This window comes from Anser brachyrhynchus (genome assembly GCF_964034855.1).
Source record: "Anser brachyrhynchus genome assembly, chromosome: 1".
Taxonomy (NCBI): domain Eukaryota; kingdom Metazoa; phylum Chordata; class Aves; order Anseriformes; family Anatidae; genus Anser; species Anser brachyrhynchus.
This window is the reverse complement of record NC_137694.1, coordinates 110,341,096-110,413,184: the sequence shown is the minus strand read 5'-3', so window position 1 is coordinate 110,413,184 and position 72,089 is coordinate 110,341,096. Positions and strand designations below refer to the sequence as shown.

The 72,089-nt window shown below is 36.6% G+C and overlaps 3 long non-coding RNA genes across 3 annotated transcripts; 1 reads left to right on the top strand and 2 right to left on the bottom strand.

The window, feature by feature from the left end:
- Window positions 1-11,882: 11,882 nt before the first annotated feature.
- On the top strand, window positions 11,883-21,155 carry LOC308176756. Its single transcript, XR_013938577.1, has 5 exons — window positions 11,883-12,888; window positions 13,039-13,227; window positions 17,694-17,820; window positions 19,964-20,067; window positions 20,567-21,155. It is a non-coding gene; the product is annotated as an uncharacterized lncRNA (long non-coding RNA).
- Window positions 21,156-24,817: 3,662 nt separating this feature from the next.
- On the bottom strand, window positions 24,818-27,730 carry LOC308188572. Its single transcript, XR_013945598.1, has 3 exons — window positions 27,622-27,730; window positions 26,941-26,995; window positions 24,818-26,827 (listed from the first exon to the last, which is right to left on the bottom strand). It is a non-coding gene; the product is annotated as an uncharacterized lncRNA (long non-coding RNA).
- Window positions 27,731-28,471: 741 nt separating this feature from the next.
- On the bottom strand, window positions 28,472-31,877 carry LOC308188573. Its single transcript, XR_013945599.1, has 3 exons — window positions 31,696-31,877; window positions 30,622-30,667; window positions 28,472-30,048 (listed from the first exon to the last, which is right to left on the bottom strand). It is a non-coding gene; the product is annotated as an uncharacterized lncRNA (long non-coding RNA).
- Window positions 31,878-72,089: the final 40,212 nt, after the last annotated feature.

Here is a 72,089-nt window from a genome sequence, read left to right as displayed (position 1 = left end):
TAGTTGTTGTTTGTTTGCTTGTGTTTGTTTACCAATTCAGTTTGGAGAGAAAAAAACATTCTTGCTTCCACCAACCATACACACACACACACACACAAAAAGCAAGATAAACTAAATAATGGAATTTCAGGAGATTAAAGTCCTCAAAATTTTCACTGTATAAGCAATATAATTTTTAATAAATCTACTCAGTGATTCTCGTCAAACGTTCTAATCAACTGAAAAAGCATCAATAGTCTTGTATTTTTTTTCAGCTTTCTAATTAGTTCAGCTTTTTTCCTACCCTGACATTACCTTCTGGAGGAAATTGATATTCACTTCAGTGTTCTCCTGTTTCTACTTTCTCTCATAGTGAGTATCAACTCACTTTCTTAATGCAATTTTCACATAATGAAGACTGGGTCTCAGCTGCTACTAAAGCATATGAAGATATGTCTCTGCTAATCAGAATTGGAATTTTTAATGTTTATACTACTAGAAATGTGAAGTTCTAAAGATGATTTTGATTAATATGTGTGCTCTAAATGGGACATGGACATGGGAGATTTTGTATTTGTCATGTTTGTATTTTTATTAATTTGTATTTTTTAGTTTCTTGATTGAACACATAGAGCATATAGGAAGTGATAGATATATATATATTTTAATCGTGCACATACTGCATATGGAAGCCTCCATGCATATGGAGACATTTGTCTCCAATAAACACATATTATTATGTGTTTATTGGATCATATATTATTTTCAGAATCACAACACACACCACAATGTCTTCAATTGTTTGTCAACACCTGAGAATGAGCTTGGATTAAGATGAAGAGTAAATGTACGGTAGGTTTGTGATGACCCAGTGAATGAACACTCCTGTTCTGGATAAAGAGTGATTTATTCCTCTTTCATGATAATCCGACTCAGTGCACAGTAGACAAGTTATAAGACAAATCATTCAATTACTGTGAACAACTCTATAACCCGATGACCAGTAAAATCAACATATCAGTAAAGGATTAATTGAAAAGTTCTATTACTCTGAACAAACCGAACTAATACTGAAGGCAAAGCTACTTTGACAAAATGATCATTCATATATTCAAACCACATATCTTTTCAGCTTAATGTCCTGAATAGGCTAGACAAGCAATCTAGATTTCAAGAGATCTTAAATCTTATTCTGCATTGATCAGTCACCTGTCTGCTTCTTAATTTCAGCAATTATTTTTTATCTACGATTTTTCTCCCAGAATAGAAATACTTAAACCTGAGTTTAGCTCTCTGATCTTTAAACATTACAAATAAACAAACAAAAATCCTATAAACCAGAAATCAGTTTTCTATACACATAAAAACTTTCTTTGACCACAGTAGCTAACTAGTTAACTGGTTATGATACTGATATACATCATGCATCTAGGGAAAAACAAACAAAAAAACCACAACACAATAATATTAGAAACTTGAGAAAACACACAAAAGAAAACCCAAACGCGTATTCAAAACTGGGCTTATGCTTTATATTTCCAAGTGATTGCTATTTATTTCTTGACTGTTATTCTTTTCTGCATTAGAAATTGGAGCATTCATAAATGAGTTCGGCAGAGACTTGTTATATGGTGGCAGCAGATCCAATCTATCAGTGGTAATAGAGATAATATCACTTAAGCTTCCTGGTAAATTAAAGTATATGATATTAGATTTTTGTGCCTAATTTACCTTGTATCAGAAATCCATCTGCCATACTGATTCTTTTCAGGATACCCCTTTTTTTTTTTTCCCCCAAGTGATCAGATTATCATATTATTAGTTGCTATTGTAATTTTGTTCTCTGATCTGTTTATAAATTTTAACTCCCCCTTATTAAGTTTTATACTGATGATTCATTGGGCAGTTATTCTATGATGCATTACATTATATGAATTTTACAAATCTATTTTTGAAAACAGAGTACTAAAAATTAGATAATCTAGTCCTCATGAGATTACCAAAGTAAACATCCTCATTCACAAAAGTCAGATTGTACTTACTTGACACTTCTGAAAGTCAAGTCACATATTCTAGAGTTCCATTCTCAGACACTCAAGTCTAATGTGTTAAATACATTTTTCCAAGACATCAAAAGTTGGAACTAACTGCTCGTGTCAATATAAAACTCCGGGTAAAGACATTAATAATTTTTAAAGGTGCCTTGAGGAAAAGAACTACAGAAGCCTAGCCTAAGGTTAAGAACTCATCTTAGTCTTTCAAGTACTCCACCTGTGTAATGCTGACATGCACTTTTGTTTATTGCTTAGTGATTTTTTTTGTCCTCTTCTTGACAATTCAGGGATATCCTTTTGGCCCATAGGTTATAAAGTTGCATAGTGGTATCTGAGAACAAGACATCCATTTTGTTATGGAGTTGAAATATACCTAGAAATGAGAAAAAGAATACTATACCCCTTTTCCTTTTCCAGACCTCACTTTTCTTCTTATTCTTTTGAAATACATGTGTATGAGTCGATAAGCTAACTGGGATCAAGGTCATGCTATATAAAAATTCCCCAATCACTCCTCCTTAGTGAGCTTTGTTTTACACTGCAGTGCAGTAATGGAACATGCAAGGTAAATTTCTCTGAGATAGAATTAAACTAGAAGATGGGTCTTTAGCCCACAAGTTCAGTTTATACCTACTGTGAAGTAGCATCTACCCTCATCCCCAAGGTGTGTATGGTATGGAAGTTAGGTCCTCAGCACCAATTTATGTTAAAAATCCAAGCCCATTGGACCAAGTTCTAATACAAATGCAGAATATAACAACTTTTTGTCTACTCCAGACTATATATAGTTATCTAGCCACAAATGTCTGGCAAACACTGAAACAAGAAGTAACCAAAGAAACCAATAATTAACCAAATTAACAGTAGTGAAGTAAGCTAATAAATCACTATCACCGATAGTTTTTCCTCACCAAGGTGTATCTCAAAAATAGCTACCATCCCAACAGAAGGAGGAAACTGTCTGTTTTACCATTTTACCCATACTTGTTTCTGAAGCAGGCTGACATGAATCTGACATTTAAGTATTTTCAGAATATAAATCTTTTCTGTTTTAACCCCTTAAAACAGAGAAGGCTAGACGGAGGTGGGTGTGAGAACAGAAATGGTATCTTAGAAATTATGAGTCTGCATAGCACCAGTGAAATCAAGAAGGAAAAGCTATTTTATATTAGTATCTTTTTAGAAGTTTGAGTAGTATTACTGTCTAATAAACTTTTGTAAGAACTTATCAATAAATACTTCTCAGTAATATTTTAGGACTGAAGAAGTAGACCTATGACACGAATTCTTGCAAATGGCATTTGGGGAATGTTTTATCTGCAGCAAACCTTGAGGCTTGTTCTTGACTTTGTAGAACACAGTCAGGCTAGACAGCCCCTTCTTGAATTGTATCTAGAAGAGGAAATAGGCAGAAGATGAAGGAATAATTACTTCACAAAGAGTGATATTCCTAAGGTCAGGTGTAATACATTGGTTTTATCACTTTATCACTTCAAGAAGGCTATGGCAACTGCAGAATTTATTTAAACCTTCAGTGGTGAAGGACAGCTGACCATCTTCTAAAATGTCCCTTGGTAGCCGCATATCAAATATAACAAAATTCAGTTACAAAAAATTCTCTGCTCTTTCAAGTGGTTTTCAGGACATTCATTTAATTTAGTCTGAATCCAGATGAATGAATATTGTGTCAGTTCTGAATAGATACAGTTGCAGGAAATGCAACTTACATGTTTAGTGTTTTATTATTATTATTACTAAAGTAATTTTTCAAAATCAGATTTGCATGAAGTCTGATACATTCTCCTTAAAAAGCTGAATTTGAAGATCTGTACAAAACTGAGAGGAGATGTTGGTTTGAAAACTCATCCTTACAATAACTCAGTAGCATTTCTCAGCACTTAGCAGAGAGCTTCAGTCCTTTCTACAAAATTTTATTGACTTATAGCAATGGGTAATTTAAGAAAAAATATCTACACTGGATTAGACCAGTGTTCAGTCCAGCCCTATGCTGACACTAATATTACCAGAACAACAAACTGTAGAGATAGATAATATGAGGTTTATTTAATTTAATTAGCATTGAAGTCCATAGGCATTTCTTATTAATGTAAAAGTCAGTGCTTTGTTTATTTCTTTATAAATTTCAAACTCATTTGAACACCTTTCACTAATGTCAAAAAACACTTTGACACAGTCTTTTTTTGAGAGGCATATCAGTATGAAAACTGTCATACTATTTATTGTTGCTAATAGATATTTTTAATATTAAAAGTTTTGTGAAGTGTGAGCATTAATTTTCCCATATACTCTTTACAGAAAGTCTAACTTAAAGGATTGTTATGGAAATAAGATTGAGATACAGTTACTAGGTAGAAAATTTTACATGAATATAAATTTCGTGGTTTAAGTGATGTGACCCACAAGGACATGCTTGTCAAATAAGATCATGGGTGAAGAAATATTAATCTTGTAAAATCTGAAAATGAAAGGAAGTGATACTTTAACCCATTTTACTCAATTGATGACATTTCATGTAATTAATATGTTTCAGTTTACTAGCAAGTAATGTACATGTGTTTCAGATTTCATCAACATGTTGAATGAATCTTGAATTCTTTTGAGTACTTTGATACTTCAATAACAAAAAATAATATCTATATGAGTAGGGGATGTGATGGGACATGCATGTGTACTACATGTGTATTACATACATGTACAAATGTACAACATTTCTGGTTGTAGAAAGTGCAAAAAACTACTTCTATGTTTAAAACTAGAGTTAGACAGTTTCAAAGAAAAATGAGATACAGGCTTTTAGTATTCTTTTTTATAGAAGAGAATGTCTGGTAGCAAGACCTGAGGCAAGGATTTATTTCTGTATGTTTGGCTCTTAGCAAACTATCATAGTAGTCTGGTACCATCATAGCTGTTTTTCTCTCCTGACCACACCTTAAAACCAGTTTTTTCCAGTGAAGCAGTGATGTGGAAAATATCATGGCCACAGTCACAAAGTGAAGTGGAGCTTTAGGAATCAAGTGTGTTACCTGAATGTTTTAGCATGTCTTCAAATTTGTGTTAACTCCAAAATCCTTCTGTTGTAATACCACTCTTTTCCTGCCAGGATTCCTGCACCTGAATAATCCCTAATTGCCATTGTAGTAATTTCACAGCCTTGTCCTGAACCTGAAAGATTATGTCTGTCATCTACTTTTATTTGTTGACTGGAAGACTTAATTTCTCCAACGTTCTTTCACACAAACCCGAGAAAATATCTCCAAATACATTTTAAGCTGATGAAGTCAAAGAACCTGAATAAATGCAGCTAGTCCAATTTTAAACATCATAATAACGAGAAAATACAAAGAGTAGCACAGTAACATTTACCTCCACAGTGGGATAATAAATGCAAATTTAGCACCTGAATTTAACAAATGATTTAAGCATATGAGATAAGTGTGTTCAGGTCAATAGTATTACTGATGTGTTGTTATGCATGAGTGAGAGTTATGCAGATGTTACACCGGAGAAACCAAACCAGTGAACCCAGACATCTTTTCACCTAAAAGTCCTTAAAAAATTTTATGGTTTCCTGTGGAGATCTTAACAATTGCTGACTTCCATCTCACTAGGGTTAACAGGAAAAATTTTGCATCAAGAATATCTACTTTTTCAAGATAACTTTTTTTTTTTTTTTTTTTTTACACTTGACAGTGCATCTGGCAGCTCATTTAGGTAAAGGACAATTATTAATCACCTTTCTTTATTTCACTTATGATGTATGAAGTCTTTCACACTTGTGAGATTTCAGAAGTATTTAAAGCTTATACCTCCCTCCTGCTAATTTAAAGTTTATTACAAATAGCTTTCTTTGTGGAAACAGCCACCTGTGTTCATTTAGCAGCTCATGGTCACTCTAAAATTCATTACTCTACTGCTGAATTTTGTTTGCTTTCTTCTGGAAAAAGCTACCATTAGATGCTTTTCAATTACCATGCCCTTCAACTCAATTGGCTGGGTTTGTTATGAATCTCTCCTTTTAGAAGTTAATCATGTGCTTAATAGGAGAACATCAGCCATTTCTCACTGTGTTGAAATTGAGAGAGGTCAGAAAATAAATGATAAATTCAGAGCTCAAAAGTGCTCTATTTACAGCAATGTAAAAAAGATGTGAGGTAGAGGGCTTCATAATGCCCCAGCTTATAATAGTTTACCTTCCTTATAATATATCTTTGTTCTCCTGTCCTTCAGTTTTAAAGTCTCGGGCTCTTTGAAGCCAATGCTGCTTTTCCCCACAGCTTCAGTGGTGTCAGGATTTCACCCATATTGTTCATAAGTCTGTGCATTATGGGAGCAAGTGACACAGGCATTCAGAGTTCAAAGAAAAAACTGTTGTGTTTACCACAGTGAAGGTTTGCAACAAGTGTTTTTGTAAAATGTACATTATGGTTTATGCAGTGGCAGAATCTCATATAAAACATTGTTGCTTGTTCTTTATCAAATTTTCTGTTTGTTATTTTGTTTGTTTTTTGTTTAATGGCAGTTTAAACATTTTCCTTAAATGTGAAGCTATATGGAAAGTAGCCCAGATATACTCTCTAACACACCATTTCTCTTCAGTAAATGATAATAATACTAAAAATGTGCTGTGCTCATAAAACATGACATGTTCTTCTGTTGAGTAAATAAGAATCAAGATTATTGTCTTACAATGTTGGAAGTCCATAGTTTATTGAAGGACTTGAAGACTCATATGATTTTTAGACTTAGATTTCAACATGAATCAGAGCTACCTAATCAGGATTTGTAAGATTTGTAAGATTAGAAGTCATTATTTCCTTAAAGAAACAAAATAATTTTATCATGATCATGAAAAAAAAAGGCATTTCAGAGTATTCTTTATGTCTCTATAAGTAATCACTTTCTTTGGATTTAAGTAAATTTATCATATTCTGTCCCAAAAAAGCCGCTTCAGTGTTAAAGATCTCCAACATGATATCTGAGTTTGTTTGGCAGTTTGGGAAATGCAAATGGCCTTCCTGCTTCTTCTTAACTTTGTTCTTGCTTTGTTTGCTCCTATTACACAGTTTTTCTATTTCAAGAAAATGTTGAAAAAATAACAATTAAAATTTGCGGCCATTTACCTCATAATATTCTGAATGAAAGATGAAGAAAATAATGGTGGTGGGGATTAAAATAAGTCTTTAATAATGTGTTAAAAATGAGAATCTTTCACTTAATTTGAATCAAGAGCAGCTATTTTTTAATTATAGAAATTGTGACAGATCAATAGTATCTATTTCAATGGGTCCCATAATGATAATCTGATTGTGATATAATACATTCTAATGCTAATTCATCTGATTTCCTGAGATGATCTTTGCTTTCTCCACAACACACATGTGCAAAAAATAATTAATAAATAAATAAATAGATATGTTTCTGAATTAAATGCATCCTGAAGTTACATAAGTAGGGATTTCTTAGGATTAATAAGGAGTGATTAATATTTCCGTTGGCTTACTGAGTTTGTAAAACTGTCATCAGATCCAATCAAGATCAAATGCCAATTATGACAGATTTTCAAAGGAAAGGATCTAAAATATAATATGTTGTTCTATCTAGAGTGATTAACATGATTCTGGTCTATTATTAAAGTGAAGATAAGAAGATACAGAATTTCTGATGTCTAAATATTTAATTCCTGCTTATAAAGAATGTATTTCCTGTTCATCTCAGTTGGTCAGAACATGGATTGACTTTTTCCATAGACAAAAGGAGTTCTAAAGAGAAACATTTACCTAGATAACCTTCCATATCCATCTTCTAGGGAAAGAGAAAGGAATATATTCATAGAAGGAATATGTACTCGCAGAGCTATATAATGCAAATTTTCTGTATGTGAAGTCCCTTAGAAACCATTTCAAGCTAAGACAACTCCAGATACTCCATCTTTTGCCTTGCTTGGAAAGAACATTTGAATTTGCCTAAGGTAAAGCTCAAAATTCAGACCATGTATTTGACATAAAATTCATCAGTTGATACTCCTGTATTTCCCAGAAGATGAGGTTATTCACATTCATTTACAAGCAGTCATGCAACCAGCTGTCAAATGGGCAGGGGAAGGTGCTGTACCTCAAATCATTGTCCTTAGCCTGCTGTCCAGCTGAGCAGGAAACATATATCAGGCATATGAATGAAGCTGAGAGTAGGCTTTTCTGCAGCTGGTGAACAAGGTGGCCAGGAAACTGGGTATTGCCTGCTTAGAATGGAAGTTCCATCAGTTCATTCATTCTTTTTTCTGTTGTTGTGTAGTCATGTATATGCTATTTGTGTTAATGTTGCATATTTAGTTACTGTAGTTAACAATTTTAAATCTAGGTCAAACCCACAGTATGCAATCAAATCAATATTCATTGTGTTCCTTTCAACATAACAGTCAACAATAACTGAAAAACATGTCTCTTTAAAAAAGACATCTTTAATAACATGGTCCACTAACCATAATAAAGTTAGCCTTCAATGTTCCTTACCTCCTTCTGTGGTTAGTATTAAATTATTTCAGGTTCAGCTGTAAGCAAAATACTGAAACATTAACCACATATATACTTTGTGCTATTCTATAAAAGAATTGTTATCCTAGCTGCAAAACTTATATCATGAGTTTGGCTGGGACAGAGTTAATTTTCTTCACAGAGGCTCACACAATGCTATGTTTTGAAGAAAATGGTGGTGATAACACAGCAATGTTTTTAGTTGTTGCAGAGCAGTGCTTGCACTAAGTCGAGGACTTTTCAGGTTCTCATGCTGCCCAGCCAGCAAGGAGGCTGAGGGTGCACAAGAGGCTGTAAGGGGACACAGCCAGGACAGCTGACCCCGACAGACCAAAGAGATATTCCATGCCAAATGCAATCATGCTCGGCAATAATAGTTTGATTAGAGAAAAAGAATTGGGAGGACTTTCAGAGTGATGGCATTTGTGTTCCTAAGAAGCCATTACAAATGATGAACACTGCTTTCCTGGATGTTGCTGAACACCTGCCAGCCAATGGGAAATAGTGAATGAATTCCTAGTTTTGCTTTGCTTGCATGCATGTCTATTGCTTTACCTAGTAAGCTGTCTTTATCTCAACAAGAGTTCTTGCATTTTCACCTTTATGATTCTCTCCCCCATCCCACCTGTAGAGTGAGAGAGCAGCTGTGTGATACTGAGCTGCCTGATGGGGCTAAGCCACCACAACATAATAAAATGATATGAATTTCCTCTTGAATTTCTTGCTGAGAAAATGAAAGCTGGAAAGAACAGAGATGAGCCTGAAAGGGTGTGAGTTACCATAGGAAACAAGATTGGACAAACAAGGAGCTGTATTAAACAAAGCAATGTCAAACCTACCCATACATCATCTAAATTTCAGTGGGTACAAATGTAGAATTCTGTATTTTTGGTATAACAAGGATGTATCATTTCCTTTTTCTTAAAAATAATTGAATGATCCATTTCATTAAGTACAACATATACATATGGTTCTTCCATGCAGCCTAGTATCTTATAATTTTACTGTTGGTGTTGAAATTAAGCATATATATCACTGGCTCTAGTCTGAAAGCTTACATATTATACTGAAGGTTAGTATAAGCAATGTTAACATGAAGATTTTATGATCAAATATATTATTTGAATATTCACTCTATAATAATATACAGGTTTTATTTTTTAAATGGACAATGAGTTTGAAATATAAACTGCAAGTGAAGGATAATGGTAGTCCCTATTGTGAAGGGTGGATCATCTGGCGGGTAAGGAATTTCTTCAAAAGCCAGAGAGTAGTGGTCAGTGGTTCCATGTCCAGGTGGAGGTCAGTGACAAGCAATGTCCCTCAGTGGTCTGTTCTGGGACTGGCACTTTTCAATATCTTCATCAATGACATAGAGGGATTGACCCATGTGAACCAAATGAGGTGTAGCAAGTCCAAGTGCAAGTTGCTGCACCTGGGTCGGCACAATCCCAGACAGGAGTACAGACTGGGAGAACTCTTTGAGAGCAACCCTGCAGAGAGAGATTTGGGGGTTCTGGTGGACGAAAGGCAGTGTATGTTTGCAGCCCAGAAGGTCAACTGCATCCTGGGCTGCATCAACAGAGGTGTGATCAGCAAGTCTAGGGAGGTGATTGTCCCCCTCTACTCTTCCCCCATGAGGCCCCACCTGGAGTACTGCATCCAGGTTTGCAACCCCAGCACAAGAAGGATGTGGACCTGTCAGAGCGAGTCCAGAGGAGGGCCATGAAGATGATCAGAGGGCTGGAGCACCTTTCCTATGAAGACAGGCTGAGAGAGCTGGGTACGTTCAGCCTGCAGAAGAGAAGGGGCCGAGACCTCATTGCAACCTTTCAATACTTAAAGTGGTCTTATAAAAAAGTTGGAGAAGGACTCTTTTCTTGGGTAGATAATGATAGGGCAAAGGGGAATGGTTTTAAACTAAAAGAGGGGAGATTAAGATTAGAGGTTAGGAGGAAATTCTTTACTCAGAGGGTGGTGAGGCACTGGAACAGATTGCCCAGAAAAGTTGTGGATGCCCCATCCCTGGAGGTGTTCAGGGCCAGGTTGGATGGGGCCTTGACTAACCTGATCTAGTGGGTGGCATCCCTGCCTATGGCAGAGGAAGGTTGGAGTTAGATGATCTTTAAGGTCCCTTCCAATACGAACAATTCTGTGATTCTATTCCTATTTACATTTGCCTGTAAATGCATTATAAATATTGATTTAGGCACTAGGCTAAAAAGGGGGTACTGTAATGAACAGGAAGTTCATTAAGAAACTCATTACCACATACAAAAAGTATGATCATTTTAAAGTTAATTAGATTTTGCATGAAAATCATGTCCTGCTGTTACACGAAAATTTACGTTCTTTGCAAAAAAAAAAAAAAAAAAAGAAAAGTAAAATATCCCAGTACATACTTAACTTTTCCTTGGAGAGGAAACAGTAGGATGGAAATCTGAGTGGCTATTGAGCATAACCAGCCTTCACATTCGTGTACAGCACACTCAGTGCAGGTTCCTCATCATTTTTTTTTTGTTGTTTGTTTGTTTGTTTTTTGAAAGTCAAATTTCTTCATTAAGCTATGTGATTTCTGTCCTGATTTTCACTTCAGCAAGCTAACAGGGAGGGTCAGTTTTGTAGGACAACATGGTGTGCTAAGACATCAGGAAAATTAAAACAAAATAGGAAATATATTGGCTGTTCAAGAAGTAGTTGGTTAGACTTAACTTACTTTGTTATTCTTACTATCTGTTTACTTTAAGGCAAATATTTCTGTTTTCATCATTTTTCTATTGAAAATTTTAAGTTTTCAGACACTGCTCTGCTTCTAACTTTTTTTTCTTTCCTTTTTTTTTTTTTTTTCCTCCTCATTCAACTCCCTCTGGATGTCAGTTACCACTTAATATTAGCATCAGCTAAAGAGGAGACATGCCTGTAGACTAAACTCCTGCTGTGATATTTCCAGGAATATCCTGAAATGTCCATTGATCCACAAGTCTCATCATTGCTTATAATTTATAATTTTTGCTCCATTACACATTAGGAGAGCTTAAAGTCATTTTTTTTTCCCCTCTGATTCTTTATTTACCAAGTGTCACAGTGGAAAAGGGAAAAGAAGAATGATATGCACTTCACTCGAAAGAGGGAAACAGCAACACAATTGTCCTGGTTCCAGTTAGGACAGAGTTAATTTTCCTCCTAGTAGCTGGTAGGGTGCTATGTTTTGGATTAGGATGAGAAGAGCGCTGATAACATGCTGATGTTTCAATTGTTGCAGAGCAGTGTTTACACCAGGCCAAGGACTTTTCAGCTTCTCGCTCTGTCCTGCCAGCGAGCAGGCTAGGGGTGCTGCAGGAGCTGGGAGGGGATAGACCCAGGACTGCTGACCCAAACCGGCCAAAGGGGTATTCCATACCATCTGACGTCATGCTAAACAATATATAGGGGTGGCTGGCCGGGGTGGGGGGGCCGGCTGCTCGGGGATAGGCTGGGCATCGGTCAGCGGGTGGTGAGCAATTGCATTGTGCATCACTCGTTTCATACACATTATTATTACTAATACTATTATCATTATCATTATTATTATTATTGTTATTATTATTTTCCTGTCTTAATAAACTGTCTTTATCTCAACTCACAGGCTTCACTTTCCCGTTTCTCTCCCCCATCCCAGAGAGGGAGGGGGGAGGGTGAGCGAACGGCTGTGTGGTGTTTAGCTGCCAGCCGGGTTAAGCCACAACAATTTATTGACAACAGAGCTCATGTGGCTTAAAGATTTAATGATGACAAGATACACCTGATTATAATTGGAAGATATTCATAATCACATACTATATAAAAGACACTATATACTCCTCAAAGACACTAAATGAAAGACATTATACTACATGAAGACTGCAAAAAAGGAACTAGGTTAGGCAACATTGCATCAAGGAGTCTCTTCTGTTGAGTTATGAGGTTCAGACCGCCTTGCTTTCTAAACTCCTTGAGCTAAAGAGATAAAGAGCCTAGGTGTGGCAGAATTCACTCCTAGTCCCAGACTTGGCCAATGGATAATGTTTAAAAGATTATATGAATTACATAAATCCTGTATGCTACTTAGCTAAGATCTTAAAGGGTGATCACAAAGCACCATTACAGTGCATTAGCATGCTGTTATTTTCTCAATCTGCTTACTGACTCTCTATAGCAGTAAGGGTCCTCTCAATCTGCAGAAGTAATTTTGGGAGGCATCTCTGCCCAAGGGGAGGTCCTGGTGTGCAGCCTGCTGTTGTGTCAGGAGAGCACAAAGGGCTTCTGGGCTGCTCACTCTTTGTGGGGTAAGATGATTGACTTACGGTCACATTTGCATACAGATGTTATTTTCTTCCAAATTTGGCCAGTGCTGTGGTTGGGGTTGGAAGGGTGGGGGTGAGTGCATTGATTAAACTGGCCGTTGGCTATTTGTGTTCTGTCTCCCCTGCCTCCAGGGTACAGCCATCATGACCAGACACTTCTATCATGACTGCCAGTGATGGTTATCTGCTTAGGCTGGATTCTCTACTTAAGCAGGGAGGTTGTGAAGGGGAGTAGACTGTCACATCAAGCCCTATCACAGCTCGGTGGAGAACCGATACCCCAAAAAGTTGGTGGTATTCACAAAAACTGTATATTTGAAGGTAAAAATTTAAGCTAGACCATAACTTATACATTCTACATATCAAATGCTAATTAATCTGACATTTTTGCCATGGTAGATTAGTAGCAAAGTTAGATATATGGTCTATTTTAAATTTAGCATATTATCAATATTTTGAAAGCTTGGAAAAGCTGACTCTAATAATTAGAGAGAAATCTTGGACTATAGTGAGCAGTTCAGGGTGATAAAGATCAAGAATTTATTTTTTATTTCTTTACAGTGAATATCCTACTAATCATGAAAATAGAGCTTGAAATGGTTTAACTTTAACTCAGACGTGATGAGTAGCTCATAGAGTAATTAAGTTTCATGGCCTTTCTAAAGAAAGAAAATTGGTATTTTTTCTCATCATGTCTATGAAAAAATAGTCTTATATTTCCATTAGCTTTGCTAACAAGTAGCAGATGATATTGCTATTGCAAAGTCACATTTAAAGTTCAGGCACTGTGTGTATTTTACTGTTACAGATTCACAAACTAAATCTTCTGGTAATTTCAATCTGACTATAAAACCATAACATCAATAACTTGTGTGCATATCTTAAATGATAGGCTATAAAAATGCAGTTCTATTTTAAACATCTTTCAAGAACCCTTACGTGACTTTTTTATACTTCACACTGTTGAAGTTACCACTATCATCGTTTTCTTATACATCGGGCAACTGATCTATACCACAATACCACAAAAGGTTGCTTGAGTTGCTGACATCAATGAGATTTTAGTGTGCTTCTAAGCAGTTGTTACTGTAACTGTTGAGTTTCAGGAGATAGCAGGTATTTAATATTTCTACTTTTAAAAATACACAAGTCACATAATTGTGGGTTATTAAAATAATACCTTTTTTACTTGTTCTTACCCCAAGTATAGTCTCCATAATCATAAAATGGGCCCTTTGATTCTGTCCCCGCTTCTGCCTCGACATTCCTTCAGGAGTTTCTGTCCAGAGGAGTTCCATTCATTCATTTCCTCTTCTATCATCCATTGGATGCGCTTCTCCACTGTCAGAGATGGGTTCTTGTTTGAATTTACTCTTTTCTGATGATAGCAAAAGTCTTTAGATCAGACAACTATCAATTACTTTCATTCAGCAATTATTCAGAAATATTCTGCTCATCCTTCCATAACTAGGGACACAATATCAATTTCCTTCATATATGTATATATCTATATGGATATTTATATATGTACCAAGATCATTAGTATATGGTCTGAAGGCTGTTGCATGAGCAAGGAAAACTATACTTTCACTGAAATTTCTGAAATTGCTATTTTTTTTCCCTTTTTTAGATACTTTACTGATTTGTACTACATTTCAATGATCTTTAAATTCCATGTGGAGATCAGAAATCAATAATGTAAAGTGTTTTGGTCTGAAAAAAAATCCTTCTGAAAAATTTAATTATTATTATATTTCTTTTTTAGTTTTACAAAACATATCTTTTGATACAAAATGTTATTTCATTTTAGAGTTTATTGAAGTTGTTGTATGGGCTTTTATTTTTTAAAGATTTTCCTCTGGAAAAAAATCATACATTCAAAAGCCATTTACGAAGTACAGTTCACAAAATTAATATATTAAGTCCTTGACTGCCATAATTTCTCCTTAACTCTCCTGCAAAAACTGTACTTTTACTGTCTTTATCTATGCAAGTGGTGTTACTGAACTCTTTAGGACGACTGATTATGCATCAAGTTAAGCAATTAGTACTGCTTTATGTTGCTACTACAATGTCTTATGGACCATGTAAATGGTGCCGCATTGCTAGGATTAGAGAGTGGGCTTGAGACATAAGAATGAAGAATGGTGTAACGTCATACTGACAAAAACTTTGGAAAACAAACAGTTTTATCAAGGCAACACGTCTCCTTTGAGGTTTATATCTAACTCATTCCTTACACCACGTTGTTGATGGCAACAGCCAATTTATACACCCAGTTAGAAAGTTCTCTGTCACAGCAGCAATCTCATCAGACATATGCACTGAGATATTTGATTTCTGATAAGATGCTCAAGTATACAACTGTGAGTTCTTTATTTCCAAGTGGCTTACTTCCAGATGTATGATGTGTTGATTTCACTTATGCAAGTGGAAAATGCAAGAGTTGTTTGGGGTGGAGATTGAAGGCTCAGTGAGGTAAAGTACAAAAAGATTCTAAGTCCATCGCTTATGGACTTGATCTTCACTAGATATAAATGACGTCAAGAGATGCAGAAGTCTCAACTGTGAACTACGGATCCTCTGTAACTATTTTTTTCAGGCCCTAAACCCAACCTGGTTGAAAACGATTCTTAAGTTTTCTATGAACCATAAATTACTTATTTAGCCATAAGTGTTACTTTTGTGGTCTCTGGAACATTCTCATACTTGATATACTCAGGTAATTTCATATTAAGACTTGAAATTAGCCACTATCTGAAAAGAACAGTAGTAATCTTCACACATTTATGAGCTTTATCCAAAAAATTTACATTGTCAAAATATTCATACTAGCATGAACAAATCCTTGTTCATCATTGTTGTGCCACTTTCACCTAAAATTGTTCCCTTCACAGTGCAAAATCATTATGAGAAGAAGTTAAGGAAAATCTGGAAAGAGTTGTGCTCAGAGACATTTATATAATGCAAATGATAAAGTTTAATCAACGATGATTATCCCATTCCAAAGACTGTGTTTAACCTAATAGTCCAAATCCTCAAATCTTCACTTGGCTGCCCTGCACTCAAGTTAATGCATACAGAAAGTTTTATATCAGATTAAGATCTGACCAGAAGTTTTATATTTCTCTGTTAGCACTTAAATTTTTCTTCAGGAAGAGAGCCTGATGGGGTCTTATTTTCTACAAAGCACTGTATTTCAAGTCGAGTGTTATGATTTCACTGAAGAACAAAAATAAAATAAGAATAAATTAATTTATTTTCTTAGAATCCATACTTTTTCTTTGTTTTAGAAACGTCTTTCTACTGGGGTGGCTTTTGACTTTGCTATTTGGATAAACACAGTCACAGGGCACTAAGGGTAGATGAAAGGAATTCTTGCGAGACAAACTTGATTGCTTTTGTTCTGACGTAAGGTTGAATGTCAAGAAAAGATTCTCAACAGTTTATAAGGCAGTGGACTACAATCTCAAGAGAATGGATGAAATATCCCTCTCTCTGGACATTTAAAATTAAACTGAACTAACCCTTGAAATTGTGCTTTGAGGCACAATTGTTTATTAGCAGGAAAATTAAATAGAAGATACATTTCACCTTACCTTCTATGATTCTTATGCTATGTTCTGTGGTCATTTTGTTGTACTAGAGCACATTATTATAGTGCTTCTGGAAATTTTGGCCCACTGAATTAGCTCCTAATACATTTAAAATAAATGAAGAAATGCCAAGAGTCTCATTTGCCTCTAAATGTCTTCCTAAACATAAGTATCTTTGATTAAAATTGAAGTTTGTTTAGCAGCTGTGTTCTTTGATGCCTTTACTGCTTTAAAATTTACCTGCCATGCTTCATTGTTGTAAAGTACAGGGCATGTTTTCTCGTTTTACACTATAAATAAACATATGTATAGATTACTTCTTCTATTAAATTTCTTCACTTAATGGGATTGTCATTTATTGCTTTATTTCTCCTTGTTTATTCATGCTGACCTTTTCTACATTTTAGATTAGCTGAATTTAGATCTGAACTTTTAAAGAGCTTAAGCCTTCCTGTACTGGATAATTATATTTAAAATTGATCCCAGGCTCTATAATAGCAGAACTTTGACAGAATGATGTAAGAAACCAGCAGTGATGGATGGACTGCTGAGTTCATCTATTACTGCATCCCATACAACAGGAATGCATGCTTGATCTTGCAGCAAACAAGAACTTTAGCCTTGCTAGTAATTTAAAGCTACCAGGGAATTAAGGAATCTTCTCTCTTGCCATGGAACAACACATGCTATTTTGCAAGCACTGTGCAATCATAGTGTATGGATTTATATGGCCAGAACACAGTATTCTGAGATTTGGGTTGTGGAATGTCTCTGTGGAGACACCCCTGTTCTGCACCAAGGAGGAGACCTGAGCACTGTTGTTCTTTGTCTGTCTGAGGCAAAGTGTGCTCAGCAGTGAATTGCATGGGGATGGGGCACCTGCCTCCTTCATTTCTCCCGATGTGGGGCACTGCTATGGTTGCAGGCAGCACACTGATCACACCACCTGCACCTCTGATTTAGCCTCAGAGGAGGCATTGCTGAGATGCCAACCATGATTCCCCATCTTCTTTTATGACCTCACTGTGAGATCATAGGTTTTATGTTGTTGCCAGAGTATATATTCTGTTAGTCCTTCAAAAGATTTCCTTGGAAACTGGGTTCGTACAGATGTGTTTAGAAGTAATGCATGTCAGAATCTTTTTTTTTCTTTTTCTGTTTTCTTGGTATGTTTTTTATCATTATTTTTAGGGGAAGAAGGGAATTGGATTTCATAGGAAGACATGATGTTTGCTTACAAGACTTTCCATCTGAACTTTGAGATGATGCAGTAACAGCAGTGTCTAAAAGTAGAACACAAGGAGAGGCAGAAGTGAAGGTGAGAGGGGTAGTGATTTATTAATCCTTTTCAGATAGCTTGCAACACGTCTTAGGATACTGAAAAGGGATTTAGGATGAGCTGAAAGAAAGGGTAAGCATTGCACCCTATAACTACTCAATTTTAAACTGGAAGGTCAGGAATTTCTACAACCTCTCTCTGGTGCTTGGTAGGCTAAAACACACAGAATTGTTAACCGTGCAGTAAAAATATAAAGCCCAAAAGATTTAGTGAATATCATTTCTAAAAACTGCACTAATGCATGTGCTTATTAGATAACTGCTCCCCATAAGAATCATAAGATACACCAGATAGCTTCTAGACTCATAAGTTTTAGTGCACAATGTAAGTACTCTGTTAAAAGTGTAAAGTGGTTTGTTTAATTAGAAAAGCTATTGTGGGAATTATATAATGTAGACTCATTAGGAGTGGGTTTCTTTGACAAGAACACTGGATAGCAGGGCTCCAATTGTCTGACTATATGCATGACTTACAGATGCATTTTGATGAATGTATATTGATCTCTCTGTCAATATTTCAGAGTATTTGCTAGCTGTCAACACTTCTCAGAATTTTTTTGTAATATACACTTCACAGGAGACCTAAAAACTGTGTAATAACAAAATGAGCACGTGTCTTCGTAAGTATGTGATCCTCGTCATTGGGACTGCTGAATGTTTTTAACATTTTTTTGCCGTGTTTCACCATAGATGATGAAATAGAAGAAAAGAAAAACTGTAAGGAAGGAAGCCTTTTCATCAAAATGATTCTGGCATTCTTTATGAAATAAGAGAGAGTCTGGGAGGGTCTGACATAATAGACATAAGCATCTAAATGAGAGACAGTATACACTTTAAGAAAGTGTGACAAATAATACATTGACATGAATGTTAAGTATGCCTCTCTGTGTGTTCTGTTTTGAACTGAAATGTATCAATTAAAAAATAACCATATAACCGCATTCAGAAAAAACTTTTGATAAGACTAAACTTTGTGATATGAAAGAGCGGGCATATTTCATCTACTTGTCCAGTAATCTCCATGAATCCAGCAACATTAATAGAGAACCAAGAAATGGAAGAACAATCCTACCATCTTCCAACCTTGTTGCAGAGGTGTGGTTTGAGTGTTGAACTGTTTCTCACTCTCCCAAGACTGGACTTTTCTTTCTTAGGTGTTCCCTGCAACAATAATCTACTATTAAAGCTAATCCTCAAAAATAAGAAAACTTTTTGATGTATAGCATTACCTTCATACAATTTTTACATAAAAAAAAAGGTTTGTGTTAATATAACACATTATATTGTACATTAAATTACTTTCTACTTAGATGATGCTAGAATCAAAGTAGAGGTTGTCTTCATTTGCAGCCATTCTGATTATGTTTTGAAATCCCATCTTATTTTTGCTGCTTCTCCCCAAGTATGCAGCATAGAGTTTGTGCAGAATTCACAATGCCGCCCTAATGAACACTGCCATGTGGTTTTTGGATGAACATTTTTTACCTCCACAGTGGCCAAACTGGTTTTCCTTGTAGATTTTACTTTGGGGCTCATATTCACAGATGAGTGGTTCATAAACAGTAATGTCTGTGTTCTGACAACACTGTGATAAAAGACTTTATCTTTTTTATATAGATGGAGACTGAGAGACACAGACATTATTGTCTAAAGAACTATTACTTTTAAGTTGTTTAGCTTGAAGCACTTGGGGTTTGTCTTGTCTGTCTCTAATATTGCATAGCATTCACATATTTCAGCACAGTTTCCATTGACTTCATATGCAGCCGTGAGTTTACAGCAGCTCTGCAACTTAAGCTGCACATGTCTTAAGTCGGACACTCAGAAAATAAGGAATATACAATTATAGTGATCATCTCCAGCAGTCTTCAATGTTTACTACTTCCTGCTACAAATGAACTAGGGCACCTTGTGGCAAGAGCCTCCTTCATTGCCCCATCATTCCTACATCATGTTTCATTTTTCAGCCTGATCCCTTCTGTATGACCAGTTGTTTTCCTGAAATTCTGTGGGGAAAAAAATACACAAAAAAAACACCTTCAAATATGTGGTCATAATGTACAGAAGGGGCTGAATTATGTTTATAAACACAGTCTTGATTCTGGCCCTTCTCATCTTCACAGAATCACAGAATGGCTGAGGTTGGAAGGGACCTCTGAATATCATCTAGTCCAACCCCCCTGCCGAACAGGATCACCTAGAGCACTTTGCACAGGATGGCATCCAGGTGGGTTTTGAATATCTCCAGAGAAGGATACTCCATAACTTCTCTGGGCAACCTGTTCTAGTGCTCTGTCACCCTTATAGTAAAGAAATGCCCTCTCATATACAATGAATTAAATTTTGCCTCTTTAAGAATATTCCTTCAATACAAATTTTATGTTTGTATGCATGCGTGAAATTTCCTCTTTTTAGATAATGTTACTATTTTTATAATTTCTGTTTTAATACTGAATTATACTGATAGTCACGTGAATAATCAGTGCTGTTGGGGCTTTTGATCCACCACATAAACTTGTTACCTGAGCTAACAGAGCAGCTGATACAGCAGTAAGCTGTAATTCATTCCGTGGGCCTTAATGAAAGGATGAAACTGTCAGAAAATAAAATAGAAAAAAACAAGACCCTGAATTCTGTTCTTAGCTGTAGAGTGAGCACATATTGGGGAATTAATTTCTAAAACAGCTATTGTCTATCTTTTCCATGAACTTTTCCCTTTGGAACAGATTTTACCTCAAAACAGCAGAAAGAATGTCTGATACTTGGAGATGGTTCCTCACTTAATTTCAAGTTTCTTCAGGGTGTAATGGTGGCAGCTACATTCCAAACAAACAAACAACAACAACAAAGAAAACATTTCATTAAGGAATTAACAGTGTATTTTCCCCTTGGTCTTGTTCTTTAAAATGATTTAAAATCTTCACAAAATTTAATAAAGGCAAGATATAATAATAGGTATAATCCATATGGAAATTCTTACCACAACAGCTTAAATTTAATAAAGTTGCAAGTGACTGGCAGACGGGTCCAAGACTGAAAAATGTTGGTGTGCTTTAATAAATGAGAAAACATTTTAATTCTGTTGGATAACTTTAATTAGCTAAAATGGGCTATCAAGGTAATATAGAAACATAGAATCATAGAATCATTAAGGTTGGAAAAGACCTCTAAGATCATCTGGACCAACCATCCCCCTAAAACCACTATCACCCACTAAACCATGTCCCTAATATATTTCTGTGTGGGTCCCTTCCATTAAGAAATGTTACAAATATAGAAAAGATTACAGTTACCTAATTCTTTCTAGCAGAACAATATCTCATCTCTCCTCTATGATAAACAAATATGTCATTTGGTCAAGAAGTTTTAACTCTCCTAGTGAGTAGGGGAAAAAACAGTAATGCAGTGTTCAACAGTTGTCCCAAGATAATTTTTTTTACTAAAGAAAGAAAACTTTCTGAAATAACAACATACACAATGCAATGGTAAGTTCATTCTAGGAAAAAAATGAAAAATATTCACAACATGTTGTATACTTTTGGCTAGCAAAGTTGTTTCATTGTCAGTGTGTACTAAAAATGATGCTTCTTGATGCCTGTCAAAAAGTGTATCTGAAAAAGGGAAAAGCTTGAGAGTGTATGTGAATAGTAAACAACTATGAAATGAATACACAAAACATTCTATTAAATAAGAAGGTGTCAGTCAAGCTAGCTGCTTTTCAGAAAAGAAATTTACTAATTAAATTTACAATTGTAAAAGTTTTCAAAGCTAGTATGACAATAGCAAATGTTATGTACAGTAGTAACTATGTGTAGATAGTAAGAATAGGACTCATAATGTAAGCTGCAAACATTTCTCTTTCTCTCATATTTCAAATTGATGCTATATTGTTGATCAGAGGCAGTAATTTAATCTCTTAAAGATAGATTTATTAGCTATAACACATCAGTTGGGACATAGATTTTTTTTTTTTTTTTTAATATAAGAATAATAAGGTAGTCCAGCCTGCCTTTTAACAGGGTAGTATAATTGAGGTTCTCTCAAAACTGGCATTTTAAAAGCATATAAGACTGCTTTGCTAATAAAATCATTCCTTTCAACTTACCAAATAAAAATCTAGACAATGAAAAAATTATTCACTCTGCCATCATTAGAAGAAGCGAATCATCACTTGGAGCAAATGAGTTTTGAATTGGAGTAATTATATTTGAGGCTGTGTAACTTTGCTGTCATTTCAGTGAGATCCTCCTACACTTCCCTTTCACCGCTTATTCAGACAATGGAATTTGGGTGAATGTAGATTTGCTGTTAATAAACTAAATTATTTTCTGAAATGCTTTCAGATGATTTTACAGTTCTTTCTTGGCAATAAATAATATTTTTAACCTTTCCATTATAAATCCCTCTTGAAATTTGCTTTAACACATAGAAATAGCTACCATCACAACTTTTTCTGTTTTTTCCTTTCCTTTGAGTTTAATAACTGAACCATGTGGGGAAAACAAAACAAAAAAACAAAACAAAACAAACTAGAAAACAGTCTTTATCTCTGATTATGAAATTCTGAGCTTTTTAATGGAAATTTTACTAGATCTCTGTTCCATCAGATTTGTATTGAAACCAGCACTGTTTGCCTGAAATTCACATGAAAGTGTTCTGAAGAGAGGGTGGTTCTCCATACCATTCTCTATATGGTTCCACATATGGTGGAACATATGGCACACCATATGGTTCTCATTCTCCATATATGGTTCTCTACAGCCTTCTCTAACAGATTCAAAGTAAAAGATATCACTGACACCCTGAGAATTTTTTTCAGTCACATTGTCCACTGAGCAGCCTATGTAGCGAACCGTGGAGAAATCCATGGAGTACCCCTGAGTGATGGCTTCTTGGCCTCCTGCCCCAGTGAGCAGCAGGCAGGTTGTGCTCTGTGTGCCTCAGTTCCAAAACATGTGGTGTCAGGAAAGAGCTGAAATTGCAGGTGAAACTGTCACTGATTATTGTCATTCTCCTGGAGATCACTAGGAGATAAAAACTGTCAACTATATGCAGGTGTGTAATGCAGCAAAACCCCCAAGTTTTCCCCAGCTACGCAGCATATGCCAGCAAATTCTTGCTCTTTGCTCAAAACAAGTGACAGTAGCACAGAACAGCTGGAAGGACATGTTTGTAGCAAAAGTACCAATGAAATTGAGAGGGCTGAACAAACAGAAAAAAAAAAAAAGACCAAAAAGGGTGGGATCTTTTAGTCATTTTAGGCCAGTTTTTGCTTTCACGTTCAGCTGTAGTAACAGATGATTTCAATAGACTTAATTCAGCTTTACAGTTCTCTCTGTTTATTATAAACACAGAAATCACTGAGCATATATCATAGACACATAGAATCACAGCATGGTTTGGGATGCAAGGACCTTAAAGATCATCTAATTCCAGCCTCCCTGCCGTGTGCAGGGACACCTCCCACCAGACCAGGTTGCTCAAAGCCCCATCCAACCTGGCTTTGAACACTTCCAGGAATGGGGCATCCACAGCTTCTCTGGGCAACCTGTGCCAGTGCCTCACCACCCTCTGAGTGAAGAATTTATTCCTTGTACCTAATCTAAACCTACTTTATTTTAGTTTAAAGCCTTTACTCCTTGTCCCATCGCTACACTCCCAGTAAAAGAGTCCCTCCCCAGCTTTTCTGTAGGCCCACTTTAGGTATTGGAAAATTGCTATAAGGTGTCCCAGGAGCCTTCTCTTCTCCAGACGGAACAACCCCAACTCCTTCAGTCTGCCTTCATAAGAGAAGTTCTACAGCCCCCTTGATCATCTTTGTGGCCCTCCTCTGAATTCGTTCTAATAGGTCCATGCCCTTCTTTTGCTGTGGGGGGTCCCAGAGCTGAACACGGTACTGCAGGTGGGGTCTCATGAGAGCAGAGTAGAGGGGGAGAATCACCTCCCTCGACCTGCTGGCCACATTTCTTTTGATGCACTCCAGGATATGGTTGGCTTTCTGGGCTGCAAGCACAGTGCTATTTCATGCTGAGCTTCTTGTCAACCAACACCCCCAGGTCCTTCTAATCAGGGTTGCTCTTGATCTATTCCCTGCTCAGCCTCTATTTGTACTTGGGAATGCCCTGACCCAAATGCAGGACCTTGCACTTGACCTTGTTGAACCTCATGAGGTTTGCACAGGCCCAGCTCTCAAGCCTGTCAGTGTTCCTCTGGATGACATATGTTCTCTCCAGCATGTCGACCAGACCACACAGCTTGGTGTTATCAGCAGACTTGCTGAGGTTGCACTCAATCCCACTGTCCATGTCACTGACAAAGATATTAAACAGCACTGGTTCCAGTACTGACCACTGGGGAACACCACTTGTGAATGATTTCCACCTGGACATTGAGCCATTGACCACAATTACTTGAGCATGATCATCCAGCCAATTCCTTACCGACCGAGTGGTCCATCCACCAAATCCATTCCTCTCCAATTTAGTGACAAGGATATCATGGGAGACAGTGTTAAATGCTTTGCTTTTTGCTAGATGTGGTATCGAGATATTGTGATGACCATTTCCCACCCCAAATCAGTATTTATCTATCTATCTATCTATCTATCTATATATATTTAAAGGCTGCAGGGATTGAAATCAAATATTTTTCATTGGCATTCACTTCCATTGATATCGTGCTTCATTGAATATAATCTTGATCTCCCTTCCTCTAATTCAGCAGGTTATCCTCTGCCCTTAACATAAATGACAAGGAAAATAATTAGTTTTCTTCTTTATAACTAGTTTAAAGACATTTGAAGACTGATGTCTCACACCACAATGCTTTTTATGTGTCTTCATCAATCAGATTTTCTAGACCTCTGCTGCTTCTCAGCGCTCATCTCTGGCTTCTCTTCTGTTGATCCATATCTTCCTGAAATGTAGTATTCGAAACCAAAATGCTTTGGGAAGCAGCAGATACCAACAGGTCTGAAGAATTACATAATATATTAGGAGTAAAACTGCTTTTACTACATATTTCAAGTATTTGTCATCTCTTCTGCAACAGTGTGACACATCTGACTTATGTGCAGCTTTGTAATACTTATGTCACTTATGTTTTGAAGAGTTATTTTAGCATCTATGCATCATCCACACTTTAAATTCTTATGTGTCCAGGGTATTTTGAATTGCATCCCACATTCTCCAAGGTGCAGCTCCAATTAAAATGGTTTATTATCCTGAGTTCCTGTATATATGCAGCCCCTTCAATTTGTAGACATACATAAGTTAACCTTGTTCTCTACTTTTCATTCATAAATGAAAATCTATCTGAATCTCACCATACAGTGGATAGATCATAGTGAAATCTTATGCAATATGTTTCTTCTGCTTAACCCTATATATTCTAATAATTTAAAAATGAAAAGAAAAATATTTCTAAATAGTTTCAACAAGCAATTTACAAATAATTGATTAGAGTGGTATTTGAAAGAAGACTTGGTTTTTCCTGGTTACATAACTGCTTACTCACATTTTAGGTATTCATTTAAATTTTCAAATTGAAAGTAGATGATCTTTAAAGTCCCTTCCAACTCAAATCATTCTATGATTATATGCTAATTTTCTCCCTAACAGTGCAGTTCTACTACTGGGGTTACATCAATAGTCTTACTGGATGTGAATCATAACAAATGACAATTTACCTCTTGCCAAATGTATTTTCAAAACATATTTTTTTTTTATATTCTTATAATAACACTTTGTCTTCATGTATCGCTCTGCATCACTGGCTCAGCTACCACATAAACCAATTTAATCATGTCTCTTTGCAGAAGAGAAAGCTGAAGCACCCAAGAGATTTACTTGAGCTTATAGTTGAAAGAAGAATATAAAGCCTGTTTCCTGAAATGAAGTCTGCACATAATCAATATAGTAAGAATTTCTGAGGGAGCTTTTCCCCAGTCACGTCATTTCTGCTGACAAAAAACAATTTACAGATTCATTATCTTACCATTCAAAGTTTTTCCATTTTGGCACTAACATTAAAAAAGGCAAAACAAAACAATTCCCCAAATACTGTCTTAATGTTGGTCTTTTATATATGTGTGTGTGTATGTGTGTGTGTGTGTGAAAACACTGTTAGTAAGTAGTTTTCAGAGACTTTGGTGACCTCAGATATTTTCAGTACTTCTCTGATTCACAAGACTTACACATATACTTTTATATTTTGCAGTTCATCTCTAACTTTAGTGTTTGTACATTAAACAAAAGCACATATGCTAAATGTACTGTTATCTCTGTCTTCATTTCCTCTTCATGCTTGTACTAGAGACATGTATTTACATTCCATTAGTGCTTTTGCTTACTTTTTTTTTTTTTTTTTTTCTTTCAGTATGAATATTCTGATGAGCCATGTAACTCTGGTCATAGATTTGGTATTGCAATGCTTTATATTTTTATGCTTTGAAAAGTTTCCAGACTACTTATGTCAGTGAGGCTGTTAAGACTGAAAATAAGTGAAGAAGGTATTCAGTAACAAGGTATACTGCACTGGCAGACTGAATATGTTTTCTTGGTCTGGAATATACTGGTGTTGGCTGAAACAAAGGTATATTTTCATTATTATTATATTATTATATTAAAGGTATATTTCATTATTATCCTAAGTGGACGCCAAGTCAGCATGGAAACAGCATATTTCTGCCTCCCCCCTTCAAGAGAGTTCCAGCACAGTTTGCTTCTTGCTTCCTTGCGTTCTTGAGTTGTTTCCCTGGAGGCTTGTCTTTAGTGAAACATGATGCTAACATAACAGCTTTCTCCTTTCAGCCTATGCACAAAAACAAAATTCTGTACTCTCAACCATGTTCTTGTTAACAACACACTGACATTTTTGTCTTCAGTTTTCCTTATATCAGCCACATTGCTCTGGGTGCTATCACAGCCATTTTGCCTTTGAAAATTAGACTGGAAAATGTTTCTTTCACATGAAATCTGCAATTGTAACTGTGAGGTGAGGAGAGGAAAGAATACAGTTTTTGTTTAAAATCAAACTAACAAGCTAAAACAACAAAATGGTTGATGTCCATTTTCAAATAACAGGTTTCTCCTGGTTTTACCTGTGTGTAATTGTTGTGTAGGTACTGAGCATTTGCAGAGTCATCAGTGAGTCTGCTGAAGGAGAAAGGAAATATATGACATAAAATACAAGCTAGGTATGTTTATTAGAACAAATAAACTGGTCTTTCTGTTGAATTTGTATGGGTGACATATAAACTATGTATCCTGCTTGATTTCTCAGATTAAATATGGATTTGATAAGTGGCTTTGTACTAGAACTGAGGAAATTTGTATGTCAGCCAAATTAAAAAGTATTCAAAAATAAGTTTCCCTGATTCTCACACAAATATAAATCAAATGCACATTATCTTCTTTCCTCCCCACCCAATTTCTGAGTAACCAGCTTGTAAGAGCTGAACATCCGTTGGAAGCCCCAGATGGAGTTCTCCACCCAGAATGGCCAAACTCTTGAAGCTTAAACTTTGGTTCTATTTCAGACATAAATTATGATTTCTAAAGGGACCATTTTAATGTTGGAAGTTATGTCTCAGAATCTTATGGTGTAGGGTCTCCTAATCTTTACCTGCATTCTAAGGTATTTCATTTAGGGTTGTTTTCTCTCAATGAATTCATTTTTATAAACAAAAAGAGGAAAGAAATATTCTTAAGTAAAAAGATCTCCATCTGTAGAGGATCTGTGTTGGGTTCTGGAAGATATTTTAGAAACTTAATTGACTTACCTTAAAATAATAATCTTACTCCATTGTAGTTTTCACTCTCTCCCTTTTGTGCTCTTAAGCTCTATGCTCTTCATACACAGCAAATGAATAGAAGCATGGGATTCATTTGCTTTCTGTAATTACAGTCATAAATTTGAAGAGATTCTGGGCACCACCCACAACTCTTTTTGAAAGCAGTTAAGAAACCAGGTTCTTAATATATCTCAAAACTTGAAGCTTTGACAGAACACAAAACAATCCCAGTTTGTCTGTCTGCTATTAATGCAGGACAAAAATATGACACATTTTGTTTTTCTCTCATTTTAACATGACAGTACTTGTAGTCTCCTATGCCTGGAGACATGATTTGAGTTTAGCTTATATATGAAGAGATTTTAAAGAACAATAACTGCACTTTGCCTTTGGGATACCCTAGTCAAACTGCATATTGCTTTTCTTAGCATGTTTCTCCCTTTTTTGTGTTTCTTGATCCCCAGAGCTAAAGGTCTGATTGCCAGCCAGACCTCCGGGCAAAGCTCACTTCTGCTTCCTGAATGGAAATCTGCTTCAGCAGACACAACGGTTTTCCCAGTTTGTGTTTTCACATGAGGAATAGCTACTAAGTATTTGTGAGCCTGTTATGCTCTTCTGAAGCATCCTCAGTGCCAAGATTCTTGATGTGCCATTGCTGGAATATGCCAGAGTGGAGCTGCAGTGTATTGCAGGGCTGCCCAGCTGGTGTCTGATGAGCCTGGCCAGCCCCATCGTAGCTCTGTCTGCTGCCTGAGCCATTTTCTCCCATCACATAATGTAAAGCTTACCTGCTATCCATGTCTGGCACGAATGGCTATAAAGGAGAAAAGGCCGTGTCAAGAAGTTGGGCAGAGTTGGTATGTTATGCTCGGAGCAAAATTTTTATTAATCCTATGACTTTTTTCTTGATTAATTTTAATACTATTCATTGAATTACTTTGTGGCTGATGATTTACAGGTGTATATTCTTCTGTAAGTAATAATTCTCAAGTTTTCATATACAGATCCCCGAAACTTTTTAAAAATATTTCCATCATTTGTAAAGTGAAGAAAATAATCTTTATAAGTTCAGCAGCCTGTAGTATTTTACTTGCTGGTGACAAATCTTCATTAGGAGGCTGAAATGTGTTGTAAATGAAGTGCTGATCTGAAACTCTGAAAAAAACATGCTCAGCTGATAACTCAGCTGAGCCACAAACATCCTCTGTGACCCTGGGCTTCACATTTATACTTTTCTGTCTCTATGAAATTGAAACAGTGCTTCCTTTCCTGAAATGGGTGTTGAGAGGTTATATATTTATGTTTACTTATATTGAGAAAGCATAACAAAAAGGGAGAGAAGAAAGAAGAGTAAGGAAGAAAGGAGTGGACCTATTCATACTCAATAGTATATTATTATGGCATCTTCCCTTATATGTAGTACTTTTGAACAAGTCTGTTTTGTGCTTGTTGTAGCGCATGGTTGTGTTGTTTCTTTATAATACAGGGCAAATGATTAATAAGACTAAAAATTATTGAAATATTTTCAAAATAATCACCTATATTTTCTGTACTATTTAATGTCCCCACACATTTGAGATGTGAAAAAAATGTTTGTGGTGGGTTAACCTTGGCTGACTGTCCCATGCTGACCCAACCACAGCAACACAGGTGGAGAAAATGGGCTGAAAAAACTCATGGGTGGAGATATGGACAGGGAGACTTACCAATTACCATCAAAGGCAAAACAGGCTCCACTTGGGGAAGATTAATTTAGTTTATTTCCAATTAATAACAGATAGGATAGTGAGAACTAAAAACAATCTAAAAACACCTTCCTCACTTTCCCACCCCTTCTTCCCAAGCTCAGCTTCACTCTACATGCTTCTACCTCCTCCCCCACTCTGAGTGGTGCAGAGGGATGGGGAATGGATGTTGCAGTCTGTTCATAAATCTTTGTCTCTGCCGCTCCTTACTCCTCACACTCTTCCTCTGATCCAGTGTGGGCTCCCTCCCAGGGTATATAGTCTTTCATGAACTGCTCAACATGGGTCCTTTCCATGGACTGCAGCTCTTCACAAACTGCTCCATCATGTGTTTTTTTCCGCATGTTGCTGTTGTTCAGGAACACACTGCTCCTTCATGGGTTCCTTCATGAGCTGCAAATCCTTCCAGTAGCCCGCTTCTGTGTGGGCTGTCCATGAACTGCAGCTTCTTTCAGGGCATGTCTACCTGCTCCAGGGGGTCCTCCACAGGTGTCAGTGATCACTGAACCAACATGGTCCTTCAGGGGTGGTGGTGGGAAAACCCTCTCCAACATGGTCTTCGCCACAGGCTGCAAGGGAACTTCTGCTCCATTGCCTAGAGCACCTCCTTCCCCTCCTTCTTTGCTGACCTTGGTGTCTACAGGGTTGCACCCCCATTACCAAAACCTTGCTACATAAAACCAACAGAGTGAGACAAAATGTTCTTCAGAAAGACTCAGCTATATATATCATCTCAATTAGGCCCCCTTTTCCCATAAACAGTGTAAAAATATCTTGGCTTATTAAACTTATACTGTAAAAATGTTGACTTTGACTATCAGAGTGATTATTCTTTTACAGGAAATAACTTTCAAGGACATGTATATACAATCATAAAATCATAGAATGGCTCAGGTTGGAAGGGACCTTAAAGATCACTCAGTTCCAAACCCCCTGACATAGGCAGGGACGCCACCCACCAGATCAGGTTGCCCCAGCCTGACCTTGAACGCCTCCAGGGATGGGGCATCCACAACCTCTCTGGGCAACATGTTCCAGTGCCTTATCACCCTGTGAGTAAAGAATTTCCTCCTAACCTCTAATGTAAATCTCCCTTATTTTAGTTTAAAACTGTTCCCCCTTGTCCTGTCATCTGATTGAGCAAAGAGTCACTCTCTATCTTTTTTTTATAAGTCCCCTTTAAGTACTGAAAAGCCACATTGAGGTCACCCCAAAACTTTCTCTTCTTTACGCTGAACATTACCAGCTCTGTCAGATTTTCTTCGTAGGTGCTTCAGCCCCTTGATCATCTTTGTGATGAGAGAGAGAGAGAGAGAGAGAGAGAGAGAGAGAGAGAGAGAGAGAGAGAGAGAGAGAGAGAGAGAGAGAGAGAGAGAGAGAGAGAAAGAGGAGTTCCAAATCAGAATAATTAATGTCAAATCATTGTGTATGCTTACAATCTGCAAATTTCATATTTGTAGTCTCAGAGATACAGTGTGCCTTGTTGTGTAACACATGCTTGAGCATTCCTGGTCTTTCTTTCAGAAGTACCTCATGGTACCTGCAGCTGTGAAAAGGTTTAGCAAAAGGTCAAGATTTAGCTCTGCAAGTGTCCTTTAAATCTTGTAAATGTTCATGCTTATTCTATTGAGAAACATGAGTGAATAAAATACATTAATCCATAAATATTCTAATACATTTTGGCCATCCTGACAGAATAAATTTTTCAGGTGTTCCCCTAAGTACCAACAGACAGATCAGATGGGCTTATCTTTCTGTAAATTCAGTACAGTCCTTCATGGAATAAGAATGAGCGTTCATCCAAGGACTGTAATATCCAATTCTCTCTCTGTACTTCTCAAACTGCAGAAATCCCAGGCCTACTCCTTCTGGCAAGGCTCCAAATCAAAGCCAAATGATGTGCTATTCCCAGTGTATTCCCTCTAGTATTTGCAGTGCAGCCAATGCATACAAGGACAGCTGGGGCACTCAAGGGAGCCTGAGAACATGAATACAGATATGAATCTTCCCCTGTGTAATGGTTATGTACTTCTAAAATGTTAAAAGTCACCACCTTTGCAATATGAATACTTCTGGAGAGCATTTGCTATCACAAAGGAAATAGAATGAAAATTATTGTATTGCCTACCTTATTAACTGGAGCTTTCACAAATCAGAAGATAGCAGTATGTAATGACAAAGCCAGAAAGATGGGAAATGCAGAACTCCTGTTTTGGACTACTACTTTTCTTTTTATTTTTATTATAGTGTTTATAACTCATTGGGATGGGATAAATGGATATTAAATCTGTGGGTGAACACATAGATTTCTACTTACAGTCAGAAGACATTAAAAGAAAAGACAGTTTGCTCCTGCTGCTGTTTGCTTCTTACGTGCTCCAGTGAATAGTTGCTGCTAGAATCAATATCAATTACCTATCTAAAACATTTTTGCTGCTACTCTGAGCAGTTTAGGAAGGATTTTAGCAGTAAAACTGGAGTCTTCTGTGGACAGAGTAATTTGCAACAGATCACAAGACTCTGCCTAGACTCTGTTGTTTGAATCATTTTGATTTCAGGTGCTGGAATTTAGCAGAGTGGGAGTACTGGTGGTTGGAAGGTGAGTCTTGTTTTTATCTAGAAGGATTTTAAAGGGTACTCCTGCTAGGTTGCAACTGCCAATTTATATTCCTGCATATCCCTTTTTAAATTACAAGGATTTAAATTTTACAAATCCTATAAAACACATAAAATTATCCTGTCTTCAGTGTCCCCACGGATTAAAAGGATGGGTTATAATTACCTGCTCATTCAGCCTTGATAATCTGGGAGAACTGCACTGGGATTATGGTCACTGGCATTCTCTCAGTTTGGGGGCAGACAGTGACAGAATCTTAAGATGAAGACACTCCACATGTCAGGAAGACACTCCACAAATCTAACATGTTCATTCTGCTCCTGAAATGCCAAAATGTTGTTGGTTTACAACCTTTTGGGAATTAACCCCTGCATCTCCATATTTTCTGAGGCACCTGTATGGCAAATGTAAGTCCCCTGATGGTAGTTTTTTCTTAATTTACCTTTCCACCTCCTTAGAAATAATCTTGGACCCCAGGCCTACATTTTTCATATTAAGCTAAACAGTTTGGGGGACTGGACCTGAGCAATAGCCCACAATCATCCCTTCTGTGAAACTGTTAGCATGCTTCTTATCACATTTGATGTGTGATGATAAATAGAGTCACAAATACCCTCTGGATCATAGGACACCAGGTCTTTATGTGGACCAGGGACCATCACAACACTCAGTTCTGACAGACTGCCTTCACTAGGAAGAAAAGAGTCTTTAGCTATATGGATGACAGCTGTGCCATGCCATGTGACCTCAGACCTACAGAATGGTCCCTTATGCATTCTGTCAAATAGACTTGAGGTCAACAGAGCAGGGAGAGGAAAGGAAAATCACTGTTCTACAAATCCATGCTGTTCAGGTTATCAGTTAATAAATTGAAAGCAAGAAAAAAAAAAAAAAAAAAAAAGAACCAGAGACCAGAGATGAAATAATAGATATGAAGAGCATATAAACATCTCTGTTTAGGAAGATGAGTAAAGATGAAGTATAAATCCAAATTATATTAAACTGACCTGCAATGTAAACAACATAGAAATGAATACAGCAGCTGTTAGTCCTATGTGTTCAGTACACAACTAAGCCAAAGCTTAACTGATTATTGGGTTATTCTTGAAGTATGAATAAATTAACAATGGCTAATTAAGTTTCAATAAAACAAGAGGTTAGGAATAGTAATTTTTAATGTCCTGAAGATTTGGTAAAGGGTATTTTCCATCCTAAAAGTAGAGTGATAATTAAAAATGTTAAAAAATTACAGAGAAAAAGTGTGTTTTTAGGGAGAATTAATCAAATTATTCCACTTCATCATGAAACTTTTTATTTTTTAATGTTACTAATGTCTTGTTTTAATGTTTTTTACTAAGTATAGCTTCAAAATGAAAAGCTATTTGTATAGCTTTTGTAAAACTGATTTGTATGTTGATTTTCAAATTTTTTTTTTCCAGTTATTTTGAGGTCAAGAAATTAAAACACCTCTCATCTTTTCCTACACAAGTATTTACTTCCATGACATGCAGTTTTTAAAAGATAATTGTTTGGCCTAAAACCTCCTAGACAACTCCACTGAGGCTCCTTGTCTCCCTGGATCTGAAAGCACAGTTTCCACCAAAGTCAAAACCAAATTAAACCTCTTGACAAGAAGCTTGGTAAGAATACTACATCTCTTTAGCATTGGCTAGATTTATAATTATTTGAAGATCACCATTTTCTCATGACATCTGAACCTTTCTGCTTGTAGTCTGGATTGGATTCAGAGATAAACCACTGCCACATTTCAGAAACTGTCAAATTTTCAAGGATTTTTTTTTTGTTAATCAATTTCTTTTATCTTTGGATAATATAAATCCCCTATGCATTGATTTATAATTAACATTTTCTATTCTATAAAATCATCTGCCTCAGGAAGTCAATGACACATTCTGTTGTCCCATACTGTAATGTGAAGTGTTTTTTTCCCAAGGAGTTCTGAAAGATGGACTACATGATGGGGTCTGAGCTCTAATAAGGTTTTTTTTTGTTTGTTTTTTTGCACCAAGAGCCTTAAAGCGGAGTTGAATATAAGTATGGCATAAAGAAAACAACATGGAAGACAAGTTTCCTAGACAATGACAACACCTAGGGAATTGATTTCTGTAAACCTGTGTGATAAACATTGTTTTGAATTGCAATTATAGTATTTCAGTGATACAACTTTTGTTAATTTAAATCACACTTCAAGCGTTCAGAACCTCTCTTAAATGGAGTCCGCTCTGATTCCGTGTGCATGCCTAAGCATGTTAAAAACATTAAATGGAAAGAAGTGTTTGTACTGAGCAAGTAAAATCATAGACAAAAAATTACACAATCTCATGGGTCTTGTAAAGATAGAAGCAGAGTGTGGTGCCAGTACAACTACCCTGCGTTTTCTAGCTTCTCAGAAGATATATTATCATCTTAGATGATACGGGCATATTGATCACCCAGAGTCTCAGATGTTTTTAGTAATTTGTGTCAGGAGACAAAGTAACAATTTATGGAGTACATTTCCAATGAGGTACATATAAGCACTTAGATTTGCAATTTTCATTACTAGTTTCAGAAGATGTATGTTAGCTTCCCCACACATCCAACTAAATATTTTTTCAATATATCAATACAGCAAATAATTTCTGTAGAACTGCTTTGCAACTAAGAAGTGATTACAAGGACTTTTATGTAGCTACAGATTATGAAAAAAAAAACACAACAACAAAAAAACCACTACAAGTCAAAATTGTTTTTTGACTGCACATTTATTCATAAGGTAAGAGGAAAAATTATCAGCCACATCTTCAGTGACAGAACAGTGCTTATATAGTAGCCATTTATGCCTTAACTTGTAGAAAAATGTATACTAAAATCAAGTGCTTCCATTGATTTTTGATTTATAGGCAGCATTGGAGTTTGTGTTACAGTTGCTGTAAAGATTTTCTACTCATTTCATTTAAGCTACTTTGGAGGGTATTCTGTAATTCCAACAAACATGAAATCCATAGTTTTGCGGTACAGATTCAGTGGAATCAGGTTTTTAGACAAATAGCCCTTTCCAGTTCTTAGGATTTGGAAACCTTTAAAATTCCTGCAGGAGAGGTACATTTTTCCAATTCTTTTTTAACATATGTTTGGTAAGGAGGCGGTGGCTGGAGAGCAGTGAGGAGGAGTGCTAGAATGCCCTGGAGATGTAATCCAGGCACAAATGGCATGCTGTCCTGCCCTCTACAGTCAGGATCAAATGACATCCTTTGGAAAGGGGATCAGATCACATATACTTCCTCAGGGAAGTGGTGGGCTGAGGTAAAAGGAATATTTAAAGTGCAAGCAGGCCAGGCAGAGACACGAAATCCATAACCTGAGTAAAGTGGCTGCTGAGACGAGCGAGGGTCAGGCAATCAGAGCTCTGAGGAGGTGGAAAGAAGTTTATCCCAGGTGAACCATAACCACTGTGTTATGCTCTCTGCAACTCTGGAAATGGCTGCTTTGGATGGACTCGCTACAGGACTAGGAGAGTGGACATGACCTTCGCTGACATAGTCAATATAGGGAGATTTCTTTTCAACATGTTTTTAACCTATCTGATCCTGCAGATCTCAGTTGCTTCTGTAATAAAGGTGGGTTGTTCAGTTTTTGTTGAAAAAAGTGGATTAAACCATGTGGTTGGTGTGTCCTGATCCACATCAAAGCTAACTTAAAGCCCAATAATAGTTAGAAAGAGCTGACATTTTACCTCATCAAAATGAAACAGATTTTTTTTTCTTTCCTTTTTTTTTTTTTTTTTTTTAGAAACAAATTAACTTTAAATATGAAAAAATGTTCTTATCTCAGTGTTTAATGATGTGACCCCCATGGGAAAACCTTGCTGTTGTTTTCTCTTATTCTTTCAATAGAAAACATCTAAGCAAGAGAGCAAACCCATCTGAAACTAGCTGCCAGTGCATCTATGGCCAAATGGCTCATCACAAGATATTTAAAATTCAAGTAGTCATATTTATGTGCAATTAATTTTTACTAAAGTAGTAGTATGTTAAACAACAGAGAAAATAGTCAAAATTATGTTTACCTCATGTATCTTTGAAACTTATTGTGGCTTGAACCCAGCACTCTGCTTCTGTTTTTGTTAATAAATTGTGTATAGTACTGTCTAGAGGAAATTTAAGCCTTAATATTTGAGCTGGATTCAGAGTTTACACATAAAATACCACAGAGAAATCAGAATGAATCTCTGCACGTTCATGCTCATCTATTTATTTGGAGTAAACCGCACATTCTTATTTCTTGAATTCCCTTGATAACTTTGTTTGTTGTAGTTGGGTCGTTTGATGGAAATAATAGCTTCTGCAGTTTCTTGAAGGTGGTTAGTCAGTATCTATTGTATTTGAAGCTGTGGTCAGGGACAATGGACAAAACATCTGCTCCCTCTTTTCTCATAAGAGTCTGCAAGTCAAAGAATTCTTACTATATTTAAAGGGCCTCACTTTGCATTGGGATCAAAATAAATACACTTTTTTTTTCTTTCTGTTAAATACAAGATTTTTTTATTAATTAAAATGTTTGTTTTCTAAAACCTTAGAAAATTGCTTACTAGGGTACCTAGCTATCATCTCTAGTTTCCATATTTTTCCCCATTTTTGGTCCCTCTGTTATGCATTTGCACTGCAGATGTAGACTATTCTGTGTACATTGCCCTACATTTACACTCCTTTGTTGAAGACTCTCAGAAGAGTCTCAGTGTAATCTTGAAACTTGTGAACATGAAACAAAGATGGAAAGTATAGCAACAGCTATACTTCTGACCTACATACCAGGTCTCTAAGTGTCCAGCCTGATAGGCATGATGGAATCTAGAAGTAAGGGATACATTTAATCTAGAAATGAGGAACATCACTTGTAGCTGCTTTGAAAAGAGATACAAAATGTTTACAGTCATATCAAAAGGCTTAAGAATAACACAGAGGACAGATTACTCTTTGAAGAGAATGATAAATTAAACTAAATGAGTCCCTGGTACTTATTTAAGATACTCAGAATGCGGCAATTAAGTGCGCAGAACAAATTTATTTAGTTTTGCATAATATTTTTTTTCTGCTTCAATATGTACTACAAAATAAATTTTAAGAAGCAGTTTGTCTAATATTGCAGATGGGGGACCTTGTATAATATTTCCAAACACCACCAGCATCAATGATCTATGCTTAGTATTATAAATAACATTTTTCAGACTCTATTGCTTGTAAAAATACTCAAGTATAAATATTTGAATTAAATACCTGCTAAAATCAAGAGTATTTAGAGTTTTTATTGACAATAAGCATTTTTATTATTTAAATTATATTTTAAAAATATTTATTTAAAATAAATAGCAGTATATTGTTCTGAAATCAAGTCTACTCAGAATTAACCACAGTTATGATTTGATGGATACATACTTAGGTGGCAAAGAAAAAGCAGCTGAATCTCCCAACACTGCCAATGACTTGCACAGTGAGTCATTTAGCTTTCTATTACTGTTACCTTATATTCCAATTGCCCTAAGTATCTGTGCTTCTACTAGGCCCCATTTACATAAAGTAAATGCACTGTAAGATTTTCTCTATGTCCTGTGAGAGCTTACAATTTCTAAAGACAAAATCTTTAAACCTCAAAGAAAAGGCATCAATGAAAGATAATAACTGAACCAAATCTATCATCCACACCCCACTCTGTCAAATAAGATGTTCACAAATAAGATTCACAAATAAGATGTTCAGGAGTCATTTTCTAAAAGACAACAACCTATGTGGAAGCTTACTAAGAAGGAAAAGGAAGCAGTCAAGCAAACACACAAATGTCAGGAAGAAAAGTAATAAAAGAAAAGTGTTAGTAATTTCCTATTTGAATCTGGCTGGAAAAAGTGATATGCTGTTATGTCCATTAAATAATGGAAAAGAATAAAAGTTTCTCTCTTTTGTAGCTGTCTCTTAATTTTCCCTGCTTCATGACTAGAATCTACTTAGGCTTGTACTCCAAAGCACACTGAAGGAATAAAGTTTATTTCAAGAGTGTCTATGGATTTGGGAATTTGCTAAAGTGATGAAAGCATGTCTATGAAAATTATTTAGTGTTACGTTGAGGGAGGGTCTTTTCTGGAAACCATTCCTCTGATACTTAAACTACTAAGTCTGTTGAGCTACTCAGTCTGTTAAATTTGCGATATGTGAAATAGAAACTCACAGCAATATAATTTTACCTCCAGAATTTCCTTTTCACCCTTAAGAAATTAAGTACAATTTTTGAAGTTGGCAATGAATGCAAAATTAAGTTCCATTCTTCATTGTGTCTTTCTACCTTGATAAAAAAATATAAAAAAATTGTTCCATATATTGTATTTTTCAATGAAATCTGTATTAAATTTAGCAATACGTTTTACCATCCTTCTCAAAGCATAAGAAACTAAAATATTCTCAAATAAGAAAGGTATTTGTAGCTAAACCCTTAAAATGCACTGTGTTGTTATTGTCTGTTATTCCTCATGGTTGCAAAAGGTTAATATATATATATATATATATAATCTTTCATTAATGTTGTAGATATTTCCAGAGTGTTTAATCTGAGAACAATATTTTTTGAAATATTAGGAAAATTCCGTATAGTATAAGGAAGAAAAAATATTTCTTGTTCCATTAAAGAAGTAAACCACAGGCTGTTATGAACAAATTTCCTTCAATAGTGCTTATGTATTACCTTTTAAAAGAAGTGAATTTTCATTTGATGAAGATGAGAGCTAGAAACTGAAACATCAAACTGTTCTCTAAGTGGTGGCTTGCATTGTGAATTCCTGCTAAAATTGGTAGCTGTATTTGCTGACTTTTTTTCGTACTTTTTTTCTCCAGTCTGTGCTTTCTGTTCAACGAGGTAGATGTTCACTAAGTATTTTATAAAAATAGCTCAAAAAACATCCTCTACCCATTTTAATGTGGAAGGTACATCTAATCTGCATATAAATTAAAACACAACAGATAATGAACCATATAAAATGGATAACTTTTTCTATCTTTTATTTTGATTCCACCACTCTTTTGGTTCCTATTTGTACTGTATCTCAAGGGTGTCATTGACAATTATAATTTCTGCCTGTTTTCACACTCTAGTTTTCAATACTACAGTAGAGAATGATGCAAACATTGTATTTAGTTTTTGACAACAGAAAATAATTACAGGACGTGTCACATGTCAAGTATAGAAAAATATGATAGACAGTGGTACCTCAAAAATAAAGTTGATTTTTTTTTCTTCTTTTTTTTGTTTCCTTTTTTTTTGTTTCTTTTTTTTTGTTTGTTTGTTTCTCTCTCTCTTTTTTTTTTTTTTCCCCCTCATAGAAATGACTGAAGTACAGGATAGAGATAGCTAAGCAAACCTTCAACTAGCTTGTTTCTCTAGTGGTTGAAGTCTGTCTAGGACTGTATGAAATTTAGTCCAAAATCAGTCTGATTTATGGGTTGGATCAGCTCCTCTGTGCCACTGCCAGTTTCCTATGGACAGACAAACTAGCTAATAGTAAGCTCTTCTCTATCTTTTCTACACTATAAGCACTAACTTGACGTGTGTAGACATCCTTCTGACTGTAAGTTAAAATGAGGAAGTTTTTTGCTATGTGATCATCTTCATGCCACAGATAGAAATGCACCATTCTCTTGCAAGAGATCACATTTTACTCAGGTTATACATAACTATTTCCATGTTTTTTCTGCAGCTGTTAAATTTTGAAACTCAACCATCTAATGTATGTCAGTAGGCAGATTTGATATTTTGGAAATGACTTAGAAAGGAGAAGTTGCAGATATTCTAAAATATCTGTCGGGCTAGACACTAACAGCATATTTTAAAAGTCTTGTGAGAACAGATTTCTCTCTCTCTTTTTTTTTTTTTTTTTTTTTTTGAGGTCTGTGAGAAGAAACTACTCAAGAAGAATGCACCTATGCATTTTTAAAAAATATATTTCTGTAACCTGAAAGACTGTTTCATATCTCTGATACCCAACAGGAAATTCTGATATGAAAAAAAAAAAAAATAGTCTCCATTATTTATGTAGAGAAATTAAGGGAGGCAGCAATCTTAATGAAATGGAAAATTCAGAAAGTATATTCAGTAATGTTTAATTTCTGTTTGGTATGAGATTGAAATATGTTTGTCAAAAGTACTCTGGTACCTCAGAGATGGTACAGATCACATGCCATGGGCTTGCATTCTCCTTTTAAAGGTGAATCCCCCTCCGTATCTGGGATGGGATGATATAACAGTGACACACCGGTGGCTCTGCAGAATTTAAAACACATATTATCACAAGAGATGTAGACAATTAAGGAAGTCTGTCATAAAGCTAATATAATCACATAGTTCCCAAATGGCACCTTCCTTAATTTACCATAATGTTATCTATATGTTCCCTGTAACATTGGGCTCAGACCTTAACTACTTCCAAACAAATCCCAAACTCTTCTCAAGGTACATGTACACACCACGTGGCTAACATTTCAATTCATCACAGGAAAGCTGTACCAGCTATTGGCACAAACAGAGCCTGTAAAATCAGTTATGGGAGTGCAGGTGAAAATTTGCCAGGTGTTTATGTCTGACTTGGGCAATTTGGCTTCAGATCTGGATGGAAGCACAGCCCAGACTATTAACTTCAAACTGCAGCTAGTAGAAAGCAGAGAGACACACAAGAGGTGACTACAACCCCAGACAAAACAGAACTGTTTCTTCCAGGTTTGTCTCCACCACAGGTCTTGCATGCATAGATCATCTCAGGGTCAAAATGAGAGACCCTATGAGGACATTCAATGTTGAGTGGAAACACAACACCTGCAGCTTGTGCAACTATTCCAGGCAGTAGCATATCATACGATGGTTAATGTCAAACTACCTAAAACAAAGCAATGCTGTTTAGAATGGTACATTATTATTAGAATGTGCAAATTTATTTTATGCAATGTAAAACACAGGTTCTTTCCACTCTGTTTAAAAGTGATTTGGAAAGAATCTAGGGCAGCATTTCTTCCCTCTTCTCCAGCTCAAGTACCACATGAGTGTTTTAGTAAAAAAAAAATAAATAAATCCAAGGACCAAGTGTTGCTTTGTCTTAGTATGTGTGGCTTTGTTTATGAATCTGATAAAAGTTATATTTTTTTGGTTTTTCATAGTTAGTGCAATCTAGTAAATGGGATGACACTGAGCAGCAGGGATGAGGGCTACCTTTATGTGTTTTATTATTATTATTATTATTATTAATTACTATTATTATTATTTCTTATCTTGGTGTTGATGCTACACAAGCAGTTCAGGTGAAACTCTTTGAGAGAGAATGGAGACCATGTTTCCTGGGAGAAGCTGTGTCTCATCACAGCTGATAAAATCACAGTGATAAAATTAGATTAAACTTGGAATGCTCTCTTTTTAAAAACTCTGCTTTCCCATTGTTATTCTTATTTGGAATGCATACGCAATTACCGGTATATTCTTTCTGGTATTATTTCATAGATTTCCTGCCAAAGTCTTGTAGACTAAGAGCATTTCACAAAGCAATTAATGAGAAGCGCTGATTTGGTGGCTAGCAATTTAAAGAAAATTGATTTACAGCCTTTTCATTGCTGTTTAGATGCTGTGCAGCAATGGACCAGTCTCTTCATCTCCCTGCATGTCTATTTCCTTTAATTTTGTTCTATCTCCCTCCTGTTTATACATTTTGTAAGCTTTTTATAGCTCCCATTGTGATTCTATGATGCTGAACAGGATTCACCTCTGATCTCAGGGCATTTGGACACTGCTCTCATACACAAAATAGTGTGTGTCACTCGCAAGATAAAGTGTATAGTTTTGAAGTCTGTTCTGGTAGTAGCTGGCATAATAAAGAAAAATGTCCATTCTCTGTACAGCAAATGTTTTTTAGCACTAGAACATAAGATGACAAGTAATCCAGACAGGCATTAGTATGGGTACTCTGTAAGTGATGGACAGTAGTGAAGTAGTGCCATAACAATTTTATGAAAACCATTACAATTCATTACGGTATTGATCTGCATTGAAAAATTCAGCAAGATTTTTTAAAAGAATGACATAGCTATACTTTTCTTCACATTGTTAACAAATAGTTCTACAATACTTCCTAAATTTATCCTTTATCTTTCTGCTACTGACTATTGATAGAGACTGATTATTTTTATGCATCTTCAACAATGATTTTACTGTAGGTAAGGAGACTGATACTGAAGTACTAATATTATTTTTAAAGGCTTGAAGGCCAAGAACTATCTGAGATGATATCACAGTCCTTTGAAACTCCCTGTTTTCTTCAGTATGGTAGCAATTTTGTCTTGTGTTAGGAATATAAGTGAATGATCTCTGGTAATTTAGATAGCTTGGTCATTCAGGCAGACCCATAAAAAACAGACTGAGTAGAATGACTAACCGTTGATTACATACAGCTTGTAAAAACTCAAAACTTTTCTTCAGCTGTTGACTCCTGGTTCAGCATTTAAAAAAAAATACAGTTCACTGCATGACTAATGTCTTGTTTTTGTCAATATACTACTAGAAAGGAGAGGGGAAAATATTGACTTCACACCAAATCTGGGAAGCAGAAAGCAGTGCTCTATGGAGGTACTCATGCTTTGCCTGAATCACTTAAGCTGGAATAGTAGCTAAGCCCAATAATGTCCAACAAAACCTACAAGTTTAAGAAGAAACAATGTTTCTCTGACCATGCCTCACAGATTAAAGCTCACTTATTTGAAAAGTCACTTCAGAAATAAATATATGTTCAAGATGGTTAATTCTACCTTGTAGATGAAGGGGTATGTAACACAGAATTCAATGCAAAATCTTGAGCCTAGAATTAGAAGAACAAACAAACAAACAAATTATAGCTGCTTGAAATTAAAATTGTATTTCAAAATTTTATACATTTTCCCTGAATTTTCAGTAGGACCTTGAGAAGTGCATTCACTAAAGCATGGATGCGAAGAGGAGAGAGGGAGAACATGGGAAATAAATCAATTGTCTCTTATAGGGTCTGTTCAAATTCTATGGCATTTAAGTGAGTTAAGAGGATATTCTACCTTCTCATGTTCTTTGTTTGCTTTAAAGAAAAACAGAATTAATGTGTTTCCTCCTCCCTTCCAACTTCTCCCCACCCAAACTCAGTAAATTTTCTTTGGCTGTTCAGAAACACATTTGGACATAGTGAGAGGGAGATTTCAGAAAATCTCACAAGTTAGGGGCATCACATTTAGGCATACTGTACTGCCCAGAAACAAACCAATATAAAAAACAATGAAGGTCACAGTACATTTATTTAGTGTCTATTTGCTGCAGGAAAAAATATTACTTCTAGCAGCAGATGACTTATCCTTCCATACTCACTCATTTCTGGTATCTGATGCAATACATGGAAAATAACTTTTTGCATGCTTCTCATTGCCATTTCTTTATTACCCACCAGTGCAAATAGGAAGAAAAAGAGTGTCTCCAAAGAGACTTCTCTACTTTACTTCTGTCTTATATTATGCCTTGCAAATAACTAAACCTGCAAGGAATCAAAAGCCTTCTATATTTCTTTATTCCCCAGAGGATGTGGAAGAGAAGAAACAATGTTGCCTCTAAAATATAACAGTTCTGTATACATTTTCTGAACCACCTAGAGGATTCCACAGTAGTCATGCACTAAAGATTAATGCAAAATTAAAACCTCTAGAATGTCTTAAATTCTTTACATTAAGAAATGGTAATTTTATTCTAACCCTGAAGATCTCGCCCCAAGTTGTGGATATATTTCTAAGAGAAGAACAACACTACAAAAACAGTAACTAATATTTCTTTTATTATTTAAATCTTGGTTTACTGCAGTTTTAACACAGTATCTGTAAAGTATTTTCATTTTACAGTAAAAGAGCTGGAATATGACAGAATATCAATAACACTCAGGGCTCTTATGGGCACACTTTTTTTTTTTTTCTTCAAAATGTTATGATACCTCCAATTTGTCTAATCTCCTCACAGAAGACCATATATACTAAATATTTTTACTGTGCTTAAAAATGGGACAATACACATTCAGATAATTGTTACTTGAATACTTTCAAGCTCATTAATTGTGAACAGTTCTTTGCAGCAAAGTTAGAAGAAATACTTTTTTGACTGATGTACAGTATACAGTTCTGGGTAAATATTTCTGTGCATAGAACAAACATAAAAGGCTGTCTCAGTCTGAAAGTAATACATTACTCTTTTGCTATCATAAGAAAAACATTCCTTCCCTCCTCACCCTCTGCACCAAAGTTTTTTGTGCTTTCAAATGATTTTGAACGCCTTGATCTAGCTTTTCTTCCTGATGATATCGTACAAGTTACCGTCAGTAGCTGACACTTTCTTTCTTTATTTTTAAACCATGAAAAAGAACCATAAAATTTAACAGAAATATGAAATCATCTGATCTTCTTGATGAGTTTTAGTACCCTGCAGTGAGACTGTATAAAACTTTCTTCCTGATTAAGGGGAAATATGATATCCCCATTGCACTGCAGGGTGGTCTGGGTTCAAACAGCAACAGATCTGTCTGTTTTTTTTTTTTTTTTCCATAAATCTGATGGATTCTTTGTAGGGCAAGAGAGTGAGGGAACCAAGATTATTTATTTATTTATTTATTTATTTATTTATTTATTTATTTATTTTTTAACGCAATTTTGCTGTATTGCATCTTTCTGGCAGTTACAAACAACAAACAAATACATTTTACCTCAGCCTATTAAGCTTATATTTTGCACATGAAATGAAAATGATTTACAGTTCTGTGTACCTAAACTTGGATAATACACGCATTCCAGGGAGGAAAGTATCACTCAAATTCTTTTCTTTATTTTAAAGCAAACATCTGAATGCTCCCTCAGTCTTCCAATGTTCTTTCCAAAGGAACAGCCTTCATCTGAGGGTATGATTCTACAACACTGTCCTCAGGACTGTTAAAATAACTGTGTGCATTCTTGATGGTGAACATTGTCTTTTGTAGCATTATGGATGCCACCTACTAGACCAGGTTGGCCAAGGACCCATCCAACCTGGTCTTGAACTTCTCCAGGGATGGGGCATCCCCAACTTCTCTGCTACTTTTCCTTTTCTTGTGGAGATAAAACACTCAGCAAGGATAATCAGAAAGAGCAATAATAAACGCAAAAAAAAAAAAAGTTCTTTGGAGGACCTGAAAATACTTATCTCAGTACATCAGCCTTCACGCTCTACTTGTCAAGGTTAGAATAATGCTTTGAAGTGCAGGGAGAAGATTCCTTGTCTTTCTTTGGTTGCATTTCTTTGCAGTTCCATAGAGGAACATAGTAATCCCTAACACTGGAAACAGGGAGCTTTTTCAGATCAACTAATGACCAGATTCAATATGGTATGCCTATCTGTACATTCCCTGCAGACTTGTGTCTTTGTAGCAATAACTTCACATACTTTTTGTGAGCCCAGGTATGCTTACTTGAAGTTCATATTATGTAAAACATAAAAATATCATGTATTATATTATAAAAAAGTATTATACATTAAATATAATAATATTAAATATGTATTATATATTATAAAATATTATATATTATTTACATATTATGTAAAATATTATTTGGAAATCTAGAGTAGACAAAGATGTAGTTGATATGGAGAAGACTTTTGAGGAAAGTTGGTGTAAAGACAATATGTAGTCTGACTCTGATTATCCGTAACACTGTTAAGTGTTGATTTTCTACTGTTGTAATCACCATACGATTATACTGCACTTCCCTATAAAATTCAAGTTGCTTTGATCTTTGCATTGGGACTGGAGTTGTACATGGGACACGTGATATCCTGCAAATCATCCTGAGAAGCTGGGACACCAGGGGTGGGATTTGACTCTGTAGTCATTACTTCTCCTTGCATCTGATGAATAATGTCCACAGTGAAAAGTACATACTATGTAAAGAAATTCTGGTTTCAATTAAGTTTTACTACCAAATTTTAGCAGGGACATTTGAAAAGAGAGTTTTTTTTTTGTTTGTTTGTTTGTGTTAATTATTGCCCTTAGCTTTCAAATCCTTGTCTTCTAAGAAAAAATATTTATTTATTTATTTATTACATTTGCTTCTCTCTCTTGATTTAAATGTACGGACAAAGGTCTCACATGTTTCTTTGTCACTTCCTGAGTCTAATTATGGGAGTGAAGCTGTTTCTTTTCATCTGCAGTTGTAGACAGCTGTTTTCCAAAATTCCTCTTGAGGCCAATGATAGACCTTTCCTTTACTGAAGTGAAAAGATTGTTGTGTACCTAGCTAACCTTTTCTTTTATGTGAACTGTTCAGTTACCACTATTTACTCAATATTGTGGTATAGCACATTATATGTGAAGTGAAAATGCAAAGAAGTTCTTCTTGCTACATGTAGAACCTTGTAAAATGCTTACCTAACACTTTTGTGGGAAATGATAAATGTTATCAAATAAGATGACATGATATAATACTGTAACCGATTTTCTTTTAAAAACACATCTCCAGATTCTCTGCTATACATCCTCAACTCCGTGTAGTTTTAATTATGTAAGATGATGCAGTGTTCTGTATTTCACAGATCCTGTAATATATACTTCTAGAGTTATTCTGGCTCACTGTGGTAATATATCCAATTTAAGAAAAAGAAAAGAAATGAGAAAAAGGTTTTGAGCAAGTCTTTCCAATGAAAGATTTTGAAGTACTTTTACTTTATATTAATGTCAAGTTCCGAAGTGGTTATATTAACGTACCTTAAATGAGACTCAGAAAAGCTCTCAAGATTATATGCATAAATGACTTCTAGCACAGCTCTTTGGAAAAGGCAATTTAGATACTGCTTGGTTTACTTATTCAAACTGAAGGGAGACTTGAAGAATATCTTCCTGAAGCTTTTTGGGTTTCTAGACCACTTTCTGTAGTTTGGATCTTCTTTTGATGGCCTGCCCATTGTAGGGTGATTTACTAATTTTGTATTTAAAGGCTGAGGAAAAATGTTTTCATTGTACATCTGTCCAGTAACTTGGACTTGGATTTTCACAAACCAACTTTTATGCCTATATGCAATCCCACAATAACAAAACCTGTTATAGAGGCTCTGATTTCAGCTTTAGGGAAAAGTTTAGCAAAGAGATCATCCAAAAGCATAACTGTATTTATCACATAAATATGTATCTATATATGAGACAATATGTGCACACATACAACTTTTCATGTTTGTCTTTTATGTGGCAATGGAGGAAAAGGATGGAAAGTTCTGCTATTTTGTCAAAGGTCTGCCAAAATATAATTGTATGACCCCAGCATGGCAGGTGTCAGGCATAACAGAGGCACTCAGTTCATGCCTGTCACTGCACAACAAAGATAGCTGGAAAGTTACTTAATCTATAGTTTTCAACACCAGTTTGCATATAGTGACCTAAAAGACTGCAGTACTGGGAGAACCCTTAAGGTCTATTGTGCACTAAAGCTAGCTGAAAAATTCATGACATTCTCAATTACATAAGTAAGTGTTCTTAAATTAAGTGAATTTAACAAGATAAACCCATTCTTAAGTTTCTTAAAATGAAAAATCAATTATTCAATATTAAGACAATAATTTGAAAAGCTATAACAGTTTTTCAGTATTATATGAGCTGAAGAATTTTCTTGTAATGGACCTTTTTCTTTCTCTTTTTTTTTTTTTTTTGCCTCGAAAACTGGTTTCTTTTTAGTTTAGAAGTTTAACTCATTTCATTAACAAATGACATTTTAATAAGCAACATTTTACACACTGGAGTGCTTTTCAGTTAATCTGAAAGATCTTTATGATTTTAATTCAGATTCTAAGTCATACTTGTGATCTTAAGAAACATTAATAAGTCTGTTTTTAAATTAATAAATCAAAGGTTTCCCTTGCTGGAAAATATTCTCATTTTCCTATGAAAATTATTATTTTTTAACTGAGAAATCAAAATCCCTAAATCTTTTGCTATGATGATTATGAAGCAAACACACAAAATAAAGCAAAAAAAAAAAATAAAAAAAGGAATTAATGGCTTGATGTTTGAGGATTTCAACTATAGACACTGCACACCTCCATTTTCTCCTACTAAAGTGACAGAGGGCAAGTAGCACTCTTACCAAGTTTAATTTTGAAAGAGATTTCACAGCAATAGAATGATCCTAAAATAAATGTTGTATAGAGCATGAAAAGTTCATGATCAGCAGTAGGCTGAGTTCCCCAAATAGGCTAATTTTTCCATGACATGATACCTCTTACTGAACAAAGGCTGCAGACAGATTCAATGACTTATATATACATGCAGGCTGAATACTGTTTGATCATTTAACAGAAGTTAACTTTTTTTCTGCCTCTGATTCATTTTATGTGACCCATTACAATGAAAAGGTTTTTCTGATGTATATGAAGACAAGTTCAATCCCTGCGGTCTTCTAGCCTCTGTGAAATGGTAGTCTTTTCCATTCTCCAGAACACACAGCGACTACACAGATAAGTAAAAGAAACTATTATTGCTACATACATGCTTGTACAGGAAAATAAAAGAAAACAGGATGGGAGACAGGTCTGAGCATTCAAGGCAAAAATCCTCTGTATTGCAATAAGATGGGATTTCTAAAGATATGAGAGTTAGTTTGCTATAGTAAAAAGTGTACCTGATTACCCTATTGCAGTCATATATTTTCCTTCATGAAGCAAAAAAGTCAACTCACTGAGAGGCTTCAAAGAAATATATATCTGCTCTGAAGAGACCCTACAAACTTATTACTTGTATTGTTTAAATGTCTGAACACCAGAAGGTGACTTCTTACAGTACTGGGAAGATGTACTAGTTGAAGGCCTGCACTATTAAAGCTATGTCAGAACAGTCTTACAAGTCCTGAGCTCAGTAGCCCTGGCCTGGTTCTTCACAGACACTCACATTTATCCAGCTTGTTTTGCTTTTGGACAAAAGCTGTTATTACATCGACTGCCTTGCATGTCTGTACCATGCATTTCTAGTTTTTGGTTTTGTTTGTAGAGAGAAGGTTGTGATATATAGTGGTGCTTAAAATTGAAATAGCTATTCACATATTACAAATATTTTACTTATACTTCAAATAGTTTCTATCAACAGTTCTAATGGAACAGAATTCATATACAGGTTTGAGGCAAGCCTCTTTTTCTGGATTTGTTTACAGGCACCATTTGAGGATCTCTGCACATGTGAAGTCAGCACACCCTGGGTACAACATAACGTTTGCCTTCTGTCTTTCCCACTCTTTCATGGCTGAGATGCAGCTGTTGCAGAAGTCTCAGTGAAAAATGTTGGAGATACACCTGTTGATACACTTAGCAAATAATTTCATTCTGCACTCTTCTAGGTGGAATGTCATTCTTTTTCCAGTCCTTTCCACACACAGGGCAATGAAGGAAGATATTGACAAACAAGAACTATGAGATTGAAAGCACTATCCAGAAGGCAGAAATAGCTTCGCATAGGCAGAAAAGCAGTAAGTCTCTTAGCACTAAAGGAAACACTGATAAAAAGTAGCTTCTATTGATTCCCTTCTGATGCCAAAAGTCCCCCTCACTGAGCTGAAATAAATATACATTTTACTGCAAGTGATTCCTTCTTCATCTTGCTAAAATGGAAATGTAATTCAACCAAAATACTTCAAAAAGTCATCTCTCTGTGTGGTGCCTGTGCCTTGCAGACCTTTATGACCTCTGCCAGGGCAACTTCAGCCTTTTCTTGGCTTCCTTGATATTCAGCACTCTAACAGATCTGAACTGTAGAGGTAGGTGGGGCATAATCAACTGAATTTACAGATGCAAGTTAACATGAATAGTTGTGACTTATATGATGTCTCACTTCTTTCTGTGTCTTTAGCTACTTGGACCTGGTGAAAGATGAGGTAACTAGAAGAATCCTACAACACCAGGAGTTATTTCTCTTGGATGGCAGAACTCTTTAGACTGATCTTTCATAAACAAGGGCAGTTTATATGCAGTTTAGAGTCTGTAAAAGAGGTGAGATTAAATATTTAGTTAAGACAAAAACAATCTCCCTTTTGGTGTGGAATCTGGCAACAGATGTCAGACTCACTTTAGCCTTGCTGATGATGTGGTCACTCAGCCACCTACACAAGAGAAAGTTCCTTCCTGCAATCACTATTCAAATCTTGGTAACTCTCTCAGCTGAGGTCGCTGTGACAAAGATGCAAAAAAGGAAAACTGATGAATCAGAACAGTATCCCATTGTGAATTGGGGCCCCATATGTCAGGAAAGACCTTGCTCTGTCTTCCTAGAAATAATGGAATAGCAGCAATGTGTCTTTGTCTCTAAAATCCCTTAAGAGTTATTCCATTGGGTACTGGGAATAGTTTAACATTGTTACTTCAAAATAAAGTCATAGCTAGTTATTTATGAATACAGGAAAGATTGTGAGCAAGAAGAAGCATTTTTGTCACTTACCCACCCCCAAGAAATATTCTAGAATTCCTCAGTGATTAAAAATATAACAGAACCTTGATGGATCTCAAAAGACCTTTCTAGAAACAGGCAAGTGAGGTATTGGCACAGCCCTCTTTGTTAAGGGAAAACAGGAATGACATAAAATGATGAAAAATGCTAGGTTGCGATTTTATTTCTGTTGTTAACCTGAGTAATAAATACAATCAAACTCTCAAGAAGTAGCCATCCTTATGTTAAAAGAAGTAATCACATATATATAAACTAAAGGTAGTTAAGTCTTGTTCTTTTGGAGGGTAAAAATAATAAATGACTTTGGAGACAGTAGAGCTATACAAATTCACCCATGCTGACAATTTTGCCCTCATGTGATCAGACTCTATTTGGCACATCATGGATATGTGCAAATTGAAGGACCCAGGAGCACTTTCCTGTTCTCAGAATGGACATGCACACTTGCTGTTTCTGGTTTGCACATCAGGTTCAGATTTGTGTATGTACACATACTCTTTCTTTCAGGAGAAAAGCAGACAGGGAGCAAGGGTCAGACTAAGAGACTCAATTTCTTTAATGTCGAGGGGTCTGGATTAATAAGAGTCCAGGATGCTGGAGAGCAGGATGGAAAATATCTTATTATAACCGGCCTGATCTATACCTGCATTTTATTCAGAGCTCAGAAGTTAACAGAAAAAATATTTTTGTACAAATATACAACATAACATGGAAAAAAAGCACCTCTCTCCTGAGCCTGAAAACCTGTTCTTTGCAGTGACTGGTTGATTAAGTGAATATGAAAATGTTACCTGTTTGAGATCCTGAGGCAGATGTCATAATAGATCAGAATGTGTATTCAGAAAAAAAACCTCTATCTTCTTGGTTAATGATGTCCTAGCTAGCGTATGGCTCAGTGGCTACACAATACCATCATCCTAGAAAGTTAGTAAGGCATGTGTGCTAGAAAAGCTCTCACAACAGGAGGAGCAGCAAGGGTATTTTATTTGGGAACAACTGGCACAACACAGCCTTCAGCAATAAATACAGCACAGGCTTTGCTGCTGTAGGTTACTCTTCCGAATATGTCACAACAGATGTTTTGTTACTCAGCAGCTGAAAAAAAATGTAAAGAGGATGATTGTTGTAACAATTGCCTTCTCTGGGTCTGAAAGCAAACCAGTTTTAGCAAAGGGAACCTGAAGTCTTGCAACAAGGCAAAACAGCTGCCATGTCAAAGAACTAACAACAAATCAAGTCAAATGTACTCCACATCCTTACCGATGTTAACATTACTGCTGAGAAAACACGTGAACAACTGCCATGGAACTAAATTCTGCTAGTTATTTCAGCAGAAATTCTTTATTCTTTGGCAGGGAGTGTATTTGAGATCAGCAGCATGACTGAGAAGCTGAAGTAAGACAGAGGTGTTGACACAAGGGCCATCAGCCATTTAGAAATGCTATTTCTGCATTTTGGAGGACAGAATTGTCAAACAGTTTCAGTGTTTAAGGATAATTTACAGAGAAATGAAGCTTAGATCATGGAGCCAGAGAATAGAACTAATACTGCAAGTCTTCAAAGAAGTCATACAGTATAATTAGGAAAATGAAAGCTTCAGATCCCTTCAAACATGAAGCAGACATTAACATTCATTCACAGAAACTCTCAACTTGGTGCACCAAATAGATTTATACAGATCACTGTTTATGAGTAAGCAGTCAACTAAGACATAAACATGAGTTAATAGTGTTCATTATTAACAAAACTAGAATTAGAAATACATCATTAAACTGATTATAATTAACACAATGCAATATTTGGGTCCAACTAATGTTTTTTACTTTACTATTTATTCCAAATAATGCAGTCAAGTCTCACTGCAATGAGTAGAGATGATGTTTTGACTTTGAATACATTAGTTTAGGCTTCTAATCAATGCAACTAATGACAGGATGATGCTACACAGGAAAAAACAAAACAAAACAAAACAAAACAAAAAGAATAAATTGCATATGCTAGTTAGGTCTGTTTTAATCTATTCAGAAAAATTCTGGGGCCATCAGAAATAACAAACTACTTTTTGAAACTTCATAATCTTCTACTATAGCAGAAAATAAATTTTATTATCTTACTTCTTGTATTCTTTAAAAGTTTTCAATATATTTTGGTTGCATGTGGGTAAGTAGAATCTCTGCAAAGCTTTTCCTGTATGCATCTATTCAAGATAAAGCTTGTATAAAGCTACAAGCTGATCAACAGAATCAGCTGAATCTGTTTTTACACTTTGGGTGCTGTTGTGGCAAGTGCAAAGGGGCCTGGGTCCACAACCAACTTGTAGTGACATAAATTTATCTCTGGAATAGTTAAAAGTAAGCAGAACTATTAAAGAATCTAATCTGAACATTGTCATAAGAAAAGCCCTAGAATTTGATCAAGTTATTTATTAAGTCCATAATTTGTTAAGGGGAATAAGTTAGAGCGTTATTAAATGTTCATTCATATCAGTAGGTATGTGTATGAACAATGAATTCAGTGAAACTCTTTTGTATTTAATTCTGTGGGGAATTAGGTTTTGGAACTCTTTTTCCACAAATTCTCTGCACCTCACTGCAAGCTACTCCCCGTTCATAGGGAAGAAGCTAATGATGCAAGCTGAAGACATGGTAGTTCTATTTGGAGGTCTAGATGTCTGTAATTTACAAAATATGGTCTTCACAAAAGACCACTCTGACCTTTTCCCAACATTATGGAATCCAATTCACAAAGTTTTATCCTATTACTTAAATATAGATAGTGTCTTTTCTACTTGATAAATGGAAATTTAAAAAGTAGAATAATTAGCCAAAAGTGGAAGACTAGAAGTGCTTGAAGAGAACTGTTTGTGGATGGTTTCAATACATCTTTTTACTTGTATGTTTGTTACCTAGAAACCCTATCAGGTACAATATTAATGCTTATATAAATAAATCTTCTAGCACTAATTCCTGAGCATCTTCTTCATGCTTGTCATAATAGAAGCATTCTGATAATCATGAAATGGTCTACATAATGTGACGTGACATGTACATGACACAGAACAACCGTAACACCTGTTCAAAAACATATTGTCTGAGGACTGTTGACTTGTGCTGGGTCTGGCTGGGATGGAATTGCCTTTTTTTTCACAGATGCCTGTAAAGTGTTGCATACTAGATTTGTGATCAAAATAGTGTTGATAACATGACAATGTTTTGTCCATTTCTGAACAGTGCTTGATTTGTGTTGAGGCTTTCTCTTTTTCCTGCTCTGCCCCACCAGAAAGTAGGGAGGGGACACAGCCAGGACAGCCAGCCTGAACTGGCCAAAGGGGTGTTCTGTACCATATGATGCTGTGCTCAGAGTAGAGCAAAAAATGGGGTAGAGGAAAAGGGGTCAGGGGGTCTGGCTTCCAAGGCAGCTGTTTTTCAAACACTGGGTGGGCATCAGTCTGCCTGGGGGAGGTGGTGAATGATTTCCTTTGCTTTGCTTGTTGGTTTATTTTTTACTCTTTCTTTCACCAATTAATTTGTCTTTATCTTCACCCATGCATTTTCTTGCCTTTGTTCTTCCTATTTTCTCCCCACATCCTTCTGGGAATTGGAGTGAAAGAGCACCTGTGCGTCTGCTTAGCTGCTGGCTGGAGTCAATCCACCACACAGCCATAACATGAGAAGTATTTGTCATGGGTATACGTATGTCTGTGTACCAGCAAAAGGAAGGAGGAATGGTAGCCTATATTTCTGATATAAAACAGACAAGCAAGATTTCTAGTTCTGGAGGTAGTAAAGGGTACTGAAATTTAGAAAAGGTAGTGAAAAAGCACTTTCTGTCTCTTACCTGCAAGGAAATACATGTTCAATTCATTTCTGATCACTTCACTATGCCTCTTGAAGGTCTCTCTTCTATTAAAAGATTTTTCTTAGAATATTATTAGTATTCCCTTGGAATTTGGCAAGGCTAAACAATGGCAGTCTGGTAGACTATCAATAGCCAGAGTATGAATATGTTCACTTTACTGTATCTTCTTTTAATCCATTTAATTTATATCATTCATAGGGTAATATTTTCTTCCTATTTTTTTTCTTTGTATTTTTTACTGCTGAGGGGATACACATTCCTGTATACATCTTGATTAAAAAAAAAAAAAAGAAAAAAAATAAGACCTTAATTTGACATCCTTAGTATAAGTTATTATATTAAATGCTGTGCATTTCAGTAAATGGACATAAAGTTTTCATTGTCAAAGACAAATAATTCACACTTTAAGAGACTCAAAATCAGAATGGCAACTGAAGAATGGCTGAAGATCCTGGGAGCCAGATTATTCTACGCTTACTCACCTTGACTTGTTTCCAAACTCAAGTATTAAAATACCACTCATCATGGAAAAGGTATTAGAGCATCTGTCCATGCAATTTTATTTCTTCTTCTTCCTTTTTTTTTTTCTTTTTGTAAAATTTAATAATAACACTTGTTCTATTTCAAAACAAAGAAAAAAGAACATTGGATTTTAAAGAATAATTAATTTTGTTTAAAACTTGAGCTAAATTGGAATTATATTATGCCCTGGTCTACTATAAAATTGAAATCTATGTTCCCTCTAAGTAACAATGAAGTCATGTCATGTTGTGTGCCCCTCTTCTCCCCCCAGCCTGTCCTCAATCCTCTTAGTGTGCAGCTTGTTAGAGAATATACTGAAATAAACAGCAAACTTTACTTTCCCAGGTCCCCCTAGGCTAAGTCATCTCTGTATAGTCTTTGAAGGGGGACAGTGGTACATAGCGTTACACAGTGCTTCTTCTGGATGGAAATGGTTACTTTCAGGATGCCTGCAGGATCACAGCAAGAGGCACTGCCTTGTGTAGAGACTAGACATGGACAGTCAGCTGTTCCTGCTGGGTTTCTGAAAGCACGGCAAAGCAGGCTGCCTCTTGCAAAAGCAGAAGACCCCTGGTAGACACAAGCACAACAGGCACCAGGAGGTCCTGACTTTCTCAGAAGAAATACTGTAGTCTTAACATTGCACCTCTTTCCTATTAACAGATGTGAAATCAGTCTTTTCCCATATTACTTTTGTTCCTTTTCCACCACTACTACACTGCAGCTCCTGTACCTCACCTCCCTACACACCTCTTTCCCCCTTTCCCTCATGACACCACACGTTTTTCAGTGTGTAATGAATAAATACCATTTGAAAGTTTAGCAGCAGGCTAATTAATTGTAAACACTAGAGCTTGAATCTGAAAACTCATGACTTTCAGCTTAGTTGCTAATCTCCTTTAACAAATGAAAATGTTACATAATGAGATGATTAAATTTATATTCATTTCTAGTTATCATATTTTCTGGCACCCAAAATAAAACGAAGATTTGGCTTGTTAAAACCATCAATGAGAAATGCTTGTCTTTTAATGAATCCTGTTTCATCTTGTCTGCATCGACACATTTATTCTTGGCATATGTGATTGTTAAATATATCTGAACTGAAATTCAGTGATAGTTCTTCAAAACAGATAAACAATCAAAACAGATAAAAAAATTCTGAAGAATGTACATAAAGTAAAATTAGATATCAATGACAATTAAAGATTATAGGTTAGAACTGGTAAAAATCATACAAACAATTCTAACAAAGGATTTGAAACTCCAGTAGTAACAAATTAAACTGATAAATCAAATTAGTATTATCTCAGAATGAAACATTTTATCTATACTAATCTTCTCTTCTCTGGACAATGATTTTATTATCAGCACAGAACGTTAACTCTTAATAAAACTCTTATCAATCTGCTGATCAGGATTCATTTTGATCAAAGTATAGTACAATATACAGTACTGTCACAGATATTTCTAAACTAAGTAATTTTGACAGATTCGTTACTGAAATAGAAAGTCAAATTTTCCATCTAGGTCATGATAACTTGTAGAAAAAAATTTTTTTTTTGAAAGGGACAGTCAGTAGTCAGACATGATTTAAAAGCAGTATGACAAGAGTCATAGACATCTGCATTCTTTGGTTCCCACACCTGTTGCTTGTAACGGACCTTCTTCATCAGCTTTAGTGTGAATTCCACCTACTTTCCCTTCCTCTGCTTATATATAAGGGAGGAAAAATCCACTTATGCTGTCATTTTTTCCATAGTTCTTAACAAATGCTGGACAAATGAACATAAAAGTTTAAATGCAAAAGCAGATAAATAAAGGTGTAAGGGATTGAAAACATTCAAGGTAACAAAAAAAGAGTAAGGCACAAATATGAAGAACAGTCTGGGAGATAATTAATAAAATACTTGTGAGAAAAACTGAAAGAGAGCTCTGGGTTTGTAAAGTGAAGATTAATGACTGAAGATGTATTCCAAATAAAAGAATGGTGCAAAAGAACAAGGCAATAATCTGTTATCTGGGTTCATTGGAAATGAGAAGTACGGAATGAAGTGCAGAGCAGAAGATAGTCATATTTCTACTGTAAAACACAATAATAGGTTGTTTACAAGGGCTACCAACTTTAGGGGATTATTTAAGAACAGTTACACAAACAGCTGTTAGAAATGGATTGGGTTTAGTTTGCCTTGCCTGGAGACAGGTAGGGGAATTAGATCTTGTATTGCTATCTCTACCAGCTCTGTTTTGTATGATCTCTATGAACAGAAGTCCAAGGCCAAATGAATTAACAATTAACAGAGAAAGTAAATGTAGGTCAGATGGTTTTTCTGTGGTTTTTCTTTTTCTTTTTATTTTGTTGTTGTTGTTATTTTTTCCTTCTGCAGACAGATAGTCTAATAACTTGTCTGAAAGTTTAGGTCCCTGGATGTTTTTGAAATGAAATCTTCAAAAGGTTTGTAGGAATACCTGGAGAGAAATAGTTGAAGCCACTCTCTGCACTTAGGAAATGTAAGAAAGAAATAAGGAAAACCCACTCTTTGGAAGCTTGGTTATCAGTAAAATGGGAACTGCCAGTCTCTAAGTGTTCCTCACTGAGGAGTCTCAGGCTCTTACAGAGATAATTGACTGCAGATATGAATGTACCTCACATACACAAAAGTGTATTTGCGTCCAGTATGGACATGGCCATTCATTAGTAAAATGAATCTAAATTGTTTTTAGTTAATTCTTGAGGGAGAAAAGGAAAGCACATTAACTTCCAGCTTTAGGTGATTTGTCATAGCATTCCTGGGCCTTTCTGCTGAAGGAATTCTTGCATATAAAAACAACAGAAAGCAGCTGCTGACTACTATCCTTGAGATAATAGGGAAAGACTGTTGTGAGGTACAGACATATGTTGGTTTCCATGTGGGACTATTTGGCAAAAAAGGAGAGGTGGAGAATTATGTCAGAGACAGAAATTTCTTGGTCTTTTTTTTTTTTTTATTGACATCAGTGAATTCAGATTTAATTATATAAAAACAAAAGCAAACTGACTATGCTAAAGTCTCCCATGAAAAGCAGTTGGATCACAAAAATGCCTTTTATTTTTCTTTCTTTCTTTTTTTTTTTTTTTCCATATAGGTAGAATTCATCCTAGGCCAGAAATATAAAAAGGCAAACTTGAAGCAAGCCATCTGTTTACACAAAAGTCTGTTATCTTATATATACTTCATTCAAATCATTAAAATAATTGGAAATTAAAATAATGAAATAGAAATAAGGAAAAATAATTCACTCTTTAGGGAAAATAGAAGTATTTATTCTATGAGAACAGGTTTTCAAGGAGAAATCATAGATTTACTATTCTGTTAACTATAAAAAAATATTGAATCTGTTCCTTTTTGTTGGACATGAGAATATGCGTTTTGTAGGTTCATTGTTGATAAACAAAGAGTTAGATGCTAAATATGACAAGGACAAACAGTGTATGCATATATTTCATTTTTTCTAATGAACTCCTAGTTCTCCAAATTGTAGTGGCAAATATTATTGACATGGAAATGTTTGGCTCACATATTTTCAATTCTGGAAAAATATTGGCATATACATTCATAGTTATTTCCATTGTTAAAGATGATAGCCTATGATATATCATATATTTTTATTATTATCCTTTAATGGAATACAAAAAGAAACACAACAAATGGAAAAAAAAAATGTACCAAAATTGTCAAGGTTACTCTTCATATAACTTAAAAACTTCATCACACCAAAGTCTCTGTAAAAGCCTCTGTCAAAGCTTACATCTCTGTGTAGTGTTTGATTATTGGCAAATCTGTTCATTATTTTGAGAATTAATGTTTTGTCCAGAGTATTTCAAACAGTAGTGCTAAATATATTCACTTTATTTTAAAATGTGATGTTAGAAAATATACATGCAAACCGGAAACACATGATGAGCTCTCTGTAAGTGATTAATATCAAACGTATTTTTAAAATATTGTCTATGTAGTAGCTTAAAATACCCTTCTGAGAGAAAAAGAAAGTGTTGATATGCTCCCAAGAAAGAGCAAACATGAATTATTGGCCCCATAGTTGCTCAATGTAAACTGCAAATATTATACAATCTCTTCATAGCAGAGGCATTTATAGTAGTCTTGCCTACCACTGATCATAAAGTATCTTGGGTAAAACTGGTTTCTGGGTGCTTTTGTGAAATAAATGTTAAGGAAATAATATTATAGCTTCAGAAGCTAAAGAAGTCATTTTCCAAGTCAGAGTTCTGATTCTAGAAGTCATTAGGAGGTGAGATGACTTGCTCCAAAAATAATATTAATAATAACAATGTCTAAACACTGCAGTAAGTTATACTGACTATATTATGTGCATGCTAATCCCCTTCCAGACATGCACAGGAGTCTTGCACAGAAAGCAAAATACTGTTTTCCTTGTGCTTTCATTTGCATTTCATTTAATCTTTAATGACTATGTATCAGCTCATTCAGAATCCTATGTTTTATTGAATTTGATTGTGGACTGCCCTGGAGACCTGAGATAGATTCGCAGTCAGCCATCATATCATTGTCGTGAGAGCCAGCTACATTTCTGAAGAGAGGACCAAGCTTCATTGGAGGATCCCTAATTATCCACCTGCTTAATTATCTTCCCCAAGTCAAACCATTTCAGGTAGTTCCCATCAGTACTCAGGTGTGGGACTGGAGCGGTTTATTTTGTGAACCCCTACCAAACAGCAAAAGGCATGAGACTTCACCATCCTGGCCTTACCATGGTTGTGCCTCCTCAGCTCCCAGTGCCTCCACATGAAATGGTAGTATCTATAACCCACTTACACCCTACAGAAACAACAATCCCGTAGGCTGCGTCCTACCAGACTATTTTGTCAGATTATAACTGAGAAACACATACAAGAAAAAACAAAAAATCGAGGCTTAGGGCCTCAAGGCTAGTACAATGGGCCAGAAAGAGAAACAAGGCAAGACATTGTGCAGGGTGAGGACAGGTAATTATCTTGTCAAGGAGCACTGATGATGAGTAGTGTCAATATGGCTGCTCACTTTGCAGGCCTCTGGGGCTAGTGAGTGCCTGCTGCTCCTCGTTTGTTTGGCACCACATGTACAGCTTCATAGTCACTGTGTGCCCTTTCCACCCTTGCTTTTCCCCTCTTCACTTTCCTGCCTACTGCTCCTGCTCTAAACTGTTGCCCTCAGTTCTTGTTTTCTGTGATGCCTCCCTTCTTCTCCTCTTCCTCAACTCTGCCTGCAGTCTGAATCTCTTCTTGACTGCAGCCTCCTCACAGCACCTCCTAGATGTTCGATTCTTACTGTTGGGCACGTTAAGAATTTGTTTTAAAGAAATGTGGATAGGGAAAAAACTAAACCTTTAAAAGGCCTAGTTAATTTGAAACTTTACTGCTTTCTGTAACTAAATGAATTCAGGATATAGTCTTTCTTTTTACCTTGAAGATAATATTTTTAACTGGGGAAGAGAGTATAAAAATAAAATATCATGCTGTTTTAATGTGTAGATAGGAAATCAACACTGTTTCGTAGCCATGCATTTTTATAATCCACCTGGAAGATTAAGGTGTAATAATAATTTAGGTGATAAGGTGATATCTGTTGAGAAGGATTTGATATGTGTAAATGAAATATTATTCTATTCATGAAATATGCTTATATGTTGACAAAATATAGGTAAGAATGGTTAGAGAATGAATATATAAGTAGACAATAAGGGGTAGAAAGGATTTTTGGATACTTTTATTTTTTTCTCTGGCTCTTACATGTTGTATAACGGGGTATGTTGAAGATGCAAAAAAAGATTCATATACGTGCAAAAAATCAGAAAATAGAGTAAGAGAAGTATGACTCATCCCTGTTTTGTGCATTTTGAGTTTAATAAAAAATGAAGATTTATAACTCTTGATTTTTTAAGCTGGAATAACTGTGACTGTAAAAGATTATACAGTGACTAATCAGAGACAAACCAACAAATAAACCAAAATAGGTAGAAAATAATAAATTTTTATAATTTATTTAAACTGAATTAATCTGACTCACAGCCTTATTTCTGGTTTCATTTTCCACTGGAGGACTTTGTTCATGTTGACTGACTTCAGAGAGGGGGGGTTAATAGGATCACAGGAAATTTGGGATCACTGCTTGTAGGTCTGATATTTATTTTAATAACTGGTAGCTTGTAGGATCAAGTTGGAGGAAAACTCATCTAGTCTTTCTTCTTGTTCTGGTTTTGAAAAAATTAAAAAATTAGCCTAGCATTGTAGCCATGTTTGCTGCAGTGTAGACTATTTAAGTTATTCATTTGTGTAATTATTTGAAAATCTGCAACTCAAAACTGAAAGAAAAGCATTTGAGACTGAATAGCCTATTTTCAAAGCCCACCCAGAACAAATTTGCACCAGCTGTGCTGTGAGACAGACACCAGCCTATACTTTTTCCTTGCATCTGTGTGTCATATTTCATCTTCTACATAAAATATATGCATTTGGAGACAACATTTTTTTTGTTTGTTTGTTTTCTGTATTTATTCTGTAGTCAACACAGTGGGAATCAGGTCCCTACCTGGAGATTCTATATGATGTGATTTGTTCTATATAGCACAAATATATGCAGGATTTATTCAGGCAGAAAGTCACCCTTGCTTTGTGTTTAGTTTGCTCGTGCAAGTAAACTGATCACTTTAATCTTGTTTGTACCTGTCTCTACTATACAAAACATTAAACTATATGGTAGATTAAACTCTTCAGGTTAATAGTTTACACAGGAATGACAGGTCTTGTTGCCCTGGCTGGCACTCTAACTGCATGGTATGATCTCTCCTTCTGGAGCAAGCTCCCTTGTCAAAACTTTCTCATCCAGCATGTAGGTGCAGTTCAACCATTCAACCATTCATAAAGTAGTTGTACAGGGAGCAGCAGTGATCAAGTCTCCTATGCTTTGTCCCCTTGCTTATTTAGAGGCTGACCTGCAGATATGGTGTCAGGAGGATTAGTGATGATTTTCCCTCACTTTGAGTATTCCTTAGGAGACAATCTGGTCCATGGAATGAATATTGTAGAGCTAAATTATCAGCAATATATATATATATATATATTTTTTTTTCCCCAAAGCTGTGTTTTAATTGTTGTTTGGGATTTGAGTTGGTTGCTTTCAGGTTTCATTTTAAGAAATCCAGATGATACATGTAATCTCTTATTAAAGCCCTGGGAAAATGTAATTCTCAATTATGGTTTTCCTCATGTCTGTTTTATGGATGGCTGAAAGATAAATTAACTTCTTTTTCTTTGCTGGTACATTTATATAGTTCCAGAATACACTTTCCATCTCAAGAAAGGGACCGGTAAGGCTCTGTACTACAGAGAATGTGTATGTTTAAAAATGAACAAAGATTTCAGATGCAAAGAATATGTTCTGTCTCAGTACATTAGTCTCTTACATGTCTTTTACAGAAAAGTCCCCAAACTGAAGAAAAACATGCATGCAAAGAACTTTGTTCCTTGGATGTTAGCTGCAGAGCGATGTGAATTTACTCAGAATAACTCAAGAAGATTGGACATGTATAGCATTGTAGGCAATAGATGGCAGTCTTAACCCATTGTATTGAAAGTATTGCAAAACATCGGTATCTCTTGCCCCTCACCCAACAAGTCACATCTATCTTTCAGCATTTTGTAGGTCAATGTACAAACATATTTGAAAAGTTCATTTTGAATATCTTTTCCTTCTACAAGCCTATCTTGATTTACATCCACCCTGCATGTCAAGGTGTGGACTGAAGGTATCGGGAAGTGGATAGTTTCCTTGCATTTAGCTCAGGATGTCATTTCAGGACTGTTACAGGATAAATAGAGAATATTTGTAGATATCTGTAGATATCCAGTCTGATGAGCAAATCTTTAGTCACGACAGAGAGAGACACACTGCATACTTTCTGAATAGATTTCCCCTTCATGGTTCACTCAGAGAGAAGCCACACATCTTGTTTCCCTTGTCGCTTGCCTGGATCAAATTGCCTGCTAAGGAAGTTTTACAGGGGGAGGACATGTCTGCCTGCCTTCCCTCAAGCCAAGGCACTTATGTAAACTGACCAAAATTCTTTTTGCTACAGGTTATCGCAAGTCTCTGTGCTAACAGTCATGAAATGCTGACTAAAAGCTCGATGCATCTATGCATGAACTTCAGTGCATGTATGGATGAACTGTGATTTTCTTGTCCTGATCACACGTAAAGAAATTACAGGGTTTTCTTCATCCCTATGAAGTGATATCAAGAAATAAAATCCTGAAGGATATTTTTTCCTTCCCCCTGCACTTTTCTAGGAGATAACATGATTAGAAATCTTACCCAGGATTGCTAAGGGTCTTAATTAGTGAATAAATCAAATAAATCACTGCTGCTACAAACAGCTGCGAGTTTTATCTCCCACTGGCAGCTTGTTCTGCTATCCTGAGTAGAGACACTTATACAACTTCCTTGTACTTTCTGCAGTGTGTTCTGCAATTTTAATCCCAAAGCTACCAGCCAAGAATACACTGAAGTACAACAGTTATGCCTCAGTTACCATAGCCAAATCGTGGAGCGTGATGTAGGTCTACATCACCATTTCCAGAGATGTCTTAATATTCTTGTATATTGATGTATCTTAGACTAGAATCTGGACTGTCAAGTGTTGTCATCAATGCTGGATGGATGGAGAAAATGTTTATAAACCACCTACATAGTATAAGATTTTATATCCTAACCTCCAATATCCTTGATTATTATTTACAGGAACTCCCTGCAAAATACAGACAAGGGACTTCTGGTGACAGAATTGCCACATACCAATAAAATCTAATTTTCTGTTGGCAAATGCAGATGTTCTAGGAGAATTATCAGAGGAAAAAAATACTTCTACAAGGCAATTGTTAATGTTAGCTGCTCTTGCTAATCAAAGCCGATGACAGAGAAAAGGGAAAACATCAAAAAAGATTCAGTGTGTGTCAGGATTTAATTTATTTTTCTGATGGCATTACGAATCAGCTTCAATTATTAGGCCAAATTTTCAAATTCCTCTGTTACAGAAATTTGTAAATTGCTATTTGTACACAAAACTTTAACAGATTATTTAGTAGATAATTCTGCACAATATTCCCACCCTGGATATCAGACCCACTATAACTTAGGGAACCTATTCTCTGAAATAAATGTGATCACTGAAAGTAGTGCATAGCACTGTGATACATTCTGCTCTCTAGGAAAGAATACTGAGAATACTGAATTTAGGATACCAATGATGAAAAAATAAAGAAATATTTATTTAGTTTTCATTTTTACAGTCTATATGGAGTAATTCCTACGTCAAATATTCAAGTACTTTAAATACTCTGGCACATGAATCCTTCAAAGTAGGTGTGGGATCATTTTGTGATGAGATTTAAGCACACAAAAGATTTGAGAGCAGGGCGTGAGACTGTGCTACCAAAAGTTTGTGGAAAAATTACTTTCCATCTTTCATTACTGGAACAGTTCCAAAATGTGACATGCATAGTACATATTGTGTGCACAACAGTACAGCAGTCTTGTAGCCTGCAGCCTAAATGTTTTTCATGTTTTCTACAGAACATGTTATTTTGCTGATTTTTGCTGTTTATGAAAAACAAAACAATATCAATGTGCATTCATATACTCATATATGCTGGTCTGCAGGTATCTCAGGTTTCTTTAAAGAGCAGAAAGAAGGATTAACTTATTCCAGAAATATAGTAGGAAGCTGAGTACCTGTTTTCAAACCTATGGCAAATCAGTCATTAACATGTATCTTTTTAGATGGTGATACCCACCATGTCATGCAGAAAATACTGTTTGTCACATTGTTGACAATATAATAGGAATGTTTCTATACATTGCAGTTTTTCAGTCAGTAGATTAAACAAAAATCTCCAGGTTTCCTTCTTTCTAAAATCTTGTGGTATGACACAAACTGGATGCAATTTATTTCTGTTGAAATATGTCTTTAACTTGTAATATATAAACCCTAATATTTGTAAATGAATCAACTTTTAGCCAACAATCTCCTGGATAGTACTGCAGAACAGATTTCAAAAGGTAACCCCAACAAAGACCCCAAACAAACAAAGTCCCCAAGATAAAGAAAAAAGAAAGCAAAGGCAACATGGACAACCACAAAACAACCAGAAATAACAGATGCAGGATGATCTGCAGACCACGAAGGGGTGTAGTCGCAGATGCATTGTTGCATAAAGCACAGAATACTTCTCTTCAGAAAATCACCTCTCTATATTTTTTTTTGCTCTTTGATTCTCTTTGATCCCAGGACAATAAAACAAGAACAGAATCTGGGTAGAACATAGAATTATTCTATGAAATAATTCTGAATATATATAGAATATATAAAATATATATAAAATATAAATGGAATTATTCTGGGTAGAACACAGAATTATTCCTGGCTATGATGAGCAATTCTAATATTTCACAGGAAAACTATACGCTAGACTGTTTCTAATGCTATACTATTTCTAATGCCTGAAGTACTGTGTATTTTTGAGTAATTAAAAATAAAACTATCCACTAAAATCAACAGAAATTGTGAAAAAAATGCTAACAATTAAGAGCTAAATTAATTGGCTCTGTGTGTGTCCTGAATTGTTCACCCAACTCTACCAGTTCATCTGCACATTTTTTATTAAGGTCTGATTAGCTTCATAAACATATATATGTTTTTCTTTTAACAAAACATTTATATAATAGAAAATATCAGTTACTGAAAATTGAAGTTTTATGTGGAAACATATCAAGTTGATGAAAGATTCATCTGGAAAGGCCTCTTGGGTTGAGGATAAAATTTTAATTCAACAAAAATGGAAATAGATAGAGAAAAGACAGAATGAATCCTGGACAAAGCAGAACAGAGACTTTGCCTATGAATCTCCCACATGCCAAAGCCATCAACTGAGTCACCACTCTGAATGGACTTAATCTCTCAGTTTTTGTTGCAGACACTTGTTAAATGTATTACATTATAAACAAAAGCTAGTGATTTGACTGACTCTGTTACATCCATCACTGAAGGAAAATCATACGCTGCCTGACCATAAACAGTAAATGATGAACAATTCATTAATTCTTTGTTTGCTTTGTTGTTGTTGTTTGTTTGTTTGTTAGTATTTGAAACAACTGGAACAATTAAACCATCAAGCATGTGTTATTAAGATAATCATATCCATACCACATTACTAACTAAAATGAAAGGAAACAAATTTAATATTACAAATTAAAGACTAGTTGATTCTGTCTTTACAAAGTAAAGTCTTGCAAAATTCATCTATTTTTCAGGTACATACAAAAAATATAACATCCTGTTTTTTTGGGGACTAGCCAGTTGCTATAAATTCCAAGTATCTCCCCAGGTTGTGTGTTTTATAATTGTACTGGACTTCCTTACACTCTAGCCTCACCAGAAAGCATTCTGTATTGTGAGTTACACCTACCCTGAATCCTGGAAAAAAATATGAGCTGGATGATAGCATGGTCTGCAACACTTTGTTTATGAAAACGTCCTTCTAGCAAGCTCCTGTATGTCAGCATGAAAATAAAAATAACATTTCCTTTCTGTCCTTGAGACATAGATCAAACAATATTGTCAGAAGAGAGGTGTCTCTGTCAAACATTCCTTTGATCCCACTGGGTACTGCACTACTGAGCTTGTGTATCCTTCAGATCAGAAAGTGTACCTTACTACCTTACTATGTGTTGTTAAACAGTTCTGTCTATGGGTTTGCTGCTGCAACCATGGAGTTTATTAATAACAGTGTACAAGAAAAAGGGTGGAATTGTTACTGCACTGTTCTAGAAGATTTCTTATTCTTTCCCCATCTTTATTTTTTTAAATGTATTTATTTATTTTTATTTATTTTTCCCCAGCTGTGAAATCCAATTGGATAATTTTCAGAATCTAGCTATATATATATATGTGTGTGTGTGTGTAATATATATATATATATTTTCAGTGAGAGAACTGTGTTTCTGAGAAATTAACTATCAGGACAGGGGAAATATTTTCCCTCCTTCCGGTAACACGCACTACATATGTATCTCTCACAACAGTCTAAGGTAGACAAGTACAGTGCATTGTTCACAAATACTTGAGCATATTTTATGTTGTTTTTAACCATATCCACACAATTTCAATCTACTTTTTGCCACATCACTACTAACATGCAAACAGTAAGTGTGACACATCCCTGCTACTGATGCGATCATACAATAAGAGAAAAATACAATATGGTCTATTAAATAAAATAAAACAAAACATCAACTTTAGTGATAGATTAAAATTCCTGATCTTCAAGACCTCAATTAACATACAGCAAAAGTTAGCTGTTAAGTAAAGTTTTCAATAAATAAAAAGTACTGTTGTGTATGTATTTATGTTTATTTTTTGACTATTGTAGATGAAGGGTGTTGGTAAGTATGGTTACATCTAGGTGGTTCATAGGCTGTGTCCTGGGATCCTGATGATCCAGGATGGAAAACTGGACAGAGGGTATGTGTCTCCCTCCATGGACACGGGGTCCTTGCCGACATCTTGCTAACTATGTACACTCCCTGTGCTGGTGGGTGGGAGATGGAGAGGAGGTCTGCAAGAAGGGAAGGGGGTAGGGACCATTGGCAGATTTTCCTTGTCATGGAAATAGGATGCAGCCACATGAGGAGTCCAAGCCACAAGGAGCTTGGTGGTCCACTGTCTGGGCACCGCCTCTGGACCAATGCCCATGTGTAAGGTGTATATGGCTGTTGTGGTTTAACCCGGCTGGCAGCTAAACACCACACAGCCGTTCGCTCACCCTCCCCCCTCCCTCTCTGGGATGGGGGAGAGAAACGGGAAAGTGAAGCCTGTGAGTTGAGATAAAGACAGTTTATTAAGACAGGAAAATAATAATAACAATAATAATAATAATAGTGATAATGGTAATAGTATTAACAATAATAATGTGTAAGAAAACAAGTGATGCACAATGCAATTGCTCACCACCCGCTGACCGATGCCCAGCCTATTCCCGAGCAGCCGGCCCCCCACCCCGGCCAGCCACCCCTATATATTGTTTAGCATGACGTCAGATGGTATGGAATACCCCTTTGGCCAGTTTGGGTCAGCTGTCCTGGGTCTGTCCCCTCCCAGCTCCTGCTGCACCCCCAGCCTGCTCGCTGGCAGGACAGAGCAAGAAGCCGAAAAGTCCTTGGCCTGGTGTAAACACTGCTCTGCAACAATTAAAACATCAGCATGTTATCAGCGCTCTTCTCATCCTAATCCAAAACATAGCACCCTACCAGCTACTATGAGCTACTTAACTCTGTCCTAACTGGAACCAGGACAGATATCCACCCCTTATTCCATACCATTTATGTCATGCTCAGGTTACACTCTGTCCAATACATTCTAATTAATCACCATTTTCATCTATGATATATAGCAATCATGGTAGTGATGACATACATTATTATATAATAATTAACATACTACAATTCAACTCATGGGCTATTCTCACCCAGTATCAAATCCCCTTGAGGTACACACCGGACCTCCCCATTCTTTTGCATTACCCACCAAGTGCATCCAGGTCCCTGAGCAAAAGCAATTCCACGAATGGGTTTGCCTTTTCCTGAGGCAGGAGTAGCCCAGACTGTTTTACCCAGCATGTTTCTTACGTGCACTACAGGAACTTTATCCCCTTCTACAGTGCGTAACAGGTTTGATTGAGCAGCTCCAGCCCCTGCAGCCGCTCCAGCTCCTGCAGCTGCCCCAGCTCGTGCAGCTGCTCCCACTCCTGTGGCTGGGTCAGAGAAACGAGCTGTAGCAGTGCAAGTTGACCCCGCAGAGGGTATTCCAACCCCTGTGGCAGACCCTGCGTCTGGGTCAGAGAAACGAGCTGTAGCAGTGCAAGTTGACCCCGCAGAGGGTATTCCAACCCCTGTGGCAGACCCTGCGTCTGGGTCAGAGAAACGAGCTGTAGCAGTGCAAGTTGACCCCGCAGAGGGTATTCCAACCCCTGTGGCAGACCCTGTGGCTGGGTCAGAGAAACGAGCTGTAGCAGTGCAAGTTGCCCCTGTAGACAAGGTGAAAAAATGGTATAGAGGCTCAGGTCGTTTAAAACGCAGACAGTCTTCTGCTAAGTCTGGGCGTAGTGAAGACGAGGCTGGGCCATCAAAGGTGCAGGAGACTGAAGATGAGGATGAGGATGGCGAAAAATCAACAGTAACTACCCGGACTCCATACCAGCCATCAAAGGTGCAGGAGACTGAAGATGAGGATGAGGATGTCGGAAAATCAACAGTAACTACCCGGACTCCATACCAGCCATCAAAGGTGCAGAAGACTGAAGATGAGGATGAGGATGTCGAAAAATCAACAGTAATTACCCGGACTCTATACCAGCGTGAGCTACGAGATGTGCGAAAAGATTTTGGTCGCTGTATAGGCGAGCAGCTTGTCACCTGGCTGCTCCGGTGCTGGGACACGGGAGCCAATTATGTGGAATTGGAGGGCAAGGAAGCCAGGCGGCTGGGATCCCTTGCTAGGGACGCATGCATCGACAAAGCAATTGGAGATGGAGCACAATCTCGCAGCCTCTGGAGGCGTCTCCTGTCAGCTGTGAAGGAAAGGTATCTCTTCAAGGAAGAACTTGTATGTTTACCAAGCAAATGGACCACCATGGAGAAGGGAATTCAGTACCTGAGGGAATTGGCCGTACGGGAAGTAATTTATAAGGACCTAGACGACGCACAAACATCCGCAGATCCAGATGCAGTCCGGTGTACACTACCCATGTGGCGGAAGTTTGTACAGAGTGCCCCATCATCATATGCCAGCTCATTGGCAATGCTAGCCTGGAAAACGGAGGAGAATCCCACAGTGAATGAAGTGACTAAAATACTCCGGCAGTACGAAGGAAATCTCTCCTCTTCCCTAAAGGCCTGTGTCTCAGCTGTGGAGAAACTCTCTGAAGAGGTCCACCAACTTAAAGAGAATTTATCTTCCCCTCCACCTGAACGAACCAGTGTCCACCAGCTAAAAGAGAATGCTTTAGAGAAACTTTCTGAAAAGATCCACCAACTTGAAGAAAGATTATCTTCCCCTTCACCTGAACGAACCAGTGTCCACCAGCTAAAAGAGAATGCTTTGGAGAAACTTTCTGAAAAGATCCACCAACTTGAAGAAAGATTATCTTCCCCTTCACCTGAACGAACCAGTGTCCACCAGCTAAAAGAGAATGCTTTGGAGAAACTTTCTGAAAAGATCCACCAACTTGAAGAAAGATTATCTTCCCCTTCACCTGAACGAACCAGTGTCCACCAGCTAAAAGAGAATACCTTGGAGAAACTTTCTGAAGAGATCCACCAACTTAAAGAGAGTTTATTTTCCTCCCCACCTGTACAAACCAGTGTCTCAGCTATTAGGGGTAAACGTTCATCTATGCAAGGAAGACAATATGGTGGGCACACACACCGCGCCACCCTGTGGTTTTACCTACGTGACCATGGAGAGGACATGAGAAAATGGGATGGAAAATCTACTGCGACCCTAGAGGCACGGGTACGTGAATTGCAAAGGAAAACAATTGGGAAAAAGGAGTTCTCTGAAAGGTTTGCTGCTCCAACTTCCAGCAGGCAGTCCTTTAAACACAGAAATGAAGATTCTGACCAGGACTAGAGGGGCCCTGCCTCCAGCCAGGGGGAGGAAAGGGACAATCGAGTTTATTGGACTGTGTGGATTCGATGGCCTGGCACGTCAGACGCACAGAAGTATAAGGCTTTGGTAGACACCGGTGCACAATGTACTCTAATGCCATCAAGCTATAAAGGGCCAGAGCCCATCTGTATTTATGGTGTGACGGGGGGATCCCAGCAGTTAACTGTATTGGAGGCTGAAGTGAGTCTAACCGGTAATGAGTGGCAAAAGCACCGTATTGTGACTGGCCCAGATGCTCCGTGCATCCTTGGCATAGACTATCTTAGAAGAGGATATTTCAAGGACCCAAAAGGGTTCCGCTGGGCTTTTGGCATAGCTGCCTTGGAGACAGAGGACATTAAACAGTTGTCTACCTTGCCTGGTCTCTCAGAGGACCCTTCTGTTGTGGGGTTGCTGAGGGTTGAAGAACAGCAAGTGCCGATCGCTACCACAACTGTGCACCGGCGGCAATATCGCACCAACCGAGACTCCCTGAGTCCCATCCATAAGCTAATTCGTCAACTGGAGAGCCAAGGAGTGATCAGCAAGACTCATTCACCTTTTAATAGTCCCATATGGCCAGTGCGAAAGTCTAATGGTGAGTGGAGACTAACAGTTTGGGGCCGGCTGCAGAAGCCGGAACGGCTGCAGGAGCTGGAGCGGCTGCAGGAGCTGGAACTGGAACGGCTGCAGGAGCTGGAGTAGCTGCAGGAGCTGGAACTGGAGCGGCTGCAGGAGCTGGAGCGGCTGCAGGAGCTGGAACTGGAACGGCTGCAGGAGCTGGAACTGGAACGGCTGCAGGAGCTGGAACTGGAACGGCTGCAGGAGCTGGAACTGGAGCGGCTGCAGGAGCTGGAACTGGAGCGGCTGCAGGAGCTGGAGCTGGAGCGGCTGCAGGAGCTGGAGCTGGAGCGGCTGCAGGAGCTGGAGCTGGAGCGGCTGCAGGAGCTGGAGCTGGAGCGGCTGCAGGAGCTGGAGCTGGAGCGGCTGCAGGAGCTGCAGCTGGAGCGGCTGCAGGAGCTGCAGCTGGAGCGGCTGCAGGAGCTGCAGCTGGAACGGCTGCAGGAGCTGGAGCTAGGTTGCTAGTAGCATCAATTGCAGCTCGATAGGCACAAGCCAGACCCCAGCACGCTACAGTGATTTGTGTCACTTTGGAACTGCCAGAGTCATGACACCTTTTTTTCAAGCATTCTGCCAGCTTTTTAGGATTTTGCAGTTGTTCAGGGGTGAATGTCCAAAACACTGGAGGTGACCACTGCTCTAGAAACCTGCCCATATCCTCCCACACTCCCTGCCACTCGCAACTATCCCGCCTCAAGACAGATCTCCGGATGAGATTCCTAAGTAGTTGTTTAACCCTCCACAAAATCTGAAGCGCATTCAGGAGACATAACAACAAGAGCAGGCTGGTCTGAGTATCCCAAGGATATTCAAC